Source organism: Salvia splendens, chromosome 3 (genome assembly GCF_004379255.2).
Source record: "Salvia splendens isolate huo1 chromosome 3, SspV2, whole genome shotgun sequence".
Lineage (NCBI taxonomy): Eukaryota > Viridiplantae > Streptophyta > Magnoliopsida > Lamiales > Lamiaceae > Salvia > Salvia splendens.
The window spans coordinates 35469208-35530155 of record NC_056034.1 but is presented as its reverse complement, the minus strand read 5'-3'; the positions used below and the strand labels follow the sequence as shown (position 1 = coordinate 35530155).

Genomic DNA, 60948 nt, shown 5'->3' with positions numbered 1-60948 from the left:
ATATGTGGGCTATTTGGGACGAAGAACACAAATTAATTAGTAGTAGTGACATTACAGTAATTTTTATTAATAAATTGTAAAAATCATTAGTATGTACATAAATATGATAGTAGCAAATCATAATCAATAAAAGAAAAATTTTAATATAAAAGTTAGTAGTACTTGCAGTTATGAAGTAGCACTGCACAAGAGACTTTGTGGTAAGGTGTGGATATTTTTATAATATTGGTCCTACGCTATTCCTCTCCCATTATGTGTTTAAAAATAGCATAAAGTGTTTTATCACTGATAATTGGAAAGTTTAAAGCTCATTAAACTCTTATTAAATCGATCTTAAATTTAGGCCAATATAGGCTATTGCGTTCTTATCAAATTTAGTGTTATCATAAAAAACAAAAGTGACGTGTGTGATTTTTAATATGGTTAGACAAATAATTAGAATTTGGGAAGTTGCATTTGCACCTTAGTTGAAAGTTCATGACCAATGTTAACAATCTACATATAGTGACGAAAAAAAAATACTTTAAAACCAACTTTAATCTCAACATTTGAAGGTCTGAAATAAATGGTCGATTTTGCTCTATTCATTCAAAGCAAAGCCCCATTTTCATTTGTTTTAATTGTAAAAAACCAAGAATTTTATGATCCATACAATGCAAACAAACATCAAGAATATTCATTTCAAAACCACAAACACCATATGAAAATGTTTTCAATACTATGGATGACGATACCATATTGTGATCTTTTTCGATTTCAACACTAAAAGAGCGATAGTCAGAGAAGAGAATAAGAACAATGCACAATAAAACCAAACCAATGCATGGAGAAGGAGGAATTGACAACTGAAACAATAGGTAACAATATTCCATTTTGTGTGGTCCTTGTAGGAATCTTGGACGTCAAACTCAAATATCTTTTCATCAATGGAACATAAAACACTTTTTTTCTTTTCTGAAATATGGTATCGATTTGTATGATAAAGACACAAAAGAGGCTTAAAATGAATGGAAGAAAAGCAAAGATGAAAAGGGATAAAAAGCATAGAGTGAGAGTGATGGAGCAAGATGGAAAAAATGAAATGAAAATAGAGGAAAAGGATAAAATGCAGGAATAATAAGGGCAAAGGGGGCAGGGCAGGGAATCTACACCAAACATAATCTGTGCTGATTGATAAAAGTAAGCACGTGTCACAAGCCTGGGTAATCATTGTATGGCATGCAACAAGTTTTAATGCATTTGCTGGCATCCACCATGGGTGCCCGATCGTCCGCCCGATTGACCAATATCGGGCTCGTCCGCGATGGTTCGCCCATTGCAGGCGGACACGACTGATCGGGCAAACGAGTGAGACGACCAAAAGTTTAGTCGTCTTGGTCGGGCACTCGACGCGTCGTCCGATCCCTCGTCCAACCATTGCAGGGGAGTGGACGAGCCCGATCTCAACACGTTTTGTAATTTAATTTTTTTTATTCTTTAAAACATTATAAATACTCCATCCTCATTCACTTTAGTAATGTAGTTTTTTTAATTAAGTTTTTTTAAAGTAATTTAGTAATTTAGTTTAGTAATATAGTTTTTTTAGTAAAGTATGATGTAGTTTTTTTTTCAAATTAAGTAATGTAGTTGTTTTTAAAAATTTGTGGTGTTTAATATAATATATTTTGATATTTTTGTAATTAAAATAAAAAATAATAATAATATTAAAAATTAAATGCAAATTGAGTTTGATTGATAAGACGAACACTAGGGTGAAACCATTGCAGAAAGAATGGACGGACTAAGAAATGCTGATGCGACAACCACTAGGGCATCCATTGTGGATGCTCTTACACACGTTGCAATATAAAGTATACCCCTTCCGTCCTAAAAAAACTTGACAAAATTATAAATGATACTCCCTCCGTCTCATTAAATATGAAACATTTGAAAATTGGCATGAGATTTTATGTAGTGTTATTTTGTGAGTTAAATCAAAATAGAGTACAGTAAGAGAGATGAAAAAATAGAGATAGAGTTATTTCCATTTTAGGAAACGTTTCATTTTTAATAGGACAATTCAAAAAGAAAAACATTTCACTTTTAATTAGACAGATGGAGTATTAGTTTTAATATGTAATTGAAAAAAGAGAGATGAAAGCGAGTCAATACATACTCCTAATTGAACATCACTCACACTACTGTCAGGTCAGGATATTGGGGGTGGGGGCCGAGTTGGGAGTTTCAACCCTGTGCAAGAAGAGAGAGATCAAAAGTAGCGCAAGTAGAGTTAGTGTATGTGGTTGTTTGGTTCATATTATTAGTGGCGTATAATTGATTAAAAACTTTTCATATTTATATTATATATCAGTCTATGTTGCACACAATATCACAGTATTCACATAAATCCATTTTATATGTTACACAATGTATATCAATATGTAATACTTCCCCCGTCCCATAAAAACAGGAACTTTGGGATGACACCAGATTTAATGCAAAATTGGTAAAATAAGAGAAATGTGGAAAGAAAAATTGATTGAAGTATTGTTAGTGGAGAATGCGACCAACCTCATAAGTGAGAAAAACTTGCCAAAAATGGAAGATGACTATTTTTGTGGGACGACCCAAAATGGAAAAAAGAAGACTAGTTTTATGGGACGGAGGAAGTACATACTACATTCGTTCTTTCACAGCTGAGACATTTCTTTTTAGAGCATCTCCAGTAAGACTGGACGTCAAATAGCCCTCACATAGCCTTCACACTGCCACATCATCAGCACTACAATTCTCCTGCCACATCAGCTTGCCACATCAACTGGACATCAAATAGCCCTCACATAGCCTTCACACTACCTATCCACATCACTAATAACAATTATATAATTTAATTTACACTCGTATCAACATACGAAATTTAATTTACGAGACAAATACGGAAAATTTGAATAATAATATTAAAATTTCAAAAAGTACAATAATTTAAAAAAAATACATTTAAAAAAATTACATAAATTTACATAAAAACTAACGCCTTGCAATCCTCCGCGCCCACAACTCTTCAACTAAATCCTTTTGGAGTCGAATATGAGCCTCCGTCTGACGCATGTCGGCATGTGCTTGGAGGAGGGCTTCTTCATCGTGAGGTACCCCACCTCGTACGTTGGCGGTGGCGACGCCGTGGCTTGGACCGGCCTCATTATCGTCGTTGGCCCAATCAGTCAGTTGTACACCTTCATCTTTGACAATCATGTTGTGCATAATAATACATGCGTACATTATATCAGCAATGCAGTCGACATTCCACAAACGCGTTGGTCCCTTAACTGCAGCTCATCTAGCCTGAAGCACACCAAATGCGCGCTCTACGTCCTTTCGCGCCGACTCCTGCCGCGTCGCAAAGTAGGCCTTCTTCGCATTTGATGCGCACCGGATCGTCTTCACAAAGACGGGCAACCTAGGGTATATCCCATCCGCCAAGTAGTAGCCCATATCATGCTGGTTGCCGTTGGCGACAAAACTGATGGCCGGACCGACGCCCTGGCACTGCTCGTTGAAAAGGGGCGACGAGTTGAGGACGTTTAGGTCGTTGTTCGAACCGGCTATCCCAAAATACGCATGCCAAATCCATAACCGGTAATCAGCTACGGCCTCGAGGATCATCGTGGAATTTTTTCCCTTGTAGCCGGTCGTGTAAAACCCCTTTCCGGCAGCGGGACAGTTTTTCCACTCCCAATGCATACAATCTATGCTGCCTAACATTCCCGGGAACCCATGCTGATCCCCGTGCATCCGCAGCAGATTCCGACAATCTTCGGGGGTAGGCTTTCGGAGATACTGATCACCGAATACTTCGATCACGCCCTGACAGAAATACTTCATACATTCGATGGCAGTCGTCTCACCGATGTGGAGGTATTCGTCCCACATGTCTGCCGCGGTGCCGTAGGCCAACTGCCTGATTGCAGCAGTGCACTTTTGAATAGGGGTGTGGCCGGGTCTGCCAGCCGCATCGTGCCTGAAGCGGAAATACAGATATCGCTGCTCCAAAGCGTTAACAATACGCATAATGTCACGCCCGCCCACCCCAGGGGTGTTACAAACGAGGCGATCGTGACCAAGGGACAAACATTAACAATAGCATTTAAGGATAACAGTTCATAAGAAAGGCTCAATTAGCTTAAAAGAATAATATATATCAGAGTGTATGATACACAGAGTGCAAACTCGACTTTAGCTCCAAACAAATGGGAAAAGCTCGAATAAAATAAGAGTGTCTTTTCAACAATCAGCAACTCGAGATAAAATTTTCGAGCACAATACTTGGCGAAAGAAACCATATTCAGCGGAAGCATTTCGAGAGTAGAATAATGTCATGTATGAAGACACAACATATTCTGAAACTTTCATAGACATCTTCTTCACTTTTATGCTCAACATCGTCCGCCGTCATCACTGCTCAACCTGCACATTTTTAAAACAAATGCAGGGCTGAGTACTTGGTGTACTCAGTGGACACGTGCCGAAAATATATTTATAAAAACAGATTTTGTCAAGCCACTCTTTGAGTGAACTCGAGATTTTAGGAAAAGTCCGAGAACACTAAACATTTTTCTTTTCCTTTTTCAAAAGCGATCTTTCGATCTATTTTCCTTGAACATATGCCGTATCTGACAAACCCGATTTCACTATCTCTTGTTCATTCATCAGTCCATTCATCATTCATCGTTCCTTTCATCATTCATCATTCCTTTCATCATTCATCATACCTTAACATTCAAGTGCCGGGGAAGTGGTTACCTCCCACGGTCTCCCATCAATCCATTCCATTCCATTCATCGTTGCAGTCAGATAGGCATAGTTCCAAAACAAAATATGGCTTGACATAACCTTTTCAACTTTTCTTTCCTCAAAACGTTTTTTTTTTTTGAAACATAAAATTTCTGGCAGTGCGCAGTTCATTTGAAAAATTCGTCATAAATTCATCCAATGCCCAATAAGGCTGAAATTTTTACAAGACTCAGAAGACACTTCAAATTTTCATCTAGTTCAAGAATTACATCAAACGGAGGTCATTTGGTCGGTCAAACAGAAAACGAAACATTTTGGCCGAGAATACCAGTTTTTGGCAGAATTGCGCAGTCGACTTCAAACATTTTTCAAAAATTCATCTTTTGTCGAACGGGGCTGAAATTTATACGAGACACAGAAAAAACCTTGAAATTAACTCAGTAAAATTTTCATACCAAAATTCGATCGTTTGGTCAGTCAAATACACGTCGGAATCCACTGTCCGAACACCACAGATTTCATACTCACAAATTCGAAATTTGAGTTTCTTCCTCAATCATCCAAACATAATTTTCTCATCCTTATAACACGAAATCATGCTTGATAAGACTCTCTTAAACATGTTTGCACATAAACTTAGATCATTCACCAAAGATTCAAATCAAACTTCACACAATTCAATCAAAAAAATCGCATAACATCACTTTCATTTAAAGCACATAAATCACATAAAACATGATGCTCAAACCGATATATATTAAAACGAAAGCTCTTGGAAACACTTTAGTTCAAAATCCCACGTAAAAACTTCTCGTAAAAACTGTACGGTAACTAGAAAGCCCACCTCGATCAAAACGCAGCGCCGCTGCTGTCGCTGCCGGGAGACGCGAAGCCGGGAGGACGCTGCTGTCGCCGTCCAGCCATCCTCAGCGCCGCCGTCCACCGTCGCCGCCTCCGGCGGCGCTCTCTCTCTCTCTCTCGGATTCTCTCTCTCTCTTCTCTCTCTCGGATTCTCCCTCTCTCTTCTCTCTCTCGGATTCTCGATTCGTTCGTAGAAGTAAAAGAAATGAAATGGAGGGACGTTGTATTTATAGAAAAATTTTCATAAAAGACAAAAATCACGTCTTTTCGTTTCGATGTGACGCGTAATTAATGCGGCGTTGAAAAACGTGCCTGATGCGACGTGGTTCTTATCCACTTGGAAAACGTGCCTGATGTGACGCGATTCTTATCCAACTTTTCGTCTCGATTTGTTGTCGAAAGTGTATTTGATACGTGGTTTATTCTTTCGTGTAGGTAACGATTTTGCGGGTCGTTACACATAAACAAGTCCCGCCTCATCCTAAAACGACGCCTGAAATGGTTGGCGTTAAAACGCGGCTCCTATGCGAAGTAATCTGTGAACAGGCGCTGATGTGCAGCTTCATGATCACGATCAACCACTTGTCGACGGTGGACAACTGGTCGTGGGCGAGGTGCCGCCGGCTGCATATAACTCTGCATCCATCGATCAACCTCACGGCTCGTATAGGCATCTAGCTCTTCGTTCATCATACGCTCGTACTCATCCGCATCCCCACCACTACCACCGGCATTACTCATTTCTTAAATTGATCTTGAACAGAAAGTAAGGTAGAGAGAGAGTACTCGTTAAAACAAGTGGTGCGAATGAAAATGACGTTCAAAGCGCGTATATATAGTGTTTTCAAAAGAAAAAAAAATCTGATGCCGGTTTGACGCCGATCCGAAACCCACAATGGCGCCGTGAGGATCGGCGTCGGAACCGGCGTCATCGCGCGAATCGGCATGGCCACGCCGATTTTGACGCCGATTTCGCCGACGCCGGTTCCAATGGTTCGGCGTCAGAACCGGCGTCGGCGAAAAATCGGCGTCGCGATTTTGACGCCGTTACTGGAGATGCTCTTAACACAAAGTTAAAAAATGACTGCTTAGTATGTTAAGTGAGTATGTAATAGAGTAGAAAAATGTATAAAATAGAGAGGATAAAGTAAAAGAGATAATGAAGTACTAATATTACTCCATCCGTCCCAATTAAGTTGGGTCGAAACTTTTGAACACGGAGATAAAGAAATAACTCTGAATAAATTAAATGAGAAAAAGTAATATAAGATAGAGGAAAAAAATACGAGAGATGAGACTAAAGTAGGTGATGTAATAAAGTAAAAGTCATTATACGTTTTGTTCTTTGTAAAAAAAAATAAAATTACTCAACTTTGTTTCAATGTTCCAAAAAGGAATACGACTCAACTTAGTTGTAAAGAATGAAATACTATATATGGAAATGACTCAATTGTAAAGGAACTTACCAACATAAAAAAACGACTTATTTATAAAAGAACTTAGGCCATGTTTGGTTGGTAGGAAAGTAAAGTTGGCAAGGAAAATGATTCCTGGGAAAATGAATCCCGGGAATATGATTTCTAATAACTTTACTTTCCCGTGTTTGGAAAATATCAAGATTTGAAAGTATATATTTGATTTAAACGCTAAACTAAAAATATACTTATCATTTTTTATTTATAAAAAATAATAATATATACTCCCTCCGTCCCGCACTACTTGCACTTATTTCCTTTCTAGGCGTCACAAGTTATTTGCACTCTTTCCATTTTTAGTAATAATTTATACCTACAACCGTAATTGTTGACTTTGTCTATCACTCATTCCTTAATCTCCGTGCCCAAAAGGAAAGGTGCGAGTAGTGCGGGACGGATGGAGTATTATTTAATAAATTATTAATTACAAATGACAATAATTATATTATTTTATTTATTATTACGATGGATAGTTTAAATATGGATTATACATCATAATATATAATATTATAATAATAAATAAGATTATTATTATTATCATTATATTTACTTAATTTTTAATTGAATAAATTTTATAATTTAAAATTTCACTACAATTTTATTGTTAATTACTAATTTATAAATTAATAATTGTTGTATTATTATATAATTATAATTCTTTTTAATTATTTAATAAATTATTATTATTATAATAAAAATAAAAATAAATATTAATAATATAGTTATAATTATGATAATTTGAATTATAGTTTTTTATTATCCTGAAATTAAGTATGGTTTATACTTTTAAATTATTTTTAAAACATTGTAACAAATAATAACAATAATAATGATAATAATAATAATAATAATAATAATAATAATAAACTATACTATATTGTATTAAATATGTAAGAATCATAAAACTGGGAAAAAGAATACCTAAGAAAAGTTAGGATTCAGAATCCTGAAAAGTTGTACTAACTTTCCTTGTTTCAGGATTTTGATTACTTTCTCAGTTTGATTAAAAACGGAAACCAACACAGGAATTTAAAATTTAAGGAATCAGATTACTTTCCCAGACAGAATCCTGGCAACCAAATATGGCCGTAGGGATTATTAGTATACGCTGAACATATTTCTACCATAATTTTAGAATATATTACTATCTTAATATTTAATGAACAATGATAGTATCATTTTTATTTGAACTAATTAACAAATATTGTCATAAAATCGAATGAATATTGTCGATTATTAATTCTCATTTTAAACGTGATTCTGAATTGACTACATGACATTACATAACTAGATGAATGATGTGCAATTTAACTATTTATACGTATTTGACAATAAAAAAATTACACGTGTTAAATGAAAAGAACAGGTGTTGGGCCGTATCGCACATCCTTATTTGCACTGTGTATATTTTTTAGTAATAAGGCCCAACATTCATGGGCCTAATTTATTGTATACTAGTAGTACTGTGTATATTTTTTAGTAATAAGGCCCAAAATATATGGGCCTAATTTATTGTATACTAGTAGTACTTAATATTTCACGATTAGAGAGTGTCATTTGTCAAAAATCACGAGCCCAAATTCATCACCACTATTTCCATCCAATAACTAATTCAGACGGCCAAGAAAGAATGATATTTATAGGAGTTGTTTGAAAATGTCGCGAGCATCTCGTTTAGTGTAAGATTCCCTTTCAGTTGTTAGGAGATGACCATCAATTACTTTTTCTGGTAAGTATTAATTTATAAACGAGATGAATTTATACTACATTCAGGTATGGAAATAGTGTATTTAATTTGACTTACATATGTACTCCATATAAGAGGTAAAGAATAGTTAATGCAATTTGCCAAAAATAGAAAAAATATTTGATAGTGCAAGCGCTTTCCTCACTATATATTCCAAGATTTGATAGGTGGTCTAGCATTGGCATCAGAAGTGGTGCTGGTGACGGGTGCATCGTCCGGGCTCGGGCGCCAGTACTGCTTGGACCTGGCTAAAGCTGGCTGCAGAATCGTGGCCACGGTGGGAGAGCCATGGCGGTGAAGCTGGACGTGAAAGGGAGCAGGGACGCCATCGGTGAACAAGGCCTGGGATGCTTTTGGGAGGATCGATGCTCTTATTAATAATGCGGGTGTTAGAGGTGTGTTTTCTTATCCTGTTTTGTCTTATCTTATTGAAACGAGTGATAAATAAGATATGGAATTGGATTGGTGATAGGAGAGGTGCATTACCGATTGGAGTTGGAGTTGGAGTTGAGTGAGGATGAATGGGATCATCTGTTTAGGACAAATGTAAAGGGGATATGGCTGGTGTCCAAGTAGGTTTGCCGCCGAATGCGTGATTGCGGACGTGGCGTGCAGGTTATGGCGTTGGAATTAGGAGAGTATAATAAAATAAGAGTGAAGTGTATATCTCCGGGGTTATTCAAGTGAAGGATTGGGTGAACAATGTGGCTACAAAGACAGTACCTTTGAAAACATTTGGGGAATCAAATCCAGCACTCACATCGTTGGTGCGAGTGCGACCACTCATCTCAATATATTTATAGTAGATGCTGGCTGGAGTCACCTTGCCTGCTTTTCCCATTTTCTCCTCCCTCTACATACATAATATATCAATTAAATTCTAAATAAAATGTGGTATCTCACTACTTCTTTATTATGTTTAATTTTGCATCCATAATCCAACAACTTTGCTTATAAATCAACTTATTGTTTTATTTCATACTAATATATGGATGGATGGATCTTTATTTCATGTAAATGACTCTGAACTTCACAATCCTAAGAGCACTCACAACCGTGCTCTTGCCAACGAGCACGGTTGTGGGCACGGCGCCACTATTTCTGCCTGCTCTTAGGCAAAAGCACAACACCCACAGCTGTGCTCTTCCGCAAGGACGAGCACAAGGGTCCCACCATTCTATTATTCAATTTAAATAAAAACATTTCCATAATATTAAAATTCATTAAAAAAACTGAAATAATATTACAAATTACAAATAAAATAAAAAAGACATAATTAAAATCCTAAAAATTAAAAATGACATAATTAAAATACTAAAAATTAAAAATTACATAATTAAAGCTAAAAATATCCCCGTGGAAGACTATTCATCCGGCGGCACTACCCCCAATTGTTTTTGGAGGCCCAATATCATGGCCTCGTGCGATCGAAGTTGCGAGGGGGTCATAGTTGACCTATCGGCCATATTGAGTTGGGCCAAAATCGCCCACAACGAGTTGGTGGGGGTGGAGGTGGCGCATAGGGCACGGGAACTGAAACTGGAGCATCGCTGGATGGAGTCACGGCGCGACGTCGGTTGGCCGCCGCCTTCTTCCTTCCTTGCGGCCGGCGTTGGGAACCGCTCGGGCCGGCGTCGGGGCTACCCAAGTTAGCTCCGGCAAGTTGGCTAACCACGTCTTCGGAGCCGACGTCGGATAGGGATACCGACCTTGACCGTTTGGAGGAGCCGCTAGAGGAGGATGTTACGCCTCCCCTATACTTCGGATGCGACCGCGTCTCCTGCCAAATGTTGAGGTACTTGAACGCCTTGTAGTTCATGGATTGGTAGGTCGACATGGCGGAACTGATGATGTCGACCTCGCTCCGGCCGCTCCCAACCGACCGCTCTTCCTGGAGGTAATACCCCTGGAACTTTTGGATTTCTTCGTTGGCTCTGTAGATGGCGTTGCGCACTGACTCAACTTATTTTAACATAAGAAATTCCCGCAAGTGTACGGGGCTAATGTAGCACAAAGCAAGCAAGAGTATCGTATCCCACAGAGACAAAATGTATAAACTCAAGTACCACAGACCGATTTTAACTACTATCTAGACGATTCAAAGGTTTGGTTGATTCTTGGAAAAACAATTAAACATAAACAAGTTAAAAGCACGCAACAAAGGATAGGTTTCAAATAAGAGAACGAGTTAGAGCTTTGGATCCGACTACAATACCCACAATGTAAACAACTCAACAACTTTGATTACCCGTTGAAGTCTCTAGGATTAGAAGGACAATCGCTATTCTAGGCTAAGCCCCCTCTCGAGTGCACTCAACCCGTTGATTAACTATTAATATTGAAGTCTCCTTCTATACTTCACAATTAACTCCTATACTCAAAAGATTCCAGTCCTCACTCTAGAATTCCTTCTCTCGAATGCAAATTATCTAGGTGTTGTTCATTCTTTTATCAATCCTAATTAGGTATCTCTCGATTACTCAAAACTAGGTCAATATATCCAATTGGTAACTAGGCAATTGAATTGAAAGGCACAAGAATGAAACAAAATAATCACAAGAGCATAGGTAATCAAAAGCTATTGAATCAATCACAAGTATTCATTGTAGTCTTCACCAAAACTCTACAAATGATTTAGCTACTCATATTCAACTAAAAAACATAAGAATAAACCATAGTCATTGAATAAAACATGAAAACCAATGAAAATACTCCCAAGGGTGGATTGAACGGAAATTCGTCTTCGTCTTCAATCTTGTTGAGGATTGGGACGCCTTTCCTCTCAATTCCACTCTCCAAACCTTCAAAAGCTGCTATGGGGCGTGTCTGATCTCCTGAGGTCGAAAACCTAGGTCTCCTTTTATACCCGGGGCGGAAATATTCAATCTCGCAGAACACATCGCCCGGCCGGGCGATTTTAAGTCGCCAAAACGCCCGGTCGGGCGAACTTTCTGGAGTCGCGACCAAAACGCCCGGTCGGGCGTTTTCCCCTTAAATATCGCCCGGTCGGGCGTTTTCTCTGGAATCCTCAAAAGCATTGTCTTCGTCTTCGAAAGGGCTTCGCGTGAGTATCTTGCACGCCCCCATCGGAGTCCGGATGAGAGAGTTATGGCTATTATACGAAGGTCGCGCATTGAAGCGCGCCCGGTCAGGCGATTCTTCCTTCAAGCTTGTTTTCAAGTCATTTTCACCTGTTTTAGCTCCAAACACTCGACAAACTCGTCAAAACACTTATGTAGTGGATAATGGATGTAAACTCAAGTAGTATGCTACATAAACACTGAAATGTTCACGTTAAACATCCAAAATACTTGCCAAACCACGAGTTTATCAACTCCCCCAAACTTAAACACTTATTTGTCCTCAAATAAGAAGTAGAAAACATAGAATGCGAACTCGTGTAAGTATGTTGGATTGTCATCACTGCCTCAGTAAAAGAAAACAGAATTATCATGCATCAATAACTTCGCATACTAGTACACCAAAATGAACATTGCTTCATGCTACTAGCACGTATTCCACTTTGTCAATTTGCCCTCACCGGAAGTATATAGTGTGATAAAATTTTTTCTTCTTTCTCTCACTCTCAAAGTGTATGTGTATAAAATGGACCTCTCAAATCAATAAAAAATGTATAGCTTACCATAAGCTTGCTCGAAGTCTAGACTCTCCTCTACTGTGTTGTGACTACAGATTTAGGATCCGAAAGGTCTTTACTAGAGGTTGTAATGTAAGGCTCTTTGGTAAGGTGAGGAAATATTTGGCTAAAAAGTGACTAAACCCAATTATAGCAAAAGTGATCAATTTCACTACATCAAACTTAGTACCCCACCAACCATTCGAATCTCAGTAAATTCTAGACTTTGTCAAGATTTCTTCTCACTTCCCAATTCCTTTAATTTTTTTTTTCTTTTCAAGATCTTTTTTTTTGTGCATCATTTCCTTTTTTTTCTTATGCCCAACCAATTCTTTCATTCAAACAAAGATGTCTATGCACTTTTCACAAGTAAACGCGCTACTTTTCTTTCTACCTTATCTCTCCAACTCTTTTCACAAAATATAAACTAAAATTCACCAAGAGTGTATGGATATTCCCTTTTATTTAGCTTTCAAAGAAAAAGGCTTTAAAGACTCAAAGTGGCTAGCTAGGGAAAAATATTATGAATAAGGTCATAAATTTGGATATCAAAAGTAGCTAAGAAGGATGGCCTAACGTCCTCTCCTATTCCTATAATCACTATGTAGACTCAAGAAGACCGCGAGCAAGTTCTAGAAACATATAACATAGTTGATGAAAAATCACACATTTTTGGAAAAAGATATTGGCTCAATTCTCACATGGTATTTTTCGGCAAATGACAAAGCAACGAGCAATTCACTCTAGGCAAATCACAAGAAGGAAATACGAGTTACTTAGCTAAATCAACAAGTTTTCACAAACATTTTACGCAAGTTCTCATCATAGGCAATTCATCCAACAAACCTACTTAATTCATCTCCAAATGTCTCCAACTTCCTATTCAATTTCACCCAAGGGAGTATACAAAAAGAAACAACACAAACTAGCAAAGCACACACAAGGAAAACTTCACTAATCAACAAATCAATTACGGTACCATCAAATAAAGAGAGAGAGAGGTAAAAGAAGGAATCCACTAGACACCCCCCCAAACTTATTCCAAGCAAAGCTGGGATAAGTTTGAAAGATAGTGGATCTCTCATGTACCTTCACTGCCGAGGAAGAGGCGCCACTGGCCACGAGCATTGATGTCGTTTTTCACCCATCAAAGCCTATTTCCCTGTTCCACTCAAAACACAAAGAAAACACAAAAACACACCAAAACGAGAACAAAACAAAAACACACCAAAACACACAAAAATAAAAAATTTACCTACTAGGGGTTGCCTCCCCCATAGCGCAACTGTTTAACGTCGTTTGCCCGACGGATTTCAAGCTTTCACTTAATGATCCAATCTCACTCGGATAATGTCATCGGGACCCTTCTTCACTTTAGCGGCCAAGTAGAGCTTGTGTAGACGTTTCTTCCACCAAGTGGGCTTCACATTGGCCCCAACAACACCTTCTTTAGGTATTCCAATTTCCACTTTGGCAACCTTCATCTTTTTACCCCCCAATCCATGTTCATCTTTAAACATCCATTCAGGCATAAATATTTCCTCCAAAGGATTCTCAACCTCATCATCCCTAGCCCTCACATGTGCCGCTTGTATCATCTTGCACTCTTCAACTTTTAAGGGCACCTCTTTCACTCTCTTGGACTCTTCCACTTCATGACGTTTCGTCTTGTCCAACAAGGAGAGAATGACCGTCTTGTTTCCATGCCTAAGGGTGAGTTCTCCCTTAGTGACGTCAATTAGAGCTTTTCCAGTTGCTAGGAATGGTCTTCCAAGGATGAGAGGGACATTTGGATCCTCCTTCATGTCCAAAACAACAAAATCCACGGGGAAGATAAAATCATTTACCCTTACTAATACATTCTCAAGGAGTCCATTCGGGTATTTGACGGATTTATCCGCCATTTGAAGGGTAAATGTAGTTGGCTTCAAGACACCAAATTTCAACTTTCGGAAGAAGCTTAAAGGCATGAGATTTATGCTTGCCCCTAAGTCACACAAGGCCTTAGTTTTCCTATCATTCCCGATCACACAAGAAATGTTAAAGCTCCCCGGATCTTTCATCTTTGCCGGCATCTTTCTTGGATGATTGCACTATAATTCTCGGTCAAGTTTACGGTTTCATAATCAACCAACCTCTTCTTCTTGGACACAATCTCTTTCAAAAACTTGAGGTAGCCGGGCATTTGTTGGAGAGCCTCAATAAGAGGAATATTGAGGTGCACTCTCTTGAAGATCTCAAGGAACTTAACAAGCTTCTCATCCAACTTCTTCTTTTGCACCACTTGAGGAAAAGGAATTTTAACCTCTTGTGGCGTGGGAGGAGCAATTGCCTCGGGTTGAATCTCAGACTGCATAAGAGGTGCTTCCATCTCAATCTCCTCTTCTTCTTTCTCTTCGGGTACTTCTTTAGCTTCCACCTCGGGCATAAGAGGATTCTCATAGCTTGTCCCACTCCTTAAGTAGATTGCCTTGCAATCCTTGGGGTTCACATTTGGCTGTCCTGGAAACTGCCCTGGCTTATGCTGACTGCTCACAGCTTGAGCAATCTGACTCATCTGCGTCTCTATGCCCTTCATATGTACTGTCATGCTGTGGACATCATTCTCAACCTTCTCCAGCCTTTGATTGGTATGCTCCATGTTCTTGTGTGACTGTAACATGAATGCACTCAGTATATCTTCTGTACTTTTCTTCTGCGGCTCAGTGATCATCCCTTGGGAAACTGTGAACCCCGATGGTGGCTGGAGGGAATTGTTGGGGTTCCCATACGACAGATTAGGATGCGCCTTGTTCCCAAAATGATTGTAACCCCCACCCACTAGAGTGGGGCGGGAGTTGTTATAGTAGTTGTTGCCCCCTTGGTGTATGTAGTTAACATCCTCTACACCCTCTTGTCGCTCCTGCACCACCGGTCCCATCCCATGAGATCTAACTTCTTGTGGAGGAGCTCCATATGTTTGTACATATTGTCCATCTGGCTACTCTCTGTGGCAGAGGCTACCCTGTGCACTCTACTCCTCTCATTGTTCCAGCCTTCATCATTAGAGGTCACCTTCTCAATCACCTCCATGGCCTCTGCTTCTCCCTTCTTTAGCAGTGATCCCCCTGCGCTCAAATTTAGTTCCCGCTTTGCTTCAGGCAGGCACCCCCTATAGAATGTCAGGACTTGATGCGTCGGATTCAATCCATGGTTGGGGCACCTCTTCATCAGTCCCTTAAATCTTTCCCAAGCTCCTCGAATACTCTCTTGGGGAGTCATCTCAAAAGAAATGATTTCTGACTGCCTCTTCAACGCCTCACTCGGTGGGTAGTATTTTTCTAAGAACTTTTCCACCATTGCCTCCCACGTACGAATGGAGTTGGGCTCCATACTGTCCAGCCAATCCTTGGCATCATCCTCCAGAGAGAAAGGAAACACCCTTAGTCTGATCTGCTCATCTGTGACTCCATTTATCTTCGTCGTGTTGCAGATCTGGATGAATTTAGTGAGATGCTTGTTAGGATCCTCGGTGGGTCGGCCTCTGAAAGCATTGTTCTCAGCCATCTGAAGTAGTCCTCTTCTGAGTTCAAATGTGTTGGCATTGACATTGTTGCCAACAGTTGGGTTTGCCACCCCATGATAGGCATACATGTTTTGAACAGGTACCACATTCTTCCTTTGATTTAACTGCCTCTGCAAGTCTTCGAGCTGTTGTTGAAGTTGAGCATTCGTTGGAGGAGGCGGTGGTGGAACATTATTCTCGTCTCCGTTCTCCATCAGAATAGGAGAATGTGGCTCAAACTGAATAGGGGAGTGAACTGGTGATGGAGTAGGTGACAATGATTCTTGAACCGGTGAAGGTGATCGTCTATGGACCGGAGAAGAGACTCGGATCCTTTGATTTAGCCTTCTCAAAGTGTTTCTCTTTCTGTTGGATGCTTCGATCTCAAGATCGATAGGCTCTAAAGGTAGACCTCTAGAGCGTGTGTGCATACAATCTGGAACAAGAAAACACAATGTGAGAGCTTAAAAATAAAATAAAAAAGAAAACAATAAAGTCTAAACTAGTAATCTCTATCTTTACCACGATATTGAGCTAAAGTAACACAAATTGTCCCCGGCAACGGCGCCAAAAACTTGACTCAACTTATTTTAACACAAGAAATTCCCGCAAGTGTACGGGGCTAATGTAGCACAAAGCAAGCAAGAGTATCGTATCCCACAGAGACAAAATGTATAAACTCAAGTACCACGGACCGATTTTAACTACTATCTAGACGATTCAAAGGTTTGGTTGATTCTTGGAAAAACAATTAAACATAAACAAGTTAAAAGCACACAAAAAAGGATAGGTTTCAAATAAGAGAACGAGGTAGAGCTTTGGATCCGACTACAATACCCACAATGTAAACAACTCAACAACTTTGATTACCCGTTGAAGTCTCTAGGATTAGAAGGACAATCGCTATTCTAGGCTAAGCCCCCTCTCGAGTGCACTCAACCCGTTGATTAACTATTAATATTGAAGTCTCCTTCTATACTTCACAATTAACTCCTATACTCAAAAGATTCAAGTCCTCACTCTAGAATTCCTTCTCTCGAATGCAAATTATCTAGGTGTTGTTCATTCTTTTATCAATCCTAATTAGGTATCTCTCGATTACTCAAAACTAGGTCAATATATCCAATTGGTAGCTAGGCAATTGAATTGAAAGGCACAAGAATGAAACAAAATAATCACAAGAGCATAGGTAATCAAAAGCTATTGAATCAATCACAAGTATTAATTGTAGTCTTCACCAAAACTCTACAAATGATTTAGCTACTCATATTCAACTAAAAAACATAAGAATAAACCATAGTCATTGAATAAAACATGAAAACCAATGAAAATACTCCCAAGGGTGGATTGAACGGAAATTCGTCTTCGTCTTCAATCTTGTTGAGGATTGGGACGCCTTTCCTCTCAATTCCACTCTCCAAACCTTCAAAAGCTGCTATGGGGCGTGTCTGATCTCCTGAGGTCGAAAACCTAGGTCTCCTTTTATACCCGGGGTGGAAATATTCAATCTCGCAGAACACATCGCCCGGCCGGGCGATTTTAAGTCGCCAAAACGCCCGGTCGGGCGAACTTTCTGGAGTCGCGACCAAAACGCCCGGTCGGGCGTTTTCCCCTTAAATATCGCCCGGTCGGGCGTTTCCCCCTTAAAAATCGCCCGGTCGGGCGTTTTCTCTGGAATCCTCCAAAAGCATTGTCTTCGTCTTCGAAAGGGCTTCACGTGAGTATCTTGCACGCCCCCATCGGAGTCCGGATGAGAGAGTTATGGCTATTATACGAAGGTCGCGCATTGAAGCGCGCCCGGTCAGGCGATTCTTCCTTCAAGCTTGTTTTCAAGTCATTTTCACCTGTTTTAGCTCCAAACACTCGACAAACTCGTCAAAACACTTATGTAGTGGATAATGGATGTAAACTCAAGTAGTATGCTACATAAACACTGAAATGTTCACGTTAAACATCCAAAATACTTGTCAAACCACGAGTTTATCACGCACCATACTCTCGTTGCGCTCGATTGTTCCCTCCGGCCGGTTTTCATTGTACCGGCGACAAATGCGCCACCAAAAGTGATAGCCGGATTGGTTCGTGCCAACCTCCGGATCTTCAGAGATTGACAAGAACGCCTTGAACAATTGCTCCATCTCCGCCAGAGTGTATGGTGTGCGGACACCTTGAGTAGGAGGAATCGGAGTTTGGGAGGGGCGGTCGACCTCGCTCTAGCTTCGGGTGTCCACCCGTATAGCCCTTCGGGGGCATCTTGGTCGTTGATCGGGTAAGGTCGGTAGCCACCTGGAACGCCCGAACTTTGGGTTTGAGGAGGGGCCGAATATTCCGTTTCGGAACTAGGAAACGGTTGTGAACCGAACCAATCGGGTTTCCAACCGTGGGAGCCCAGAGGGTGATCACCTTGGCCGGACATTGTTATGTTCTATGAGTGGAAGAAAGATTGAGAATGGAGATGAGAGAATGTAGATGAGAATGGAAATGAGAGAATGTAGATGGGAATTGCGTAGTGTGGTGTGAATTTTTTGGTGTGAAAGTGAGGGTATTTATAGATGAAAATGTGTATTTTTGGGCGAAAAAAATATAAAAAAAATTAAAAGTGGGTAGAAAACGGATTTATTTTTTTGGGAAGTGGGAAAATATATTTTTTTATATTTTTAATATCGGTTTTTTAATTAAAAATCGATTTTAAAAAAATCAAATGCAACGGCTATGTCGTTGCCCAATCACGTCCGGTCACGTCATCTGCTCGCTGGCACGGACGTGCTCGATGCATCGAGCAGCGCCGTGCCAGCGGCACGAGCGCAGCAGCGGACGACGTCTTCCGTGCCGGTAGCACGGACGGACGCCATCCACCGTTGCAGATGCTCTAACTCTCAACTCTTCTGAAACATACGACTAATTAATTACAAATATTCAATTTTTACATGCTAAAATCTTTCAGGAATACAATTAATCCAAATGGTTTTTCATCATCCAATGCTGATAAAAAAGAGTTTCATGATTGACCAGGACCACAACGAAAATCCATGAATAAAATAAGTTCAAAACCTTAAAATTCACTTCCCAACAACATATTAAAATCATCCATTTCAATAGCATCCAATTCCAATAAATTAAGGAGATTAATTAATATTTTGAAGCTTCCACAATTCAATTGTAGTAACTGTACAAAAATAGTGTTGTGCAAAAAGTAATTCAATTGAGGTATATGATTCAAACATACGGAGAAAATTATACACTTCCTGCAAAGCCATAGCCAAATAAACTTGGACAATAACTAAAGATTCACATTTCCACTATTCACCATCATTGATTCTGTAACCTTATTTTGTTAACATTCATAGCGATTATATATTTTTATTTTTGATGATGATGATAGAAAATACGTTAATCGTAGCATAGCACGTCACGTACCAAAGTATATACTATATATTTATTTACATACTAATACTATATTAATTAATGTTAAACAGAGAAAGCCCAGCCCAACGCCACAAAATGGAAGTTCTAGTTATCCCACATCGGATGAACATATAGCTTTAGTTATCTTTATTTAACACTACCCAGCTACTGCATTCGTCCCTGAAATGCATAAGTCCAGATTTTGTCAATTTGGCCTCATTATGAAATGGATGGCATGCTCATTTTAGGTTTAGGTATTTGAAGTTTAACGATTGGAGAGTTCGATTTTTGGGCATGCTTTGAGATATATGTGGAGATTTTGACTGTCCAGAATTAAGTATTTCATGAAATTCATCAAGGGGAAAAGGTTGTGTTTGATTGTAGTTGGAGGGAGGGAGGGAGGGGAAATGAAGAAGAAGCATCTTTATCAAACAAAGAACTGGAATCCTGCATCATACTGGAGATATCCAGTATAGATGGAAAAAGGGCTAAATTCCGCGAATATACGTCATGGGAGATGATATCCGCCATTTGTACCAGGAAAAAAAACATTTCCAGTGATGGGAAAGACGGGTGAGCCTCTCGCGTGTTTTAACCAAACACGCGATAGCCTCTTGCGTGTTTCAATCAACAATGGCGTTCATCGTCTCGCCCTCGAAATCCGCCTCCAACCGCCGCGATTTCCTCACGAGCCTCCCGTCGCACCTCATCATCGAGATCCTCTCCCGCCTCCCCGCGAAATCCCTCGTCCAGTGCAAATCCGTCTGCAAGCAGTGGCTCGATCTCACCTCCGATCCCTACCTCGCCAAGTTGCATTTCACCCGATCGAAGCCCGGCGTCGCGATCCACCAATCGGAGCCGTCGAAGAACCTCCTCCGAGTCGCCTATTTCGACGATTTCCACGCTCCGACGGTCGAGATCGACCTCGTGTGTTTATCCAAGGCAAACACACGAGAGCGTCACGCGTGTTTAATCAAAGACGCGAGAGCGTCATGCGTGTTTATTCAAGGCAAACACGCGAGAGGCTCACGCGTCTTTCCCATCACTGGAAATGTTTTTTTTCCGGGTATAAATGGCGGATATCATATCCCATGACGTACATTAGCGGACCTCATGGAAAAAGCTTGTCTTGCACATAATTCAGTGGTCCTAATGGCTTTAACTGGAGTAGATACTACTTAATGTGGTGCTAGAGTAATCTTCATAGCTAGATTGTTACGGTTATGGTTGTGGTTATGGTTATGGTTATGATGCGCTATTTTGGTTTGTTGATATGGTTAAATGTAACTACAGTGTACCCTTTGCAAAGGATGTAATGTGCCAGCCATTCAGGGCTTTGGGCATTCTAGATATGCTGTTTTAACCCCAAATCTCAAATTAAGATGCATTTTATATGATACTAACAGTAACAACCTTCATTCGCTGTATTAAGTGGTAGAAAATTCCTTTTAATTCCCCATTCCATTGTTAAAGGGTTTTGAGGCTGCTATGGCAGCTGGGGAAAAGGAAGTGGCATGCTGCTGCGTCTGAGTTATTTTCCAGATCAAATTTCAATTGCAGCATTGAAGTTAGTCCTGCTCTGTACTGTGATGTTGCCCTTGCTGCTAAAACCACAAAGTTCCTGTTCGTGGGTATGCCTTGACGCCTTGCTCTTTCTACTTCCGATTATCTTTTGATTTTTAAAAACATATTTACTGCAAAACTTATTATTTGACATGGGACAGTGTGCTATATTGGTAGATTTCATGGTTGCTTGCTATTGTTGTGAAAAAGCTAGTATCTAGAGACTAGGGGTTGTCTCTGTTGCTATTTCTAAGTTTGAATGATCTTTGTTTCAGACATAAAAGTTCTGCTTGTATCCATCTTCATTTTATTAGGGAGTAGTTGGATCTTTGGATTACCTTAAGAAACATCCTCCAGTAATATAATAAAATTGCTTTACACATGGTTCTAAATGCTGACAATTTGAATTTGGGAATCACAGAACTCACTATTATTCATTAACATGTCTTTATCTGTTTATGGTTGATCTTGCTATTCGAACTGATAGAACCGATTTTCTTTGTTTAAAGACATTATGGTTATTTTTTGCAGATATATATCATGTGTTGTTGGTTGTCCTATACTCCTATGGAAGGAGTAGTACCTCCATCAAAAGTAGCATATGTTGCCGAAGAACTTATAAATATGGTGTGTTGTGCTGAAATATCCCTTGGTTAGACGATTAGGAACTAGCATTCCTGGTATAATTTTAATTTTCCTTTTGATCATAGAAGTTCAAACTGCTGAGCTGCTTCTTGTAATCTATATAGAGCTAGTTTCTAGTCTTGTAGTTGTAGTAGGCTCCAGACACTCATTCAAGAACTTTCCATACTACTTGAAAAATATGATCTGATCTAGCGTTGTTTGATATGTAGGTTGCTAAGTAGTACTAAGATTAGTAGAAGATTATTAAGTCAGAAGTATGAACTTGCTAGCTTAGCTACAATCTGTTTGTGTATGAGTATCTAGCTGTCTTTGTTTGTTTCCCATCATCTGTTAGAGAAAGAGGTGATGGATGACTGACAATGGACAGTAAAAACTGAAAATATAATTAATATGTAAACTGGAACAAAACAAATGATAATCCTCTCATGAGGCCCTATGGTAAATTGCTCTCAATCCTCAAGTAAACTACAGTCCAATACTATCAAAAGACAAAGGAAATAAAGACAAAATTAAAAGGTAGACTTATAGACTTCTAACATCTGAAGAGAGACATTGACTTCTAGCTCTTGATGTGTATCACCATATAGGTACTGCCATTCTGATGCTTGAACCTGTGCTTGATGTTGTTCCTATCGAGAAGCTTGCAGTACAATTTCACGACATATACGGGCAAGCCCTTTCAAACATTCTGTTATCACTGAAAGTGAGCTATCTTCCCCGGCTAGTGCTCAAGTTCCTAAAAACTAACTGTTCCTCTTTCTGTCGCACCCCTTTATAAATTTACCAAATTTTCTTGAATTTTGTAATTGTGTGGCGTTGGTTTTGTTATATTGTCATTTAGATTTTAGATAAGTGGTTTCGTCTGCCAGATGGGCTTTTGCACAGCGGATGCCCATATGCCAAAGGTGCTACTGGAAATGTTGTCACTGAAGATGTTGCTTATATGCTCAACGGTCTTGGAGTGAAAGTACATGTGGATCTCGGAAAACTCATTATGGCTGGAGATTGTATTTCTAAACATATGGGTCGACCATCGAGTTCTAAAGCTTTGATTTCCTTGAGCATAACCTTGACTAATGCTTCTAAGCTTAAAAGGTTTCCCGTTGCAGTGCACGGTGAAAAAAGTTTATAACGTCTCTTATCCTACCAATATGCTTTCGCTCTATTCTCCCCCCTCTCCCTTACTCTTTTCTCGTTCTCAGTGTCTTTTTAATATAAGTCCGTAAGATGCCTATTTTGTTATCTAAATTCTAAACATATGGTTTATCTGTTTATGGCAATATAGTACCTTTTGTGAACATGGATGCTTATGGCTTAGATGCCTGTTTACACTTGAGTTGAGTGGTGTCTGCATCTGGAGTTTACGACTGCGTCTCTGAGAAACTTGGCTGATACAATTGGATGATGATCAATAGTCATGATTGTCATTCACAGAAAGAAATGTGATTCTGATAGGACCCTTGCAGAGCATTGATTGCCCTCGTTTACATCGATCCGAGCATCAGCAGCTCGCTGTCAGCTAAGTTTGATCACATCTCTTATCAGTTTCAGCTCCATGTGTCTTGAGGTGTACTTGGGAGTTGCTCCTCTTAATCCGACCGCACTCTCTGGGTCGTAAAAAAAAAAAAAAAACTAGGGTGTATGATAATTTGTTGGGATTTTTATAAATGTATGTACATGTGAGCAAGGGCCCTGGCTGTGCAGGAGTCATTTAAGTAGTGTGGTATCGTTTCTGAGTCAGTTCTTGTTATATATGGCCTTCACTGAGCATTTATGAAGCACTTTATGCAGTGGTCCTTTTCCTGTATAATCACACCACACTCCCTTTGCATATTTGGTACTTGGCTTCTCTTTAATACTTGTACATATAAGAAGGTCCTAGTTTATACGGTGAAACATATGGATCAAGAGAGAGGTCTGTAATGGATCCTCAGACATGAAAATGAGAATGCAGATTTTATATAATGTGTGACATTGAAAAACCTAGAGAAATCGAAATTGAAAAAGTGTACCTTCTTTGAATTGACTACACACTTTAAAGGGTTTAGTCAATCACATTCATTCAAATTCAATGGTGTTGGAAATGGAATGATGGAATCATTTTGACTAAGCTTTTATTTATTTATTTATTTCCAGAGAAAAATTCGTTTATGTTTATTCGCATGGATGGTGTGGGCAGGGTAATTTAACTTTGGAATTTATTTAGAATTATTATTCAAGTTTTGCACAAACATATTTTCTAAAAAACTGGTAGCAGTCTGTGTGTTATTGTAGCATGAAACAGGGTGGATTTGTGGTCCATGCTTCCTTACAAATCAGGAAATATTTTTTAGTTTCATGTTCTTTCAGTTTCCTTTTTTTATGCTCAATTTGACTCTGCATTTTCAGTTTTTATGTAGCTACTGTCTCAAAGTTTGATCCTTTAACTCTCTGTTAACACATGTAATACAAATAATTAACAGAATCATCAATAGAGCTTTTGTCTCTCATAATGAAAGAAATAGTAGTAAAATAGCCTAAAAATATTTAAAATAAATATAAGCAACAACGTCAACATCAAATTATCATTTTCAAACTAAGCACCTAAATTTGAGGGGGTTAATTATGTGTGATGACAGCATGACCTATTGATGAGGTACATTTCATTCCTTTTAGTAGATACGATTGTTATTAAACAACTCACCTAATCCAAAGACAAAAGGTTGGACCAATTCAAGAATTTGAAGTTTACAACTAGATTTTCAAATAGGACTTATATCATATAGGTTTAGTTTGCCTAAGAAACAAATTCAAAATCTTGAAGAAGAGTAGTTAGTTAGATTGTTGTTTGGACAGATGATCTAAGCTAACCTATTTTTTTAATATATTCATTTTGGAAGATGTAAGAAAACAAACAGACAAATGGGGTCAGCTTATTTACAATCAGATGTAAATAAGATATTTACGGTTACAATCATTTTGAAATTTCAAAAATATTTACAGCTACTGATTTATGGCCGAAAGGAAAGAGCTACATTGATGTCGTGGGTCCCAAGTATTTTGGATAAAAGATACTTCTAATATACATATATTTAAATAAAAACAAAACTTGGTTATGTTTCATAGTATGCATGACTGACCTTTGCCTTTTTTTAATTTTATTTTTCTCATTCATTTTTCGAAGATATAGGTGCACGCTCTAGTAGTACCTAGCTACGTGATGATATGTAGTACTTGTTTTCATGTATTTTCGCATATGTACATCCATATGTAGACATGTCGACTAATTTCCTATTACCATTTCGTATCTCTTTTATTACTATCATATTCTTGCACATACTATATAAATACAATCACTAAATGCGTGTTCTCAAAAAAACAAGAATTTTACTTCGTTATTACTTTCCTTCAAGTGATAAATTAAAAATGAAATGATTATTCATCAAATAATATTCCTTCCTCGTACAATATCATAGACAAATAATATTGGAGAGACAGGCATTTAATTTCTTCATCACACCAACGATCAAACATTAATTGATTATTCAGAAACCATGGCACATATTGGGTAGAAAGCACAAAACAATTCAGGTTTGGGTTATTTATTCATTCTTAAACCAAACAAAAATTGATAAAACATGACTTTCATATACAAAGCTGATCTCTCTCTCTTCAAAAACAATATTCCTTCTGTACTGAGGCAAAGCATAGAAAACAAATGGAGAAGAAAACAAAAAAATAAAGAAGAAGCTACTAATATATACTATGTTCTTGAATTAGAGAATCAAGATTTATATCTCATACAGTAATATAATTATTTTTTTTGTTTTGGGAAATTCCCACAACTTCTTACCTGTTGTGTAGAGGATTTGGACCAGTGTATACTCTTCTCTTTTCACCTCCAAACACTCCATCATCCTTGTCTGAAACCACTCCTCCTTTGTAGTAATTTCGGTCAATACTTGCAGGATTCAAGGTGGTTGTTGATGATGATAAACCCTTTTTATTAGCTTGAATGAATCTTCTGCTCCCATCTGCACAACATTGATTCTCCAACACTAAAAGCATGAGCAATAGAAGGAGCCACACTACTCTTCTTCTACTTCCCATCTCAACTCAAACTTCTCTCTCCTCTTACTTAGCTCAAACCAAGCATGAGTTGTTTAACAACATTAAGTCAAAATGGTGGGGAGAGAAGGCCAAATTTGCATGGAATTTGCAGCCTACTACTAGTAGAAATTTCTATCTGAAAAACTCAACTTTTCACTCTTGCTGATTTCAGAGCCTATTTTGTGCACAGATCCACACACACAAAATTGTAACATACATGAAAAGCTCAACAAAAGAAAATGATTTTTTTCACTAATATTGGGTCATGTCATATTTTTGGTTTGGTGGAGAGAGGCTATTTGTTTTGATGGGGAAAGTTTTTTTTTTCCTTAGTGGAATTGGTTTATATGTTGTCTGTGTAAAAAGTTATGCCACTCACTTTTTGTGTGGGAAGGCAGCAAAATATATGTATATATATAATCTAATTTTTGGGTGAAACTCATAAGAGCATCCACAACCGTACTCTTGCCAGCGGCACGGTTGCGAGCCCGACCCCACTTTTTCTGCCTGCTCTCTGGCAAGAGCACAACACTCACAGCTGTGCTCTTCCGCAAGGACGAGCACAATTAATTTAAAATTCAATTAAACAAAAACATTTCAATAATACTAAAATTCATTAAAAAAACCTAAATAATATTACAAATAACAAATAAAATAAAAACGACATAATTAAAATCCTAAAAATTAAAACTTACATAATTAAAATACTAAAAATTAAAAAAACCACTAAGCGTTGCCGAATTTCGCCCCCATGTGTTTGATTAGGTCTTCTTGTAGTTGATTGTGGATTCGGGTATCGCGCATTGTGTGCCATGTCTCGATTCTCTGGCCAACCGTCGTATGCTCGCCTCGGCGTGGGGGAGACCTCGCTGTTGAGCTTCCGGCTTCGTCCTCGTCGTAGAAGCTAGCCGCCCTCGGCCCTTCGTCGGCTATAATCATGTTGTGTAAGATAATACACGTGAACATGATGTCGGCGATATTATTCATGTACTATAGCCGAGCCGGGGACTTAACAATGTTGAATCGGGCTTGAAGGACCCCGAATGCTCTTTCGACGTCTTTCCGTGCGGACTCTTGACGCTGCGTAAAAAGAACCCGTCTCGGGTCGTGCTGGTTGTTGAACGTCTTCACGAAAGTCGACCACCGTGGGTATATACCATCGGCGAGATAGTAACCCATGTGGTATCTATTTCCGTTGATGGTGAAATCGATCGCCGGTGCTACACCATTCATCACATCATTGAAGAGTGGTGAAGAATATAGCACATTCAAGTCGTTGTTGGATCCAGCAACGCCGAAATATGCATGCCAAATCCATAGGCGGTAGACAGCGACCACCTCAAGGATAAGCGTTGGGCCGCCGCCTTTGTGACCGCTCAAGTGTTGCCCCCTCCAAGCAGTCGGGCAATTCTTCCACCTCCAATGCATGCAGTCAATGCTGCCAAGCATTCCGGGAAAGCCATGGACTGATTCGTGAAGACGAAGCAACCGTTGGCAATCATCGGTGGTGGGTGCCCGAAGGAATTCATCCCCGAAAGCTGAACGAACGCCCTCGTAAAAATTCTTTAGACAAAGGATTCCAGTGGACTCACCGATATGCAAATACTCGTCGAATATGTCGGCCGTTTGCCCAGTAGCGAGTTGTCGGATGGCACACGTACACTTCTGCAACGGCGTGATACTTTGCCGGCCGACTACATCTGGACCTGTTTGGAAGAATTCAACACGTGCGGACAATGTGTTGACAATTCGCATGAACAAGCGCTTTGACATGCGAAAACGGCGCCTGAAGTAATCTGCCGGAAACCGCGGCTGGTCGGCAAAGTAGTCGGCAACGAGCCTTTCGTGGGCTCCCTCCCGGTCACGATGGATGTCACGGCGATTTGATCTGGTTCGTTGAGGAGGAGGAGCGGGGGTATTCGCCGCGACGTATGCTTCGTAAGAGGCACGATGTTGTTCTTAGTATTCTTGTTCTTCGCGCTCCGCTTCCGCCATAATATGGGTGAAATCCATTTGAGGTTTTGAGTGAGGGATAAATGTGTTGATAGTTTGTATGAGAATTATGAATGAGAGATGAATGAGAGATGATTTGATGTGATAAATGAATGATGAATGTGTGTATTTATAGATTATTTTGGGGGAAAAAAATAAAAAACAATTCAAAAAAATTCAGAAAAAACGGGAAAAAAACGGCCATATTTTTGGGATTTGGAAAATATGTTTTTTTTAAATCATTTTATATAATTAAAAATCGAATTTTAAAATAAAAAATAATAATTCAAAGGAAACGGCTATGCCGTTGCCCAATCGTAAGCTGCCACGTCGCCTGCTCGCTGGCACGGCGCGAGCGCAGCGGCGGCGGTATGCGTCCTCGCCGCTGGCACGGACGGACGCGGGACCGCTGTCCACCGTTGTGGAGGCTCTGACATCTGAAAAAGTTGTTTTCCTTTCTGTTGTGAAATTTTGGCTAAAATGGTGATGAATTTAATATTTTTAACTGTGGAAGATCTTTTGGGATATTGATAAATAGTTAATGGGATGTAATTTGAATAAGTGTTCTCACACCTGCCACATGCTAACTTTATAAATCTGGTAGTAAGTTTCCATACATGAAAGTTATTAAATAGTTTTTTTCCTCAAAATTTTCTGATCCCTATGTGTTGAAAAAACAGAGGACCTTTTTTAGAAAAATGTATATATCTATTTATATAGATGTGCCATATGTTTTACGTTGCATCATGAAATTATGTATTGAGATGTTTGGATATCATGATTCATGAGAAATGAGCACATGTAGTAGAAAGGTAGAAGTCAGTCTAATTTTATTATTACATGAAAATTGTTGAGAATATAAGATATGACAAAATTTATTCAGAAAGAAAGATCCGGTGAACATAAATTTAGAATACGAAATCTGATATTTTTTTTATTCAAAATGGAAGGTACAACTTGATGCATTTGGCTTGTTGCATTTCCCAATTACATAATAATTTGATACTAGAATACTTTTGATTTAAAGCATTGAAATCCTTCAATAATTCAACATTTGGTGTCATATCAAGAAGCCGTTCCCTTGTTTTTAGATAGGAATTAGGATTGATATAATTATTTAAATTCAATCACATAATTATTCAGTGCTGAAATGCTTTTGCACTCCATCAAACAACACAAATTATCAATTTCACAATAAAAATACTCATTAATTATTTTTTTGAATATATATAAAAGCATCCATAATTCACGTCTCTTATCCGCTCCTTAGTTTCTTAACACTCACAAGTCACAACCAACATCTTTTTTACTTACACTATTCATGAATTTCACTCTTTAATTATTTTTATTTATTTATACTATTGCTCTTACCAAATTGATTAAATAAAATAATTATGATAAAGGCAAATGACAAGACACACATTAATATATCATTTTTATATTTCTTTATTAACTCCAAATCACATCTATTCGAGAAAATAATGGCTAAGAGGGAATGATTTTTACAATATTGCGCAATAAATGTAGTCGTCTAACAACTGCTGCAATCAATTAGTCAAAAAAATAATGAATAGAACTTTGTTAAACTTTAATGATAGCCATAATGATGATACTCCTTCGGTCCAGCAATAGGAGTCCCATTTCTCCAGGGCACGGATTTTAAGAAAATTTTGGAGTGTGCAATAAATGGTGTGTGATAGTGGAATTTGAGACTCACCTTAATTGTTTTAAACCCTTTTTTTAGCTTGCATACAACCAACTGCTTTTTTTTTTGCCTACAACAATGCAACACCTTTTCATATCAAGGGGTGCAACATGAATTTAATTTTATGCATCATGAATTTAATTTTAGGCTGCCAAAAAAATGGACACAATTAATGGGAAACTGAATTTAATAAGAACACTCAACATAAAAAAATGCCTTCCATTACATAAGTGAATCACGAAATTGAGTCTGAATCACGAACACCAAATCTGAATCACGAACACCAAATAAGTGAGTCCGAATCACGAACACCAAATAAGTGAATCACGTTTTCTTTGAAATTGAAATTGGAGCTAAGAGAAAGAGGGGGGAAATTAGGTTACTGTACAAGAACAAGCTACTCCGATTCCCCAAATCCCCGCCGCCGTCTTCCTCGTCCTCCCCCTTCGGCACGGTCACCACCAGCTCGCCGTCCTCGTAGGTGGCGGACACGAGCTCGGGGCGCGTGGATGGCGGCAGGCGGAACCGCCACAGATCGAGCTCGAATTCCGTCCCTGAGACATCGACGACGCCGTCTCCCCTCACGACGATCTTCGTGACGCCGGGGTAGATCGCGACGGTGGCGGCGGAGAATCTTCGTCAAAGCGGCGTGGATTAAGGTTTCCACATAGGAAGAGGATGGAGTAAACGGCAGTGTAATTGAGAGAGTGGGAGAGTGTAATTGAGAATTGGGGGAGGGTAATTAATTTTTCTAAATATGGTAAGTGAACCGGGACTCCTATTCCCGGACGTCCCAAAACGGAAAAACGGGACTCCTATTGCTGGACGGAGGGAGTATCAATTTTCCTGGATTTTTTCTGAGTGAAGAATGAAGAAGGGCCTGCTTTCACTACAGAGATCTTATCATTCTAACGTTAATCCACAGTTTAATTACCATTAAGTTAAACCCACAATGTAAATTAATCACCAAAAATACACATTTCTATATATTTTGGATGCCACTACAACATTAGTTTCTGTGACTACATATAGTAGTATTTTCTCAATTTTATATGAAGGTAAAATTATAGGTGTATTTTGGTTAGAAATTAAAGAGAGCAAAAAGGAATTTTAACTTGCATGGTGATTTTTAATTGTTTGTTTTCTTTTATTGCTAAATTAAGTATGGCCATATAATCATTAGATAAAAGACTAAGACAAATAAGGGGTTAATGAAGGGGCCACAAAGATGGGATAGGAATATCAGAAAATTAATATACATGGTGAACATTTTCTTTGTGCAAATGATATTGTCTCTACATCCTTTCCCATGCTACAAAGTTACAGTCGATACAATTTTGTATTTTGTATCTTTATTTTTCCCAACCACCAAAGTAAAGTTGCACCCAACTATATATGAATGCCCATACCACTCTCACAACTCCGCCAACACATTTCTGCTCACAACTAGTTTAAATCAATTGTATCAAAATGGTAAATAATACTCCTATATATGGAGATGGAGCTACAAAAATATGATACTATTTCTTTAATGAAAGTAATTGCAATACTTAAAAGTCTCTCTATTATATTGTGGGACGGGAAGAGGCGAAGAAGAGCAATACATTTTCAATATATACTACTGTTATGAAAGTGTGTATTTTTACTCTCTCTTTTATATCCAAAATAGTAACCATTCATATACTAATAGTTATATGTATTTTGATATTGTACTACTTAATAAGAATTTTTTGCATGTAATTTCTTCAAATCATGATAAAGTTAATCTATTATAGTACTATATGTATAGTATTTATAATTGTTATAACATGCTATTTCACTAGTTTTTTTAGATAAAACAGAGGCAAAGCCTTATGCTCAAGCCATAATGCTAGGTGAGTAAAACAACAAAGAAGAAAAACAGAGAAAAAATATCACCCACTCTACTATAAGTTTCAACCAAAATACATTCAAAAATAAAAAATAAAAACCAAGCAAAACAAGTCGCATAACCATACACTTTGAAAGCACCATTAAGCACAAGGCAACGAACTAGAACGACAAAAGGACCTCAAAAGCTAGCCCAAGTGATCAAGATAAGAGCGAAGTAACACACACCTCCTGAAAACAAGGCTAACCTCTTTGCAACTTCTAAAATCACAATGAATCTGAAATTTCAACCAAACTATAAAAAGTGTGAATATACACACAGATATATGATTGCCTTACTTCGAATATTTTGATTAATAAATCAATAATGAATGTTGTTCTAGTCAATCATAAGTTAGATTTATTCTTAACAATTAACATACTGGAGAATTTATCTAATCATTATGAACTAGATCTAACATTCCTTATTTAATTTAACAAGATTTAGATGGGACAACTGGAAAAAAATTGAACTAATTACAGTTGTTAAGCTATAATTAAAGCTAATCTTAAGCTGGTGTCAACTTAAATGCTATACGTGTAGGGGTGGCAAATCGTGCGTGTCGGGTCGTTATCGTGTCGACACGATAATTACACGAACACGATAACAACAAACACGAACACGACACATTAAGAAAATCCCAAACACGAACACGAACACGACCCGCTACCCTTAGACACGAACACGACACGAACCACTTCGGGTCAACACGACACGATAACAACACGTATTGGAAAGTGATTAAATATTTAAATGATTTAAATGAGATATGACCGTATGAGACTATGAGAGTCAATTTAATAAGTATTGAAAATGAAAATAATAAGAATTAATAATATTAAAATATTTTTTGTTAACGGATAACACGAACCCGACACGAACACGACACGAACACATATTGTTAACGGATAACACGAACCCGACCCAAACACAACACGAACACGACACGAAATTTTCGTGTCCTTAACGGGTCGACACGATAAGGACATGAACCCAATAAGCTATGACCCAAACCCATTAATTTCGTACCGGTTCGTGTCGTGTTATCGTGTCGTGTCAAAAATTGACAGCCCGTGAACTAATCAGAGTAAAACCTATAGTTTGTTGATTTGGTAATTACCAGTTAAATACTGTACCATATTTGTTTGGTTCATTGAATTCTTTGAAATTCGTATCCCAACAAAATCAATGTACGAATCTCTGTTTTTTCCTTAAAATCTAATTAAATTCCAAATTATTAAAGTAGGTTTAATTTGGAAAATTGAAATCAAAATTGACTTAATTTCAATTAAAGTAACAGAGACATTATTTTGATCGAAACAACATTATTTTTATAGACACGTCATTTTCAATTTTGCCAAATCAATTTTAATTGGAAAATCTAACTAGTCGAAAGTTCATGTATTATTATTAAAATAGCTAGAATCATATAACAAATTAAACTAGTAGAATTTAGCTCAAATTTATTGTTTTAGCGTCTTACATTCAACTGTTATTACTCTAGTTGAATAGAAATGTTCATGTTTTCTTCAAACCTCGCAATTTGTTACAGATCAAACACGGACAAATAAATTAATGTGATTGTATCAAAATTTAAACTCGAATAAATACATTTTGGCAATGCATAAAAAGTCTGTCTATGAAATATAAACGATATTCCTAAGTAATAAAAAAAGAAGTGACTTATTTAGCACAGTTGGCGGTGCAAAGCTGTGGTGACCTTGAGATCACATGTTCAAACCCGTCATCTGCTGGAGACTTTCGACCTTAATCTGATTGAACAGAATTAGTCAGATTCTGCCAAATGTGTTATGGTCAAACAAAAAAACGAGTGAAGTTTAACCCTACAATAATATTTCATGATATGCAAAAAAAAAAAAATGTTTGTTGAAATGCAAACAAGAATGGCTGGCAAGGCAAGTAGCAAGAACCCTATAGCTCTTAGTTAAAAGTGGAAAACAGACAGCATCATTAAAGTAAAGGATAATCAATATTGCTCTAAAAGCACCTCAGCCTTCTCTAGTTTACTTTTTTTTTCTTTTGAATTATCATTTAAGTACTTCTTTATTCTTTTCTGCACCATTTTTATTTTACTAGAACTATTTTATTTTCGTTTCTTTGGTCAAACTCATGGTTTTGGCATCATTGGATCATCACATTATATGGCCTTCAACTCTTTGGGGTGGGCCGGTGCCCACCTTTCATTATTAGTACTACCAATGCAAATTCAAACCTTTACTTTATTTTCTAAATCGAAACTTGGGGTGTACGATAATTAATCGACACTTGGGAAATAGATATTTCTACAAATTTTCAATTAGGCAAAAATCTCAGATCACCAAGAATGACACTAGAACTTGGTGTGTTCAATCAACGATTTTTTTTACCAAATAGAAGTATAAAAGGGCCACATCCAATAAGATATACTCCACAAATCATGAAATTATTTTTAAGACATTAATTGAACAACTTTTGGTGGAAAATTGTATAATATTTATATACACTATATGGAAATTACCAATTTCCTTCCGTACATAATATACATGCATACAGCATACAACATACATCATTGAAAAAATAATTGTACAACAACACTATATTAGTACTGTTTGAAATTTTATAGGTATAATTTTTTTCTATGGCCAAGATTTTGGCTGTATTTTTAGATTTAGATGCATTTTGTTTGGGTCATTTCCCATAAATATAAGTACAAAACGAAGATAAAACATTCTTATATTCTTTCTAACAGAATAGTTAGAAAATTAGGCGATTTTAAATTTAATGAAAGATTATACACTTATCAATCCACACGTTTAGAATGACATTTAGATATTACTATATCTGTACACTTATCAATCCACACGTTTAGAATGACATTTAGATATTACTATATCTGTTCCATTACAAGTGACACATTTTTTTTTTGTATATGTTTTGAGAAAATATTTAAAATGAAGAGAAAATAAAGTAAGAAAGATAATAATGTAGATGAGTGTCTCATCTAAATTATTCTCTCTTTTACTTTACTTTATCTCCATTTTAACCATTTATTTTTTTTAAAATACGTGTGAAAAAGAAATGTGTCACTTGTAATGAGACCGATAGAGTATTTATTTAGTTATATGATAATTTACATTCACATATATATGCAATCTTCTAAGTGACCCTAGCTATCACGTACGCTTTTAATAGTCTAACTTTTATTTATTTTTATTGTTATACTGATTAGTAATAAAAACAGTTCACACAAAAAAGTATGCATATATATTACATATGGGAGCCGTAACATTTGCTAATTTCGATATAAACATTAGTATGTAATTTTTCATAAAAAGTGGTTCAATTAATGTCTCAAAAACAATTCCGTAATGTGTATGTCTAATTGGATGTGAGTAGGGCTGGGAAAATATACAGAAATACTGATATACCGCACTTACCGTACCGAAAAAAATATCGAAAATACCGAATTTTCGGTATACCGTACTTTTCGGTACGGTATCATACCGTACCGACAGTTTTAGGTACGGTAAAGGTATGCATTTTGTATATACCGCGGTATGTCGAATCATACCGCCATTGCGGTATATACCGCAAATAACACGGTATACCGCAAATACAGTATATACCGCAATTGCGGTATATACCGGAAATTACGGTATACAGCGGTATACCGCATATTGCGGTATACCGAAATCACGGTACGGTATACCGACAAAAGCGGTACGGTAACAATATCTAAATTTTGGTATACCGCAATTGAGGTATACCGACAAAAGCGGTACGGTAAAGGTATGGTTTTTGGTCATACCGCACGGTACGGTACGGTATGCGGTATGGCCATTTCGGCGCGGTATACCGTACCGTTCCAACCCTATATGTGAGCTTTCATGCTTCTGTTTGTCAAAACAATCATTAGTTGAATACACCAAGTCATAGTGCCGTTTTAGTATGGATGGACTTGTGAATATTTTGTTGCTCAGTAATATATATGCGGATAGAAGTACATTGTCGAATTAGATAAGAATACTAGCATAAGTGGTTGATCCGGGGGACGGGAGGGGTCCCAAGTCGACTAATCATCCCTGATCAGGACGTAAAATAACCTTGTTCGTCCCCCTTCATTTATGAATCTTGGATCCGCCAAATTGTGCTAACTATCAGTTGAACTCTTGGCTCTTGTTGGTTTTACCTTCTTTTGTGGCATAGTTGTGTGTTTTGGCGCAGGGTGATGCAGTGAGTTTACCTTTAGTTTGATTCTATTTTGAGGTTACTTAGTGTTCGGATGTTTTTGCTTCTTTCGCTTTCTCTTGCCGCACTTTGGATTTCCTACTCGTGTAGCTCGTTATTTTATACCTTGAGCATTTGATTTTTCATAAAAAAAAATGTGACTAAGTAATTGAAACACTTGATACGCCCTCAAGCAATCGATCAATGCATCAATTTACAACCTGAAAGCAATCGATCAAAATTGAAAGTAACAACATAAATTATTATTTACAATCGATTAAACTACCCCACTCTTTATTTACTACTATCACATATCTTGATTTTAATAATAACTTGTAAGTTGAGGCTTGTGTTGTATGTGCAATATAAATGTTGGTCACGAAGCATGGAATGGGCCTTTTGCATCAGCCCGCTTTAAATGGAATTGGAACATTTTCTTTTATAGAAAGCCTTCAGCAATTTATTTTTTAATTTATAGAAAGCCTTTAGCTTAGAAAGTAATCTATTTGATCTCAATTTCTGATCCATTACGTGTAAAATGACGTTTCTTCCTTGTACCTACAAAATCGTATGATATCAAACTAATACAGGCATACAGCCACACTTGAACTATACCCAATAATTATTTTTAGTGGATAAATAATTATAAAGTTTAAAGGCCGTGTCATGATGGCTTATGGTGAATGAATGCTAGTTTCGATTCAAAATCACCCTTATCTTGAATGATGATCATAGTGAAGTGTGGTATAACTAGGGCTGGCAATTTTTAACACGACACGATAACACGACACGAACCGGCACGAAAATAATGGGTTTGGGTCAGAGCTTATTGGGTTCGTGTCCTTATCGGGTCGACCCGTTAAGGACACGAAAATTTCGTGTCGTGTTCGTGTCGTGTTCGTGTTATCCGTTAACAAATAATATTTTAATATTATTAATTCTTATTATTTTCATTTTTAATAGGTTTAACCGTTATCAGGTCGTGTTGTTATCGAGTCGTTATCGTGTCATCTCGTGTACGTGTTGTTATCGTGTCGTGTTGACCCGAATTGGTTCGTGTTGTTAATGGGTTCGTGTCGTGTTCGTGTCTGAAGGTTTCGTGTCGTGTTCGTGTTCGTGTTTGAGGTTTTCTTAACGGGTCGTGTTCGTGTTTGTTGTTATCGTGTTCGTGTCGTTATCGTGTCGACACGATAACGACCCGACACGCACGATTTGCCACCCCTAGGTATAACGTTAAATAGGATTGCACAAAGATAAGTGCTCGTTACTGGTATAATCAAGTATGAGATCTCAGTGATCGTTTAATTCTAATCTATAAAAGTACCATCGAATATAGGGTGTTGGTTATACGTTATTTTGACTTGTCATTTTGTGCGGGTTTTCGTAACCCAATAATTATGGTAACTTAGATTGCGGTAACTAGCATAGGAAAAGATATAATATTGTTATTCTATAAAATCATATCTTGGTGCATCAGAGATGATATTGTCTCCAATAGATAGATATCCTAAACAAAACAAAGTTTTATTGTACGAAAACCCAATCACACATCAACGATATAATGACTGAAGATATACTGAATCTGAAAACCCAATCACACATCATTGGAAAAGAATGTCACAAGAAAGTCATTCAATACCATGTTTATTTCTTCCCTTGAAGGTTTACACAAGTCTGTTCATAGAACTCACTATGTTCTTCCCCTTGGCCAACCCATTAACTCGCGGTAGCGGCTTTCCCTCGACAAACGACCTGAAAAGAACGAGCGATCTCTCTGGCTGAGAAAACGGGGCTTCGTGAGATGCTCCTCGTATCGTTGCAAATGATAGAAAGTCACCATAGACTTGTGTCCATCCACCAACCTGCAAAATTGCATTTCATAGATAGAAATTTAGACCATTCCTCAAAAAAGAGAAAAAAAAGGGTGACTAGTTTGAATGCCTAACCTGTCCACCTTCAAACCAAACACCATAGGCCTCAGTTGTGTTCAAGCCCAATTCTTTAGCAAGTGCATTAACCAGTGTCCGGGTTCCGATGAGTGGGAGAATAGAATCTTGATCACCACTGGAAACCAAAAAGAAACCTTGCATCATCAATATATGTATCTGAAAAAGCTCAAGTACAACAAGCAATGGCTTTACCTGTAGACTAATACTCGAATGCTCGACTTGACAAGTTCGCCCACTACTTGGATAGTTGGTATCTCGAGATCCTGCATATTGTACTGCAGCACTCTGCAATAGAGTAGAGTTAGTTAGAAAGAATGGCGAGGCGGATTTGAGTCTGAAAATGATAAAATTACTCGCTGCAGACGCTCCATCTAGTGGCATTGGGGAGACGAGCGTGGAACGCTGCCTGCACCTCTTTCCTGTTTAAGTAGACGATCGTCTCATCCTCCACACACACATTCACTTTAGGCTCATCTTGCTAGAAGAATGAAAATGAATTGAGTTAAAACAAAAAAGCATCTTAATAAGCAATCGAAACAAGGATCAATGATCATTTCACCATTTGATTGAGACGCAGAGACTGCAGCTGGAGAGACGAGAGACAGACGTCGAGGGTGACATCATAGGCGTCTATGAAATGGCTCATCTCAGAGGAGACGAGCTTGATGACACGGCGGCAGACTGGGGTGAGGGCTCCCGAGGCCGCCTGCCTTCTGATCTCGGAGTAGTTGCAAGCAAATGTGAAGTCCTGAAATGTGGCATCGGATATTAGGCCGTGTGACCATAAATACTCGGCCCTCGAGTTGAAATCCGTGTTGAATTCGAGAAGAGGATTTCCTATCTGCAAAACAAAACAAGATTATGAATTCTAAATTTCTAATCATTTAGTACTATTTCATCTTTTATGTGATTTACTACTCACTGCTATTCCTTTGAGATTGATCTTGGCTTTGGATTGGAGAATGAGATGTCCTAGTTGTGGTACATAATGCCCTGCAAGCAAATGCAAACAACCAAGATTCTTCATTTGACACCAACCAACATGCTAAACATACTAATTAGAAGATTGATCATACCACCATAACTCTCTCCTGATATGTAAAATTCTCTGTTGTTGAATTCTGGGAATCTCTTGAACCAATTCTCGAGGAAAACAAGGTTGTCTCTTGCTGTAATAATTTTCATCAACTATCAAAATAAATGTGGAATGTTATCAAGATTCAAGACCACCTCGTACCTGTCATATCATCATTCACAGATTGGTAGAAAGATTGATTTGTAGAGTAAGAGAATCCAACTCCAGCAGGTGATTCCAAGTACAACATATTAGCCACTGTTCTAAAAAAAAAAGTTACAGAGAGTAAAAAAAAAGGAGTAAAGGAAAAAGAGAAAACCTTTATTCCAGCTGTAGTGATTTTTGACCAAAGAATTGGCAGAAGGTTGAAAAGGTCCGTGCTCGCTAAAAGCACCGGCTCCAATGGAAGAGCAGCCCGGCCCTGCACCATTTCACTTCCGCTTAATTTCTCATTCAAAAATTCATCTTTATCTCTATGTAAATACCTCCATTCAACCACAGGACTAGAGGCTTTGAAGCAGCCTCACTTTCTGCTTCCACAAAGTAGTAAAAATACAATCTTTGTTGCTTTTCGTCCACGCTGATGTACCCGGAATATTGCCGGAAATTGACCGCCGGTTGGCCGGGAAAACTTGCTATTTTATCAGCTTCTTTCTGGGATGCAGATGCAGCAGCTATCACTACTAACGCGCATATTATTATTACCAAGATTGAATAGTGCTGAGATGCTGCCATCGTCACCCCCTCTCTCTCTCTCTCTATCTCTCTTTCACTGTGTGTGTTTGTGTTTTGAAACGGAGTGGGATCTAGCTAGTTATAGATATGTTGGTCTAATTTGAATCTACTTCCTTGACCATTCTACTCTCTTATAGTTTCATTTTGATTTTAAAAAAAGGAGAAATGAGTCAAAAAAAAAAAAATCACACTTTTATATATTGATTTTATAATTAAAAGAGAGGATAATAAGTTAGGTTAATAGTGTGTCTCCTACTTAAAATGAAAAAAAAAAGCAAATGAAACTTTAAATTATGGATATTTTAAAATAGTAAAATGAGAGACATTGTATCACGAAGAAAACAAGGAAGTACTCCCTCTATTCCATGTTAATAAAGTCATTTTTCTATTTTGAAAAGTTCCATCATAATTTATTCATTTATATTTTTAGCAAAAAGTAATCTTCCCTCTTACTTTATTATCTCTTCTTCTCTCTTACATTATTCATCATCCACTCAACGCATTATTCTTAAACTTTATACTGAAAAGAAATGCCTCTGTTAACACGGAACAAACGGAGTACTTAATTAAAGCATTTTCAAAGTGTGAGCTAGAGCGTAGATTTCTAAGTCATCTAATCAAGGACCATTTTTAATTAACACTACCATTTCAAGATTATCATAGTAGTAAAGTACTTTATGGCGTGTAACGGGGGATTTTTGAATTGGGGATTTGTTTTGATTAAAAGTTAAGAAATAGGTGTGCCCACAAGTTGTGAATCTGCTTTGGAGTTTTGTTTGAATTTATTTTAATTTTTGTATTGTAGCAGGGGAGGGGAAATAATTGAGCGGCGTGTATGCCTTCTTTCTTGTTGGACACACGTGACACTCAGAATTAGTGGGAAATAAATTGGTTTTGCTTAATCTTATGACGATTTAATTTCACGCAAATTTTACAGAAATGTCGCGAAAAAATAGTAATGCTTGGGGTCACAGTTATATGTGATACTCCTAGCTAAGACTGAATTACGTGCATACTATTTTTAGAATAAATTTCAAATATAGTGTATGAAAAAAATGTATTTCTATATTTTACTTCATTCGTTCCATAAAAATAAGGACATTTTTATTTTACAATGTCCCATAAAATTATCTCATTCTATTTTTGGTAACTTCCTTCTCTTTAGTAAAAAAAATGAATTTCATTATTCACTAATAATACTATAATTACTTTTTCTTTCCATCTCTCTTTTACTTTACCAATTATGCATCAATTTTTGTGCCGTCACAAATGTCTGTAAGACAAATGGAGCATATTTTAGATTTTTGAATTAAGAAAAGTCTTTGATTTTAAAAAAAATACTGAATTAAGGTTTTTAATTTCTGTTTTTACCATTGAATCTTAAAATTAACACAAAAGACTTTTTTTACTTTTTTTCTTTTATTTCTCCTCTATTTCTTTCTAATACAAATTTTCTTTTCTCCGTTTTCCTCTCTCCTCCTTTTTCATGTTATACTATTTAAAGTAACAATTATTTTTTTACAATACTGTTTTGGATTAAACAATATAATTTAAATTGTATCACATTAAAAAAATCAGATTAAATTAATCATCAATTCCAGTTTAATCAAATGAGTTCAAGACTTAGGTCCTAAAGAACTTGATAATTTACTAAAGAAAATAGCTTCAATCATAAAAGCGATTGATGCTTGAATATTGCAAGTCAATATTTAAAACCATGTTGTTGTAATGTTTTCTATGATATCATAAATATGATGATAATTCAATCACATTTTTCAATAAAAGAAGAATTATTAAACAAACATTGATATTCCAAAATTAATAATTTGATAACTAGGAATTTAAATAAATTTAATAATCTCATTAGGTTAGAAGTGGATTAAAGGTTTCTCGTATATATATGTTTGAGTAACTGCACAAATACATATACGCTTGAAAGGACTTTTAGTATACAAACTCCAGTTAGACACAACAACACATGCGATGTTTCAGCCACTTGCACCGGTGTCTCCAGTTATCTCATGCCGGTGAAACTTCTTCCTCTTTTATTTTCTCTTTTTTATCTCTAATGGTAGGAATCATGTTGAATTGATTATGATCGGTATGTGTTTGTGTCGTGTGTAACAGAATTTTCGGTTTTTTTTTATGATTTATTTGTCCTAATAAACAAAAGTCATGTTGATAGTGTGGGAAAAAAATGATTTTAAAGTGTGAACTAGCTTACAAGCCATGTACAAAACTAAAGTTGGAATTATTATGAAAAGAAACTTACAAATCAAGCCTAAAACTAAGATTACATGTGACATCTCTATAGAGAAAATGCGACGCCGCAGGAACTTGAGTTAAGGATGGCGGCCAATGGTAGGCATTACTGGTACCTGGCGCCCTACGGTGGGATCGGCTGGCCCACTCAGATTAGCCGCTGATGAAGACGACCCGTAGCACTCTTTCTTATGTTCTCATTCACATCCTACTATTCAAGGAGTTTTGATTGTCTCTGTCTTTCTTCTAGGTGATAGATCATAGGTCTTATAAACTTCGCACTTTTCTCCAGCTCACGTATGTCTTTGACTCTATCACTCATCATCACATCCACAAGTTGACATAGCAACATCCACACGCGATCGGCAAAAATATTTTTTAACTTCGAACGAGAAAGAATTCGGTTCATTCATCGATGCGAAGTTGGGCAAGAAAAGTGTAACAATAAAAATGATAAAAAAATGGGACAACTTTCCATAGATCCATATAGCACTCTTTCTTATGTTCACATTCGCATCCTACTGTTCAAGGAGCTTTGATTGTCTCTGCCTTTCTTCTAGGTGATAGATCATGAGTCTTATAAACTCCGCACTTTTCTCCAGCTCATGTATGTCTGACTCTATCACTCATCATCACGTCCACAAGTTGGCACAACAACAATCCACACGCAATCGGCAAAAATATTTTTTGTAACTTCGAAGGGGAAAGAATTTGGTTCATTCACCGATGCGAAGTTGGGCAAGAAAAGTGTAACAATAAAAACGATAAAAAAATGGGACAACTTTCCATAGAAAAAAGGAGGGGAAGATTTAGCTTGAAAACCACTTCCAAATTGAAAAGAAAACGACACAAGGAAGCCGACCTTCTCGATTTTCAGTCGGGGGAATTAGATGGCCGTGTCAAAACTTCGTCCTCCCCTCACAAGCAGGTTGACCCTTTGTTTTTTGTTTTTTGAGTCGGAGGAACTGGATGGTCGAGTCTGGACTCTGTTCGCCATTCATTACTTGTTTGTTCATAGTTGTTACTAGTTCTAAGAAGATTATGAGTAATGCACATGCTTTGATAATTTGAAGTCTTTTTCTGGTCACTTTAACTATGATAATTGAGGAAGTTCAAAAATTTTGTAGCGCCTGGATTTTGTTCTTTCATTTATAGTTCATAAATAAATAAAAATATTGGGACATATTGCTTAAGACTAGGGATATCAATCGGGCCAACTCTGCTCGGTTGTGGGTCAAGCAGGTCCGGGCTAATCGGGTTATAAAAGTTCACCCTTAACCCTAAAGGTTCAGGTTTTGGGTTGCCCACCAAGCTAATCGAGTTACTTCCGATAAAATGAATATACGATCTATCCAATACATAATGATGAAAATAGGCTTCCGGGCTAGCCCATCGAATTTTCGGGTTAACCCTATTCGGGTTGCGGGCTAATTAAGTTATGATTTTATCGAGCTAGAAACTTCCAACCCTAACCCTCTAAATTTAGCGGACTCGGGCCAACCCATGAATTGCAGGCTGCACTGACATTCCTACTTAAGACAATCTCAACATGGATGCTTCGTCGTTGTTAGTATATTGTACATACAATGTGGTGGTGTTCTATAGTGACAGTCCTTATGCACCCACATTTTTATTTTCGAGCGGTCATTTCATCATTTTACTTTTTAGCCACAACACCACAATGCAGCACCATTTTTAGCCTCAAATCCAGCCACAACTCACATTTTCATTTGATCATTTTTAATTATTCTCCAATTTTGATAGAGGCAGCCTTTTATATTTCTTGTTGTTGCTAAATCTGATAGAAAGTTTGTCCAATATTGTCCCGAACTGCAGGACAATAAATATTCCACACGCTTATTCTAAGAAGAAGAAGATGATTTAGAAGCAAAGGTTACTTTGCTGCATTTGCCTTAACCAATGGATGTATAGATGATCTGATATTATACTGCTAGAAAATATGAATAATTAGTATAGATGGATTTAATTTTATTAGGTTGTCAACATAAGAGGCATCAACTAATGTGAAGATTCATACTATGTTATTTAATGCACATGGACAAATACTCTCCTATTTAATAAAATTTCAATGTGAATTCGTCAAAAGAAGATACTCCATATAATTTGATAATTGTAGCATTTAGGGCGTAGGGAGAAATGATATGCCATATATCTTATGTGAACACCAATAATGAGCATTAATTCACTATCGTTTAATGCACATTTAAAATTATTTGTTTTATTGTACACATTTAGTTTGATTCTAATGGAGTACATTAAAAATTGTTATTATTATTTTTAATTTTGCTATTTTTATAAATATCAAAGCTAAATTTTATCATTTTATTCTTTTATTTAAAGCTATAGTAAAACTAAACAAATCAAACTTTGATATTTATGAAACTTGTAAAATTAAAAATATCAATACCAACCTAATTGGAATTTTAATAGTACGAGACAATTACTACTAATGATACATAAATTATGGTTTGATTCGCTATTTTTTTATAGGATTTCCTAAAAGTCAATTAAAAATTACTCCAGTATAGTTATAAGCAAAGGTATGAATAATGTTTTAGTGATTATTACTATTGAATATTGACATTGAATTATCATACCAACTATATTTTGAAAATACCCATCGAGTGTTCAAGCAATCGCCGTAAATGGTGGATGATGTGAATAAAAATCCAAAGTTATAAAGTGGCCCAACATTTTTAGTTGGGACCATCAATACTTTTGTTTTAACTACATAACTTTAGCGAATGTTTGTTCAACTTTTAGTAGATACCAGATTAGAAGTTATAAAAGTCGTTAGTTATCCTACTAAGTAATGGATTATTATATTTTAAAGGATATTGACCCCAAATATCATAAAATTTATTAAAAATTTATTTTTTTCCACAAACTTTAAACTAGACATATAATATGACGAATTTAAATAGTCGTTGAATTTTTTCTACTAGCAACAAAATATGACTATATTTCATTTGTTATTACATCACATAAGATACGATTACCAATGAGAAATGTGAGTGATGTGATTACAAAGTCTCTAGAGGCCAGTTACGGTTATCCATCTCATTTTAATGTAGTTGGATTTTGTCGTCGGTGAAAAATTCAACAACTATTTAAGTTCGTGATATTATATACCAAGTTCAAAGTTCGTGAAAAATTAATTTTTTTGAAAAGTTTCGTCGGCGCCAATATCTCATATTTTAAATACTTAATTGGTTTAATTTATGAAAATGTTTATATTTGATTTAGTTGTAGTTGAATAGTGACGGATTAGTGACGGATCTGTGACACGGTAATTAAATCCGTCAAAAATTTGACGGAACCGTCCAAAATGGACCAAATGTGATCCAATTTCAAATGTGAGGGACCGAATAATTCAAAAAATAATGTTTTGGACCAAAATAAAAAAACGCAATATGTTAAGGACCAAATTGAGACTTTAGTCTTTTCTTTATCAAATTTGTCGATATTCCAATATTCAATATCGTTATCTTACCAAAATTCGATAATCGTATTTTTACTCTATATTGTGTCGATATCTGGTACACCATAATTTTATGGTGTATTGAATTTTGATACAAATTGCTAAATCGAAATATAGTTTCTTATATTTATTATGTTTGGTATGATATGAAAATTCGATATATATTGTGATACAGGGTATTTAGTGTAATATTTAAGGCATTGGGGAACAATTAGTTTAGAGTTGTTGGTGGGCACTGGATAAATGAAACTGGAAAATCATTTAAAATAGGGCTATTGTGACAGGTGACCAAAAATTCGTCTGTATGTAACATGCACATCGCCTTATATTACACATAGTCACATACTACTAATCAGAAAATGATACCACGTGAAATACCATGAAATTGATTTTAATTAAAAAAAAATACCATGACCTCTTCTCTCTCCAAAAATAGTACTCCTACTAATAAATCCAACTAAAGTTTAACACACAAGAAATTAAATGCATATTAAAAATTCATTTATTTCAATTTCCAACAAAATAATACTCCACTACTAGTATATTTAAAATTAATACTATTATTATTGTGCTGTTGCTTATTGAAAGTTGAAACATTTTATTAGTTGTGTGTTCATATGATTTTAAAAGTCGAAATCAGAATTTGTCTCGAATAAATAATTTTTATTTATTTAATTTTTTGTGGTTTATTGGCCTCAAATTATCTCCGCCACCACCTAAAATTGAACCTTTTAAGTATTTTCATCGAGTACTATATTAGTATAATATACCCCCGCACCATGCTAGAAATTATAATTGACCTTAAAATAGCAATATTCGTTTTTAAGGGAATAATTAAGACTTTAATAAGAAAAATCGTTCTTCCATTATACTTTTTCAAATATTTTGAAAACCAACGTAGAAATAAAAAAAGAAAGCAAAAATCTCTCTCTCATGACTAAAGTAAACAATAGACTGCGGTTTGAACTCGTTTCCTTTGTGTTGATCACCTGCCATTTTTTCTCTATCAATCTTTAATCCTACCAAAAATATCTACGTACAATTTTATTTTTGTAAAAATAAATTAGTTCTTTTTCTTCTTCTTCTTCTTCAGCAATGCATCATCCTGAAATGATTTTCTAGTGAGGAGAATATCTCTCATTCCCTTTTGACATATATTCTAATTCTCATCAATTATTTATCGAATAAAAACCATTCTCCACTGATTCACTGCACTATCGAATCACTCTTCATTCGAGTAACTTTTATTGGTTGCAGTAGAAAATCCTGCATTTGATTGAATTAAATAATCTGACGATCCCCTAACTTAGCTCCTCCTTATTCTATCTATTCTCGATCAACAACTGAGAGAAGAAGATAACAGAATCATCGCGATCGAATTTCGAAGCTAAAAGCTCGATTCGTTGATATCAGAATTAAATTCAACTTTTAATCTCTCGCCATGGCCGACGCCGCCGTGAGCCTCGAGAAATGGAGGGGTTATTTCCGGAGCGCGAGCTCTGACATTTTCAACATAATCGAGCATGCGATACTGGTTGCTGCATCCGATTGCCCCTACGACTTCAGATTGAAGAGAGACCGGATCGCGGAGATGCTGTTCACGTGCAAAGCGATCAAGTGTTTCGGCTGCGACAAAGTCGAATTGGCGGTGCCGAATGGCGATGGTTTGGGTAACAGTGAGGACAAGTTGAAGAGCGAGATTGATGCCGGAGGCAGTAAGGAGAGCAAGGTGAACAGCAGCAGCAGAGACTACGATGTTGATCACGTTGTGAACTACAGTGATGGCGATGCTGAAGCTGAGGCTTTGACTGATGATATTGAGGAGGAATCGCACTTCTATGGGGAGGTGTTGAGAATAAAGGATGTTGTTGATAACTTTGAAGAAGAGGTTTGATTTGTGTTTATTGAATCTATTGCTGTCTAGTTTATATGGAATTGATGATGTTAGTTTTGTTGATATTGATTGTTGTGCATTTTCCCCTTGGCAGTCTGATGCATTGTTGTTTGATTGTTTGAGGAAGCTTCAACTGATGCCTTTTTCCGAGGAGATACTTAAGGTTCTACTTGAATGTTTTTGTTGAATTTTGCAGTTGCCTTTCTGCTTTTAGTCTTGTTGACTTTGATGGTAAGAGTTCTTGAACTTATCTGGTTCAATCAGGCTACGGAGATTGGGAAGTCTGTTAATGCTCTGCGGAAGCATGAATCAAAGGAAATCCGGAATCTTGCGAGGACGTTGATTGAGTAAGGAATTTGCTATATAACCTTAATACACTGAAAAATAAGTTAATTTAAAGTGATTTCATATTTGAGATAGATAGTAGAGGTTCTCTGCATATGATTATCATCATCTTGTTACATTGCTCATATTTGGTAGTAGAGGTTTGAAGGAAAGATTTTAAGCTTTATGATTTCGTTATTCTTTTATATTAAATGCTGGGGATGTTATGGTATATATATCGTTTATGGCATCGTACAATACATTTTCCTTCATCAACTCTGCGTTCCTAGGTTGAAAACCTAGTTGCTTATAGTTTGAGCTTTTGATTTGCAGGGATTGGAAAGTGATGGTTGATTCATGGGTTAATGCTACGGCAGCTGTTGCAGGTGGTTTAACTTGAAGTTTTCTTTCTGAAATGATAGCAATCAGAGATCTATCTCAGTTTTGATTCAGTCAATTAATCAGTAATCGCATTGTAAAACTGCAGAAATGGCAATAGAATCTGTGAAAACATCAGCTGTTGAAGAAGAAGAAGAGGAAGAAGAAGGGTTACCATCTCCTCCACTCGATGAAGGGGCATTCTTTGCCACCCCTTCTTCAATGGAACTGTCACAGGTGCCATATCTCGTCTCATTTTTAGTAAAACTATGAACTTTGTTCAATACTTTTGCTAGTAGAGTGACTTGGTTTTGCTCCTTTTGCATTCAACTGGTATGCACGAAGTTCTTTGATGGCATGGATGATGATGGAAGTGAGTTTCTTCCCTATGTCTATTCTTATGCTTCATTTAATTCTATGGGCTTATGCTATCCTGTTATTAGTCGAATCCCCCACTAGAAAGGAACAAAGATGGATTATTTCTTATTGAGGATGTTGTTTCAGATCCTAGATGCAGTGGGGGGTTCAACAAGAACCGAGGAAGTGGCAGAAAGCCGGCTATTCCAAAAATTGACTCCCGTAACTGGAGATGTCTGAATCCGCATGACTCACGTGCTCCTCCAAATGACAGGAAACCCGAGCCCAAGAGAGAGGAAGCTACATGGATGAAACAAGGCCATTTAAAACCACATAGGCCTTCCAGTGATGCATCTGGACCAGGAAGACCAAAGCCTTCGAGCATTGAATCCGGTAGATTTAAACCATCTCTCAAACCTAAGGTTGAGTATGAGACTATCAAAGTCCAGCAGAAATCCGAAAATCACCCAATTCAGAGGAAACTAATGCCTCCACATCAAGAGGTTGGTGCATTGGAAACACTTCACTGGTTGTATCTATCCATCTATTTGTGCTATATCTATCTCGTTTCTCATCACACGGCTCTATCTTACTTCCTGCCAGAAGGCAAATTCCAAGGACGAGGCTTCAGTACGTATGAAATTAGAGGCTGCCAAAAGGAAACTGCAGGAACGCTATCAAGAAGCCGAAAATGGTGAGCTTGCTCTACTCTCAACTCCAACAAAATTTAAATTCTACTTTGATCATTTATGAATGGCATGAAAAGGATCATCTGTGTGGTTATGTTTATCGTAAATTGTGGCTACTGGTTGTCTGAAATAGCCAAGAAACAGAGAACCATACAAGTTGTGGAGTTGCAAGATCTCCCAAAGCAAAGCCAACAAAGGAATCCACACATGAGGCCAGGCAACCACAACAGGCAATGGGCTAATGGACGAAGATAGCCTTGTGACTACTACTACTACTACTACATACAGTGGTAATAATAATTCTTGAATCTCTTCCAAACTACACTGGAAGGACGTTGCTCACCGGACGATTCATTTTAGCCCCCCCCCCCCCCCCCCCCCCCCCCCGAGAGAGTTTAAGAAACTGGTTGGCGGGCAGGGGTATTTCGGTCTACTTCTTGAAATCATGTGGTGTAGCATAGACCTTGTAGTTGATCACTTAGGAAAGAATAGAGTGGTCCATAAATCTGTCTTACTCTATTCCTTACTTGCCATTTCCATTACAATTTGCACATAAACTTAGAGCAATAAATGAATACAAACTTGCTTAATTTGGAAATCATTAGATATATTTCTATAAATAGAATTCATTTTGTCTTTGGATTTTCGAAAGTGTTTACAATCATCAAATAGAATAATGGTAGGAGTACATTTAAATCGTGCAAGTGCAACTCGACCTCGATTCCAACTTGGCTATGCTACTAATCAATTTCGAATTTATGAACTATAAGTGGGATTAACCTATAGCTATTTTTTTTTATATAGTAGAAGAACCAAATTTTGTCAGGACGCAAAATGTGGTTGCGTCCTTATTCTGCATGCTCTAACGATTTGTTTTTTGTTCCGTTTTTAATTGAAACAACCTCCAGAAATTTTCACGTCAGATATTTTGTAAAGAATTCGTGTTAATAAATAATTGCAATTCTAATTGTCGTGAATAACGTCCATGAATTTAACACATGTTCGATTTATTTTATAAGCATTTGGTATATTTCATGGTGTGTGTGACTACGCGTGTGAGAGCAATCTCATGGTCCAAATCAAATATAGAAGTCACATACAAGGATATTAAGTCACTTTCCTGCGGGGAATTTAGCCTGCTTTATTGAACGATATTCTTAACCTTTATACGAGTGAGGTAGTGAATAATTTCGATTTTTGATATCTTCTAAAAATATACTCCATCCGTTCTTTGTTAATAGAGACATTTTTTTCGGCACGGAGTTTAAGAATAGTGTGTTAAATGGATGGTGAAAAAAGTAAGAGATGATAAAGTAAGAGAGATGAAAAGAGAATAAAGTAAATGAGAGAATTACTTTTAGGCAAAAATAGAAATGACTCAATTAACTTGGAACTTCCCAAAATAGAAAAATGACTCTATTAACATGGAACGAAGAGGGTACCTATTTCCATAAATTTGTTAATTTTGAATGGGTTATTAGCCTGTAAATACATGAACTTTCATCATTTTCTGGTTTTTCCCCCAAACTTTATTTTTTGAATGTAAATACATGAACTTTGAATTTTTTTAATTTTTCTCCTAAAGCAAAAATTAAAACTGATGTGGCAAACTAAAACTTAAATGGCAATCAAAACGACGTAGTTTTGATGTTATTATTTAAAAATTTAGAAAATGAAATTCCACCTCACTAATCTCATTATTCTCATCTTCGTTCTTCATCAATGCCTTCGTTCCGGTTCCCAAATCTCCATTTTTTTCGATCTCCTTTTTCAATTGCTCAAAACATACCATGAAAACATAACTCTCATCCTTGGATTTAGGCTACTCATAGATTTATTCAAAATTTTAAACACACTCACAATTCAAAGGCAGATCTTATCGTATACAATACAAAGCACACTGTTATTTTACATTGTAAGCACAAGCCATTTATATCAATTGAATCATAGACTAAGAATAAATATCTCTATTATAAAAGGCTATCATGTTCCAAAGCATTCAAGTTTAAATCAATGTTTACAACATTAACGAATGCAGTGTGACTGTTCACTAATCTAGCAAACAACAACAGTAAAAATCAAGCCTAAACATAAATGATAATTGCGATGGGAAGTAGAGGAACCAAGAAAATCCAAGAATGAAAGTTGTATTTTGTCATATATTTTTCTGTGATTGAAAGATGAAAAGTCGAAAGAAGATGAAAGTTTGGGAAGATGAATGAAGATACAGAGATATACGGGAGAGAGAAAGAGGTGAGGTGGTATTTTATTTTGTTTATTTTTTGCCACATCAGTTTTAATTTTTACTTTAGGGGAAAAATCAAAAAAATTCAAAGTTCATATATTTACATTCAAAAAATAAAATTTGGGAAAAAAACAGAAAATGATGAAACTTCATGTATTTACCTACTAATAACCCATTTTGAATTTGTATGCCAGTGTAGAAAAGCGTGTAACTGATGCACTGTAACATAAAACTTGTCCTTTTTTATTTACTCAAAATTTTCTCATCGGTATTCAAAATCAAAACATCTCATTTTTCCTGCATGCAACAATAAATGTAATTGATCTCAGATTTTAAGTTTAACTACTAATTGCTCTGTTGGGTTCCGTTAATCGAGATAACAAAAGAAGTAAGTACACACATATATAAGAGCATCCACTATGCGTCCCGCGCGGCTTGCGTTCCGTCCCGGAGGGACGGTTCCGCCGCGGGACGCGTTGCAATGTTCGTCCCGTCCCGTAGCCCGTCCCCAGCCCGTCCCGTAGCCCGTATCCGCGACACAAGGGACGCGCCGGCCCGTCACGTGCCCGGGCGACTTGGCGCGCCCCCGATGCATGCGTGACGCCCACTCGCTGGCCCGCGAGTGGGCGTCGTCACGGATGAAGCAATAAATCATTTTTTTTTAAAAAAAATTGAATTTAAAAAAAAATACTTTTATTTATAAAAATTGTTTTTATATTTAAAAACAATTTTTACAAATAATTAAATACAAGAAATTCGTAATAGCCCACATATATTTGATGGGCTTGCGAATTTATGAAACTCATTCTCGGTTGCTTCTCTTTTATAGTGACAACCTTGAATGTTTTATGTTCCACTTTCGATGTGGGACAAAGTCATTCTTGGTTGCTTCTCTTTTATAGAGACAACCTTGAATGTTTTAAGTTCCACTTTCGATGTGGGACAAAGTCATTCTTGATTGCTTCTCTTTTATAGAGACAACCTTGAATGTTTTATGTTCCACTTTCGATGTGGGACAAAGTCATTCTTGGTTGCTTCTCTTTTATAGAGACAACCTTAAATGCTTTATGTTTCACTTTCGATGTGGGATAAAATCATTCTTGGTTGTTCTTCTTTTATAGAGACATCCTTGAATGTTTTATGTTTCACTTTCGATGTGGGACAAAATCATTCTTGGTTGTTTCTCTTTTATAGAGACATCCAAGAATGATTTTGTCCCACATCGAAAGTGAAACATAAAACATTCAAGGATGTCCATATAAAATTGTATTTTAAATTATGTCATTTTTATTTTTCAAAGATTTTAATTATGTTTTTTTTAAATTTTAAGTTGTATTTTTATTTTATGTTGTAATGTTGTTTTAATTTTAATGAATTGTGTTTGTTTAAATTGAATTGGGTTGGAAAAAAAAATAAAAAATGAAATTGAATGAATAGTAATTAAGGGACGGAATAAGGAACGGTTAAGGGACGGAGCGTTGCAGGTTCCGTCCCTTAGTTAAGGGATTGAGGAAAAAGGACAGTGGGGCCCTCAAATAGTGGTCAAATAGTAGTTAAGGGACGGTATAGAGACAGCGTAGTGGATGACCTAATTTACAAATGGGAAAGAAAGAAGCTTACACTAAATATTTGGAAAACACAAAATTAATTTCAAGCCGTTGATCTTTTCCATCTAATGGCCGATTTTTATGCCACATGAATTTAATGAAATTAATTAAAAATTTCGAAAAGGGCATTTAGGAGAAGAAAAAATTGGTAGTTATTTCATTCCCATGATTCACGCCTTTTGTTGCATATTAATTTATTTTTTATTTCTTTTCCTTAATTAAATAACAAATCACATTATGTTTATTTCTTTCTACGTTTTATCGATTTTGCTCCAATTCTCACTATTTTTTCGCTAAAAAAGATTAGAGAAATAGGATTTCAATATTTTCGTCAGTTTCTGAGTAATGTATATGTCTCTTACTGAGTAATGTATATGTCTCTTCCTGGTTTAATGTATATGGCTCTTACTGAGTAATGTATATTTTTATTTGTTCGCTATGGGGGCCGAAAGTGAAATCCATTTCCTAAGGGTTTAATAGTCCATGGGGCTAGTGTATAGTACCAACCCAATAACATATCGGTCACTAAAGGTAGGAATGTATATTTCTCATTTACCTTCTAAAAAATGTAATTATACATTCTTAAAAAGTAATGGACTCCAAGGGAAGAAGGTAAATTAAAAAGGCAAACAAAAATAACTAACGTTTTACCTTTTGTTCCAATAAGAGGTAAATATACATTCTCAAAATGAAAGAAAAGAGTTGTGATCAATGTCGAACCAATTTTAAAGACTGAACTAGAGACCAAATCTGGGCCATTAGATCTAGTTTTTTTGATGAGATGTGCTGCTGTGTAAATTTTTCGGTCTTCATTACAAGCCCATTTTACTTCATTGTATAGGTTTATTACTTCATTCCGTACGTAATACCTTGAAACTACAACATATTTTTACTTTCTTCCAGTAGGTTTTGAAATGATTCAACATATGTTTCATTTGAATTCATTGACCTGAGTTTTTACTTTATTTACATTAAAAAATGCAATTTATTCAAGTGCGTTTATTACTTCATTCAGAAACGTTATTACTTCATTGGATAATGTTTTTACTTCATTCCAGTAGGACTTCAAATGCTTCTACACATACTTCATTCCAATAATTTATTACATCATTCCATGTGTTTATTACATCATATCAGCGTTGTGGCGGTGGTGATAGATATTGTAGAGAGAAAGAACGGCACACGACGGCGAAACCGCATTTACGTACTGGAACGAAGTAATAATTTTACTGGAATGAAGTAAAAACCTACTCGAATGAAGTAAAAACCTACTCGAATGAAGTTAAATCTTCGTAACATGTTAGTATGACTTATTTACCTTCGGATGAATTAAAATAGGCTCGTGATGAAGGCGAAAATAATTGATAAATTTGTGTCTCTCATCCATAAAAAATTAGATCTAAAAACTTTAATTTGGTATGGTTCGGTGGTTCGGTCTTTAAGAGTGGATTTGTGAATAATGAGACTCTGACAGAAGATATAATAACTCCTCAAATATCTTTTCCATTGGAGCATGAAATTTTATCAAGAAAAGGTAAATATCCTAGTTATTTCTCTTTATCTTTCCATTTACCCTTTCTCTTGGAGATGCTCTTAGGGTTAACTTATCCATTGGGCTAGGGAGTTTAAATCGTTCCCCTGGGGGTTTAGTGATAAACACAGTTTTTGCATGTTTTTAAGGCCTATATTTGGTTCGTTTTAAATGTCAATCATGTAAATTATATTCTTAAATTGCATATATTATATATTTTGGTATTTTGACGTGTTTGTTGATAAATGATAGAAAAAGATAGAAAAATGTGCAAAAAGACCAAGGTGCAACAGCCTCTGTTCGAGCTCATTCTGCCAGCGAGTATGAATTTCAATCAGTGCATACTACATACTATTCTCTTAGTCTTCGAAAGATCTTCGCGTGGATACCTTGAACATCTAAATCGGAGTTCTGTGGAGAAAGTTATGGTCATTCTACGAACGTTGCGCAGTGTAGTCAAAATTAGGCGGAAATTAAGGAAGGAAAGAAATTGTTGCCAAATCTCTCCTATTAATTGAAGAATTCGAATTTACCATCTTTCCCATTACTTGGAGGACACTTTTCACCAATTATAAATCTTTTTCAAGCCTATATATACTCATAATCTAATTCATAATATTTATCTCAGAGCCTCCAATCATTTTCCATCTCTACACCTTCTTCCATCTCAGAGCCTCCAATCCTTCTCAATCTCTACACCTTCTTCCATCTCAGAGCCTCCAATCCTCTCCATCTCTATACTTCTTCCATCCCATATTCCACGTATTATTCTTCCATCTTCCATTGGAACGGAGCTCTGCAGATCCAGGCAAGAGAAGACTGAAGACTGCATAATTCAACCTTGGATTTTGTTTTGTTTTTCTTCATGTCTAGTACTTTTTGTTGTTTTACTTGTATGTGAGTATTAAACATCTTTTGTAGAATTTTTGGTAAACATGTTATGATTATAAGTTATTTATTCAATTGTTTTTTCCTTGTTAGCTCTTGTAGTTATTTCAATTTATCTTGTGCTTATACATTCGTTTGATTGGCCATCTTATAAATGCCTGTGGATTTTACTACAATACTCGAGAGATGAGTAGTTTAATTTGAAAGAAGAGAAGTTGACGTCTTTGCCAATATAATCAGGAGATTTGAGCCTTTGAATGAAGCAAATTTATCTTAGGAGCTTTTAGGAGTTCTTGCCTTAGTTCTAGGAAGGACACTTCGGTTCTAGGTAGCAATCTACAAATTGTATGCTTCGGGAGAAGATATAGTTTTACATCTGTGATAGCTTAGTAACACTAGAGATCATAATTCAAGGAAGTCGTTTGGATATTAGCTCTTAATTGTGGTTCCTAAAATTCTATATTCCTTAGTCTGCTTTGTATTATTTGTTATTTATATTTTTATGTTTTTTTTGTTATTTATTTATTTATTTATTTCTGTCTAGTTTATAAATCAAACCAAAAATTCGTGTCTCTAAATAGTATATGACGCTTAGTATATAATAGACAGTTGCAATCTTATTCCATGTGTTCGATATCCCGGTACTGACCTTTAGCTATACTAGATCTACCTTGTATACTTGCAAGTATTTTTAGTGCTAATAAATAGTGCATCATTTAGCAATCCATGGGGCTAGGGTATAGTACCACCACATGCATTGAGTTTCATTTTTTATGTTTGTTTCGGATTTCATACAGTGAATAATGTACGAAAATTGGCCTTTAATGTACACACGTCATACTAAATGATGTACGAGTGTAAGGATCTAATGTTTGGCGAGAATTGAATCCACACCCTTTGGGTTTAGCAATCTATGAGGTTAGGTTGTAGTACCCACTCACAAAATGAAACCATCATCAAGGGTAGGGAGTTTGAATCATTCTTCTAGGATTTAACAATCCATGGGGCTAGGGTTTAGTACCACCACATACATAATATTTCAGTTTTTATATGTTTTGGATTTCATACAATAACTAATGTATGAATATTGGCCATTAATGTGCATGGGTTGGCAGCAGAAGCGTGCATCAAATCGGTCACATAATATCTTGATCTATTTAGCAGATTATTTAGACATAATCTATTCGCGCAATTCTCACATGTATCATGCTCATAACTTGAATTTAATCATGCTTTAGCGTAATTGAAACCTAAAACATGCTTACTATGGAATTAGCCAATTTACCTCGTTGATTCTCCAAAGAATCGAAGTTGGCTAGCGCCTTCTCCACGTGAAGATCTTGAGCACTAAACCACGGATCTTCTGACTGGTTCTCGGACTGTAAACTGATATTAATGTGGGCTGATACTAGGACTTAAATAAAGAAGACGAAAACTACTCACGGAGGGAGCTGAAAAATCGTCCCTCTTGTGCAAGGAGAGGGGGACAAAAATTTGGAGAAAATATTAAGTGTATTTTTTGTCTCCTTTATTCTCCTATTTATATTAAGTCCCATATTGGGCTTAGTCAGGGATCTATGGAAGAATTTGGATATGGTCTCCCCCAATTAGTTTCTTACTAATTAAATTGAACCCACAATTTAATATAAGCATATATTGTAATATTAAGAGCAGCCACTACAGAAGTAATATTGCACTGCCCATCCAAATCCGAAATTACAAGTATTCCGGGTTTCCATTTGTTTGTCATTCATTCCCCATGCTTAAGATAGAAACGTCCATTAATTAATTAATGTCTGCTATGAACTTAATTAATTAACATTTTATTAACTCCAAGAGTGGACTTAGCAAGAAACGCTTATTTATTATTCATAGAGTAATCAAACTACAAATAGCTAGGTTTCGAATAATAAAACATTGTTTCAAGCTCCTCTTGTGTACGTTATCGCACGAGACTCACCTCGCGCACGATTCAATATAATAGCAATCCTAGCACCGCTAGATATTAATCACCACTACCCAATATACCAGGATTCTTTGGTTGCGAAAAACCGCACCATTTGGTAATCAATACCGTATGCTCAATGCTAACGTACATTGATTAAGATATTAATTATCAAGACCTCGTCTTTCAGTAGATTGCATAAAGACTCGTCTTGCTGTTAGATCCAATTCAGTGCTATACCACACCAATATCATCTTATTTCAGTAAGGCTTAGAAATATGCGGGCTGACATTGCAATCTTTCACGATAGGTAGTCTAGGCCTATCTAGGTTGTGAAATTTTTATTTTTCTTTGTTCAGAACTGACCGTGTTACCTTAAAGTGGACGACGCCCACAACCGGTCTACTAAAACAAAGATATAGACTTTGTTACGTTGCTTATACATTTAAATATGTAATAAACATTCATTAAATGTAAAACATGACAATATTATGACAAAAATTATCTGTTGCATCCGTTGGAAAATAAAATATAGAGTTTTACAGTATTCAATCACTCGAAATGTGATTTCTAGTATACAAAGTCTAACAATCTCCCACTTATACTCAAAACAGCTTTCGAGTATACAATATAAATGTGCACTACGTCTAATTCTCCCACTTATACTGAAGCAAGTTGAGGTCTTGAATGAGTCGAACCCCCATCCCTTCAACATGGCGTTCGAACGGTTTCACCGCCAATGCCTTTGTAAAAGGATCTGCCAGGTTGTTCTCTGACGCAATCTTGACCACTTGTATGTCTCCTCTCTGCACTATATCTCTAATGATATGATACTTCCTCTCTATGTGTTTGCTCGCTTTGTGAGCCTGTGGTTCTTTTGAGTTTGCCACAGCACCAGAATTGTCACAATAAATGGTGATGCTCTTTGGCAGATTCGTAACCACACCTAAGTCCATAAGGAAGTTCTTGAACCATACAACATCTTTTGCAGCCTCCGAAGCGGCCACATATTCGGCTTCCATGGTAGAGTCCGCGATGCATTTCTGCTTCACACTCTTCCAAATTACGGCTCCACCTCCTAAGGTGAACACATATCCAAAAGTAGATTTTCTCAAATTCTGATAAGCTTGAAAATCTGAGTCAGTATATCCCAAAGGACAGAGCTCGGCTGCATTGTAAACTATAGCATAGTCCTTAGTCCGTTTAGGTGGCGTTCGGTTGCCATGACTAATATCATGAGACTATCCATCTAGGATTAAGTTGTGGGATTATTTTAGATGGAGGGGAGGCTATGACTAATTATCATGAGACTATCCATCTAGGATTAAGTTGAAGGGTTCAATCTTATGAACCAAATATGATACATATTTAATCATGAGATTTAATCTTTCCAACCGAACACCCCCTTAAGGTACTTGAGTATGTTCTTTATGGCAGTCCAATGTCCTTGGCCCGAATTCGACTGATATCTTGCCACCATGCCAACAGCAAAACAAATATCAGTCCTTGTACAAAGCATAACATACATGAGACTTCCAACTGCCGAAGCATATGGTATCTTTCTCATCTCTTCTATCTCAGATGGCGTTTTGGGGCACATCTCTTGAGATAGATGGATGCCATGTCTAAAAGGTAAGAAACCTTTATTGGCATCTTGCATGCTAAAGTGACTAAGTACAGTGTCGATGTAAGGTTCTTGAGATAAGCACAACGTCCTCTTCTCACGATTCCGAAGAACCTTGATTCCGAGGATGTGTCCCGTGTCTCCCATATCCTTCATCTCGAACTGGTTTGACAACCAAGTTCATACTGATGACAACATCTTTTTATTGTTTCCAATTAGAAGAATGTCATCTACATATAAAACTAAGAACACAACATTCTCTTTATCAACCTTCTTGTAAACGCAGCTTTCATTTGGGCACTTTTCGAATCCAAACTTATGAACAGTCTGATCGAAACACTGGTTCCATGATCTAGATGCTTGCTTGAGGCCATAAATGGCCTTCTTAAGCTTCCAAACCATGTGTTCTTTGCCCTTTACGGCATATCCTTCGGGTTGTTCCATGTAGTTGGTCTCCTCAAGACTCCTGTTCAAGAACGCAGTCTTAACGTCTATCTGCCACACATCCTAATCCATGTAAGCTGCTATAGACAAAAGTATCCGAATCGATTTGAGCATGACCACCGGGGAGAAGGTCTCGTCGTAATCGACTCCTTCCCTTTGGGTATACCCCTTGGCCACTAGTCTTGCTTTAAATACTTTAAGTCGTCCATCGGGTCCATGTTTACGCTTGTATATCCACTTACTCCCAGTGGCAGTGTAGCCTTCGGGTAGGACGGACAAATCGTAGACGTCTTTGTCTATCATAGATTGTAGTTCCGAATCCATTGCTTTCACCCATTCGCAATGATCGACATCCGCCTGCGCTCTGCAAAGTTCCAGGGATCTAATACATTGATGTCCGAGGACTGATCCATAAATTCCCCCAAACCAATGTATCTATCGGGCTCATGAGAGACCTTCCCACTGCGGCGCGGCACTACAATACTTGGAGTAGAAGTTGAAATTTTGGGAAGTGTTTGTACACTAGGTACGGGTTCTTGGTTAATGGAACTTGTGACAGAAGTTAACTCGTCAAGAGCCACTTCACTGATGTCGCGTGAGTACTCACAATGACTTTCTTGTCCCGGAGACTATAGAATTCATAAGCTTTCGATCCTCTGGGTACCCTATAAACACACATACCTCCGTCCTTGATCCCAGCTTAGTTGGATCCTTTTCCAATACATGAGCAGGGCAACCCCAAATCTTGAGATGTGCTAGATTGGGCTTGCACCCAGTCCACAACTCATAAGGAGTAGTAGGCACGGATTTTGACGGTAAGTTGTCTAAAATATGACTCGCAGAAAGCAAGGCATGCCCCCAAAATGAAATAGGTAGCCGTGCATAACTCATCATCAACCGGACCATGTTCAACAAGGTCCTATTCCTTCTTTAAGCCACGCTGTTCTGTTGGGGCGTGTCTGGCGCGGTCAGTTGGGATTCATTTCCCGCCACCGATAAGTAGTCCAAAAACTCGGCACTGAGGTACTTGCCTCCGCGATCAGATCGCATGCTTTTGATACTCTTTCCGTGATACGTCTCCACATATGCCTTAAACTCTTTGAACTTGTCAAAAGATTCAAACTTTTGGCGCATCAAATAGACATATCCAATTTTTGAGAAGTCATCAATAAAAGTGATGAAGTATCGAAAATCGTCTATTGCCTTGATTGACATAGGTCCACACACATCGGTATGAACGAGCTCAAGTACTCCCTTGGCCCTATTGCCCTTAGCCTTAAAAGGCCTCTTGGTCATCTTGCCATCCAAGCAGGATTCGCACGTATGAAACGGCTCCTTCTCTAGACTTTTGATAAGGTCTTGGTCCACAAGAGAATGGATCCTTCTTTCATTGGCATGACCAAGTCTAAGGTACCATAAGTACGTTTCGTTCATTGAACTTGAAGGTTCTTTTCTTTTCCTTGAAAGTTTCGATGTTGTATTCAGTTCTAATTTGCGATTATTAAACTGTGTAGATGTGATTGTGTACAGATTGTTTTCCATGATACCACGACAGATATAAGAACCATCTTTCTTAACAACGCAATTGTCATTAAAAGAAATCGAATATCCATCAAAAACCAATTTATAAACTGAAATTAAATTTCTTCTTAAAGAAGGTATCAACAAAACATTTTTCAAAATAAAAAATCTATCACTACTAAACGCAAATAAACGTCTCCCACTGCAACGGCCGCCACTTTAGTAGCTTCGCCCAGCTGGACCTCGATCTCACCATCATATAGCCGTCTTGTCACCTGCATTAAGTCAATAACCCATGTATGAGTAGATGTCGAAGCAAAACATGACTCGACTACTAGAGCTTGGTGCATACCTGTAGCCTTGCCTTTTTTAGGACAGTGTGGCTTCCAATACCCCTTCTCTCCACACT

The 60948-nt window shown here is 37.1% G+C and overlaps 3 protein-coding genes and 2 pseudogenes across 7 annotated transcripts; 3 read left to right on the top strand and 2 right to left on the bottom strand.

Moving 5' to 3' along the window:
* The first annotated feature begins 8858 nt into the window (after nucleotides 1-8858).
* LOC121796921 lies at nucleotides 8859-9968 on the top strand (annotated as a pseudogene).
* Nucleotides 9969-14549: 4581 nt separating this feature from the next.
* LOC121796919 lies at nucleotides 14550-19970 on the bottom strand. Its single transcript, XM_042195683.1, has 3 exons — nucleotides 19898-19970; nucleotides 15494-16470; nucleotides 14550-15392 (listed from the first exon to the last, which is right to left on the bottom strand). The coding sequence occupies exons 1-3, from the start codon at nucleotides 19968-19970 to the stop codon at nucleotides 14550-14552; spliced, it is 1893 nt and encodes a 630-aa protein (XP_042051617.1).
* Nucleotides 19971-20072: 102 nt separating this feature from the next.
* Nucleotides 20073-23445, top strand: LOC121796918 (annotated as a pseudogene).
* Nucleotides 23446-37146: 13701 nt separating this feature from the next.
* On the bottom strand, nucleotides 37147-39426 carry LOC121797385 (serine carboxypeptidase-like 45). Of its 2 annotated transcripts, XM_042196141.1 has the most exons (10): nucleotides 39079-39426; nucleotides 38913-39014; nucleotides 38756-38851; nucleotides 38595-38687; nucleotides 38441-38511; nucleotides 38078-38359; nucleotides 37872-37996; nucleotides 37711-37803; nucleotides 37516-37633; nucleotides 37147-37431 (listed from the first exon to the last, which is right to left on the bottom strand). In XM_042196141.1, the coding sequence occupies exons 1-10, from the start codon at nucleotides 39326-39328 to the stop codon at nucleotides 37234-37236; spliced, it is 1428 nt and encodes a 475-aa protein (XP_042052075.1). In that variant the 5' UTR covers nucleotides 39329-39426; the 3' UTR covers nucleotides 37147-37233. The 2 variants fall into 2 exon arrangements, with proteins under 2 accessions (XP_042052075.1, XP_042052076.1); XM_042196142.1 differs by lacking the exon at nucleotides 38756-38851.
* A 6606-nt stretch (nucleotides 39427-46032) lies between these two features.
* On the top strand, nucleotides 46033-49378 carry LOC121797383 (probable mediator of RNA polymerase II transcription subunit 26b). Of its 4 annotated transcripts, none has more exons than XM_042196140.1 (9): nucleotides 46033-46980; nucleotides 47081-47149; nucleotides 47251-47333; nucleotides 47644-47696; nucleotides 47798-47925; nucleotides 48034-48061; nucleotides 48193-48548; nucleotides 48652-48739; nucleotides 48879-49105. In XM_042196140.1, exons 1-9 carry the CDS (start codon nucleotides 46534-46536, stop codon nucleotides 48974-48976), a joined length of 1350 nt encoding a protein of 449 aa, XP_042052074.1. In that variant the 5' UTR covers nucleotides 46033-46533; the 3' UTR covers nucleotides 48977-49105. The 4 variants fall into 4 exon arrangements, with proteins under 4 accessions (XP_042052074.1, XP_042052072.1, XP_042052073.1 ...); XM_042196138.1 differs by having other exon boundaries at nucleotides 46036-46980; nucleotides 48868-49378; XM_042196139.1 differs by having other exon boundaries at nucleotides 46037-46980; nucleotides 48649-48739.
* The last annotated feature ends 11570 nt before the right edge of the window (nucleotides 49379-60948 follow it).

Bases quoted from the DNA above. Each gene is read 5' to 3' on its own strand.
- LOC121796919 (XM_042195683.1), bottom strand. From the start codon at position 19,970: ATGGCGGATATCATCTCCCATGACGTATATTCGCGGAATTTAGCCCTT. The intron at 16,471-19,897 runs GTATGATGCAGG...TTCTTGTTCCAG, and splicing joins ATCTATACTGGATATCTCCA to ATTGTATGCACACACGCTCT. The intron at 15,393-15,493 runs GTAGCCTCTGCC...CCGGTGGTGCAG, and splicing joins AGAGGAGTAGAGTGCACAGG to GAGCGACAAGAGGGTGTAGA.
- LOC121797383 (XM_042196137.1), top strand. From the start codon at position 46,534: ATGGCCGACGCCGCCGTGAGCCTCGAGAAATGGAGGGGTTATTTCCGG. The intron at 46,981-47,080 runs GTTTGATTTGTG...TCCCCTTGGCAG, and splicing joins TTGATAACTTTGAAGAAGAG to TCTGATGCATTGTTGTTTGA. The intron at 47,697-47,797 runs GTGGTTTAACTT...GTAAAACTGCAG, and splicing joins TGCTACGGCAGCTGTTGCAG to AAATGGCAATAGAATCTGTG.
- LOC121797385 (XM_042196141.1), bottom strand. From the start codon at position 39,328: ATGGCAGCATCTCAGCACTATTCAATCTTGGTAATAATAATATGCGCG. The intron at 38,852-38,912 runs GTTTTCTCTTTT...TTTTTAGAACAG, and splicing joins TCACTACAGCTGGAATAAAG to TGGCTAATATGTTGTACTTG. The intron at 37,804-37,871 runs GTAATTTTATCA...ACTCTATTGCAG, and splicing joins AGATGGAGCGTCTGCAGCGA to AGTGCTGCAGTACAATATGC.